Below are 72,089 nucleotides of genomic sequence, written 5' to 3'. Positions count from 1 at the left end.
TGGATTAAGTTGCTCATTCAAGCTGTGTACTTTTTTTTTTGGTGTTGACACTGTAAAAGCTATGAATTTGTCATTTTTGTTTGTATATGTAATGAAATATTATTTTGTAGAGTGAATATTATCATTCTATTAGAATGAATAAAAGTAGAGTATTTATTTTATTATTTCAGGATATAGCAAATGCTGTTAGAAAGGTCAAATTTTTACCTCCAATAAATTGAATATTTGGTAACCATAAACAAAATTTATTAAATGCAAAAAAATGCAGATTTAGTTGCCGCTAAAAGATGTTACCATTACTGACAGTTAAGTTCGTCTTTACCGGCAATTGTGATTGCTCCTAAATGTATGAACTAAAATATCCCTTAGCCACTTTTAGTGGTCATTTTAATTGTCGGCATATAATTGCCACTAGTTGTCAGACCTTTAGTGGCAATAATTTGGTGCTTTACCAGCACTCCTATTTATTGTTGCTAAAGCCTTTAGCGACGGTGGATTCATAGGCAAATGATTAATTGTCGGTAAAAGATTTTGCGGCTATTTTTATTTACACTAAAGGGATTATCTTTTGTCACTAAAAGTCTTTTTTGTTGTAGTGCAGGTGGTTTTTGCAGTTTAAGTTCCAACTTGCCTCAGACCGCAAAATGCACCAACTCGACGTCTTTTTCATCACAAAGGAGCCTCAGGAGTCTCTCCACATCCAGGGCTTTCCATAGCCTGGCTTCACAACGAAGCACCCAGACTCGAGATTGTCGGATGCCTGCAAAAGCAAACTCAGTAAGGGAAGGAATAGCACAACACTCACTATGATATTTCACTTAACACCTGCCCCGGGACAAAGCTCGCCACTTGTATTCCTCACAGGTCGAGTGAGTCGCCAATTTTCGGACCCAATCCGACAGATCATGAACGTCGCCCAGCGCCCATAAAACCACTGTAGAGGAAGAGAAGAAGGCACGATTACGAAACCAGCTTTCACTATAGACAGAACTGATAAAGCACGAGATACACCACTTATGAGTATAGCTTCATTCCTTAGTGAATGGCATGAGCTCCTCATGTATAATGTCAGCGGTCCGCACCCAGATGAAGCGACTCATCCATACCCGGTCTCCATTTTCCTCGACAACATCAACAAAGGGCATAGTCGATCGATACCGCAAAGTTAGCAGACCTCGATGGTCCCAAAGACCGGAGGTGGGGCTCTCCCCTCCCTATCGGGAAGACCCTGACATAGCTGCCATGGCGGTCACAAAATTAGAAAACATAAAAAGCGAGGATATGTACAGACGCACTAGTGCTGGAGTACCGGAGTGTTGGCGCAGAAAGAGAAAGACAACTGCTTAAAATGGGTAACCCCCAAAAAGGCAAAAACAACCCTATTTATGCGTGGAAAAAATGGCGACGATTCACCTGCCTCAAAGCTGGTTAGGAACACTAACCGAGAACACCCTCTCCAGTCCCGAGGTGACACCCGACCTTGAGGACCTCCATCAAAATAAGGTTAGGCTCCAAAAAGCCAATAGCACCATCACCAGTCCCAAGGTGGTACCCGACCTCGAGGGCCTCCATCAAGACAAGGCTAGGCTCCAGAGAGCCGATGACGCCTTCGCCAAAGGAGATACTCGACTTTGGGGAATTTTTGCCAAAAGGGAATCAGGCTCTAAGGAAATAAGCACTTCAATTCCACCCGTATGGGCTTGGCCCTGAGTACCATCCAAGATCGGACAAACCCTCTTTCAAAATCTATCTACAGCACCATAAGTCTATTCACACTAAGCCCAGAGCACATTCTCAGGTGGTCCAAATTTGAACGAATCTCCACTCGGGGACTGCCCTCAAAAGATCAAAGGCAGCCCCCGCCTACGTGCCCCTAAGCAAATATTTTCTTAAAGTTTACCACAGAGTATAACTAGTAAGTCATGATTCAAAGGCCCGAAACATTATTCTCATTTTACTCGAAGTCAAGGTCCCGGTGACTTGTGTCCATCGACCTTATTCAGGTTCGATCCAAGGGATCACAAGGGATTTTGCACGAAGCCGTTGTTATCAACTAAAGGCCGGAAGGTATACTCGTACCCGGATTTGGTATTAGCAACGACACACAGAGTCATGCATTTGAATACTCCATAAACATAAAAGAATATAGCAAGCATCAAAGACAAATCAGGAAAAAAATCTTTGTATCCACGAAATATTCCATTACAAAATCCCACGAGGGGTCCTTACACGGGAACAAAGAAGCAGAAGAGTGTACATACAATAAAAGCCTAAGAACCTAGCATATTCTCAAAGGTGTGTCCTAAATAGCAACATTTTCGATATCATCTCCTCAAGTGCGCGTCCTCAAAGACAATATATTCCAAGCACAATCCTCTTGGGAGTCTTATCTCGATTCCCCAGAATGGCAGAGACAACGAAGGGGAAAGCAATGGAAAAGAGCAAAGTGACGTGGAAAAGGCAGGGAAAAATGAAGAAGTTGCTGGGTGAAAAATCTGGCTAGTATGGATTTTGCCAGGCTATTGCTGTAAAGCCACTTCTTGAGACGTTGCCCCGGCATGGGAGGCGACAGTTAGTAGATAGTGCCGCCACACCCCAAGGAATCCAAAAGGGGTATAATGTGCCAAGCTAGGGGAGAAGGGTAAGTATCGGTGTATAATCCGAGCCCCCTCTTGAGAAACGGTGTATAATCCAAATATTTCCTCGGGTTAGAGGAAATCAGTCCTCTGCTTCATTGTCCCGAGCCGAAGGATATGAAAACAACAACAACAACAACAACAACATGAAAATAGCGTAATCTCACTCGACAAGAGAAGGTCTAGAAGATAGGCCGTTCCATGCCCGATATCACCATGAAATCTTGAGGCCATGTGCCCCAAACTTGGTGAACGACAAAGAATAAAGATAGCGATAAAGGAGGAATGGATAGGTAATGATACTTGGGTAAAAAATTGATCCCAGGAGACCCTCATTTATAGAAAGAGGGGTAACGTAACCGACGGTGCTATTATCGCCCTCGAAAAACGTAACGACAGGTGCATTCAATACATCCATGGGAGCTGAATCAACAGTGGAATTATGGCTCTGAAGAATGAGAAACTACAACGCGTTGAACGATCCTAGAAAAACGAGACAACGAAACATTTTGATAATTAGGGAAGCTTGTGTCATTAGCACGACGTCATTATGGGAAGCCCACAGAGTAGGATGTCAAACTCATTTCTTGTCGCTTCTCTCTAAGAAACGCGGGGAATATATGTATATGGTGAAATTGGGGAACCAATTTCTTATTAATAAGGCATTCCAGGAGGTCACCTCGGAGGTTCGAGACCACGGACCGAGCACCCCCCGAGATCTATTGACACTCGGCATGGGGATAATGTTGGCCGAGACCCCAACGGGCATGGGGAGTTTCCGAAGAATGCAGCCGGGGCCAGTTTAGTCTACTAGGCTAGTCAGTTGTCCCATCCTGCTTCTTTATCATTAATGTATCTTGTACTATGTTGGAATTTCCCCTCCTATATAAGGGGAATACTTGGCACTTTGTAAACCCTATTGCTCCAACTATTTTACATGAAATATATAAGAACTCTTCCTTTTCTCTCTAACATATTCTCCCGACACTATTGCTATTGCTTACTAGTTTAATATTTGTTCTTCATTTATTGTTTGTTATTGGCCATAAAGAGCCTCCTTTAATCATATCCTAACTGTTAGTCCATTCTCGATTATCCTCAATAGCTCGAGCCTGAGCCTAAGCATCGACCTTGAGGCCCTTCATCGGTTAGTCCGAGGCCTGGACAGCTTACCCCTCGATTTGATTATAACTCTATTTTAGCTTGCATTTCATCTTTTATCTTCACATATCTAGCATCAACTGCTTTAACAACTAGTATAAAAATAGATCACATATCTTTAGAGTCACATCAACAAATTTAATTGTTATTACTATTTTCACGGTAAACAGTATAGTCTTTATTTTGTACTCAAAGTTTTTAATTTTTTTCAATTTTAGATTATAGGGCTTAAATAAGTAATTTTTTTGTTTAATTTTTGGCTATCAAAGTTTTTAGTTTTATCCTTGTTTTATATTCTTGAGTTGAAAAATAAGTTATCTTTTTGTTTGATTTTGGGTGTCAAAGCTTTAATCGATTTTTGCAATGTATACATTTACTGTGATTTGGATTCGATCTAATTATACCGAAAAGTTTCACAAGTAGGGCGTTATTTAGCTTGAGTTTGTGATTTTAAAATATTTTGAAATTGCTTCTGAATTTGGTGGTTGTTTAGACTTAATTTCAGTTGTACACCCACTTTGTTTTACGTTTTACTTGAATCATTGTGCGAGAATTTCGTGAAACAAATCTAGAGTTACTTTGACCAAATAAGCATGGTTGATGTGATTTTTTGGCTTGCTCGTTATTCCCTTTTCAGAATGTATATGTGGATTGTGTGGCTCTGATGTGGTTTCTCGTGTGTATTTGTCCCCTTCCCTACTTTCTGGCCTTTTTTATTCTTATAAAGTATCCTTCTTTGTTGATAACTCATAGTTGCTTTATTGACTTTATCCTCTAAGTTGAGTTCTTCTTTCTGTTTTCTTGCAAGAGTGTATGCTATTAAAATGGAAAATGTTGTATTTGGTCTAAACTATCCTCTTACCTATTTAAGATTTGATAAAAATCAATAATTTTCTTGTTGTTGTTAGTAAATTTATGTAGTTGCATTTACATGTGTGGCTGAGAGTTGTATAACCCTTCAAGATTTAGCATATGTATGTCTTTGTTAATTGTTTTAGTAGTATTTGGTACTTAAATAAATAAAAGTAGATTTTATACCTTCGAGAGCAGATTGGTTTCCAGTTTGGGAAATATTATAAGTTCAAGGAGATGTTTAACAGGCATATCCATTTGGGAAAGTGTAGATCAAATTTTCAATTCCTAGTTGCATTTAATAGAGTTTGCATTGTATCAAAAGTTACTAACAGGAACTTGTTGAAGATGCCTTCAAGTTTTTAGGATAAATGGCTTCCATTACGTCCAAAACTTTCTTTTAGCAATTTCAGAATATGGCTAGTCCTTGGGTTTCTTCTTTAGATTTGATGAAATAATAAATAGCTAGTTAGATATTTATATCTTAACTTCTTTTAGTTATTTAATCTGTATACGCACAATACACCTTTTAGGTGTCATTATACTTGCCAATATGCTCATGATGCTTTTTTGTGCATAAAATTATTATAGTACCTTCATGAAAAACTTGGTTTATATTTTTGTTACTTGTTGTCATTGTTCTGTGGATCTTATTAATTTTACTCCTTTTCTCCAAGAAGATTTGTCACGCTCATGTAGATCTGCGGTGGACTTGAAGTTGGGTTTTCTTAGCATAAATGTCATGACTAGGTAAATCTTATTGGTTTACAATGCATTAGTTTTTAAATTCACTCTTGGCATTTTGGATTTATTTTATGGTCAATGTTTATTCAGAGGTTCGGGCAAGACTAAGATGGTTCGGGCACATTCAGAGGAGGAACACTGATGCACCGGTGAGAAGGTGTGAACGACTGGCGGTGGTGGGTACGAGGAGAGGTAGAGGGAGGCCTAAGAAGTATTGGGGAGAGGTGATCAGGCAGGATATGGCGCGACTTAGGGTTACTGAGGACATGACCCTAAACAGGGAATTGTGGAGATCGAGCATTAAGGTTGTAGGTTAGGGGAAATTGTGATGTCTTTTCTACAGCGCACTAGAGTGAGACTAGCCAGTTAGGAATTAGTCTTAGGATGTTATTGATCAACTACTGTTGATGGGCTTTATCTGTTGTGTATTAATACCTTACACCTTTCTCGTATTTTCTATATCTCTTATGTTGTTGTTACTTTGTTATTTTATGGTATTTATGTTATGTTATGGATTTTATGGTATTTTATGTTATTTTATTATGAGTCTATTGATAGTACTAATATAGTGTTTCTTGTTGCCCCTTTGAGCCGAGGGTCTCCTGGAAACAGCCTCTCTGCTCCTCGGGGTAGAGGTAAGGTCTGCGTACATATTACCCTCCCCAGACCCCACTTGTGGGATTACACTGGGTTGTTGTTGTTGTTGTTGTTGTTGTTGTTGTTGTTTATGGTCAATGTTTAAATGATTATATATTTGAAGATCTAATAAATTTAATTTTTAGGAATTCAAATGTTCCATCCAAAGAATGGGTGGATTTACCAAGGTATAGCAACGAGTATGTCGATGGTGTTCAATCTTTCTTAGATTTTGCTTACTCTTATGGAGATCCTCAAGGAGAAGAAATTAATGCACATGTACAAAGTGTTGTAATATCCGATGGACTCGAAGGAATGTAGTGTATGATCATCTAATATGGTATGGATTTGTTCAAGGTTATACAAGATGGATTAATCATGGGGAATGAAAAATTTTGATGAATGTTAATTGTGACATGGATGATAATGTTTGCTCGTACGATGATATTGATGGGTTGTTGAATGATCAATTTAGATATGTTGCACATGCTGGAGGAGTGTATGAAGGTCCAAATGAAGATGCCAATAAATTCTATAACTTAGTTGACGAGGCAAGCCAAGAACTATATCCTATTTGCAAAGGATTCTCTAGATTATCTTTCTTAATTCGTCTGTATTTGTTGAAGTATCTACATGGATGGAGCAATGCATATTTCACTTCTCTTTTAGAGCTATAAAAAGAGGCGACGCCTGAGTTGAACATTCCTATATCCTACAATAAAACCAAATCTATGGTAAAAGATCTCGGTCTTGATTATGAAAAAATTGATGCATATCCCAATGATTGCATGTTATTTAGGAATGACCATAAGGATGATGAATATTGTCATGTCTGTGGAGCTTCTCAATATATTAAATATCCTGAAGTAGATAGCGAGCTCGATGCTTCCAAAAAAGGTTATCGCGTTCCAACAAAAATTTTGAGACACTTTCCATTAATTCCTAGACTCAAAAGGCTTTATGTGTTCAAAGATAACAGATACATTGAGGTGGCATGACGAGGAGCATTCTAAAGATGGAAAGTTAAGGCATCCTGCTGATGGTCAAGCATTGAAAGACTTTGATAGCTTGCATTCAGAATTTGCAAGGGATTCTCGCAATTTGAGACTTGGCTTAGCAAGTGATGGGTTCAATCCATTTCGGACCATGAGCATATCTCATAGCACATGACCAGTTATTTTAATGGTGTATAATTTGTCTCCTTGGATGTGCATGAAGCCAGAATACTGTATGCATTCTTTGCTTATACCTAGGCCATGATCACCTGGAAATGACATTGACGTTTATTCACAACCATTAATAGAAAAGTTAAATGTGTTGTGGGAGTGCGGGGTAGAAACATATGATTCTTCAAGAGATCAAATCTTTCAAATGCGAGCAGCTCTTTTACGGATAATCAATGACTTTCCTGCATATACTATGTTATTCGGTTGGAGTACAAAGGGAAAGTTGATTTGCCCTTGTTGTAATTATAGCACTAATTCTTATTATCTTAAACATTGTCAAAAATGTGTTATATGGATCATCGCGTTTTTCTGCCTATGGATCATCCGTGGAGATCTAATAAAAGGTCTTTTAATGAAAAAATAGAATTTAGGCCTCATTCGCCTTTGCTGAAGGGAATTGATGTGCTTAATAGCTTAATGAATTTTAACAATGTATTTGCGAAGAAGCGAAAGAGAACAAATGATGGCCCTTGGAATAAAAGGTCAATTTTTTTTCGAATTACCTTATTGGCAGCACAACTCGTTACGTCATAACCTTGACGTAATGCATATAGAGAAAAATATAATAGATAATGTAATTGGAACTCTTTTGGAAATTCCTGGCAAGACAAAGGATCATGAAAATGCTCGTTATGATTTGAAAGAGATGGGCATTAGGAAGAACTTTCAACCAAAGGATATGAAGTATGGCAAGAGTACAAAGTTTGCAAAAGCATGCTTCTCAATGACCAATGGTGAAAAATCAGTTTTCAGTGGTGTTTTAAAGGCATCAAAGCTACCTGATGATAGTACATCCAACATATCCAGGTGTGTCCAGCTAGATGAAAGAAAATTATCCGGTTATAAAACCCATGATGCCCACTTCATGTTACATTACTTATTGCCAAAACCATTAAAATCAAACTTCCTGATCATGTTGCTATCCATTTGATTCGTCTAAGTTTTTCTTTTGCCGTTTATGTCAAAAGGTTATCACAATGGAAGAGCTAGATTGCTTGGAAGTTGTCATGACCCCAAATACCCCGGTCGTGATGGCATCTATCATAATACTAGGCAAGCCAACCCAACAAGTAACCACAATGAATTCTTTTTATAAAACCATTTTTCTAAAACTGTTTAAGTTTCAAATTTTCATAAGAAATACATAAATCACTTAAATATGCGGAAAACATTACATAAAATATACCAACACAGCCCAAACATCTGGTGTCACAAGTCTAGAGCCTCTAAATACAAACTAGTCCGACTGTTTGATATATAACAAGTCTAAAAATGTAGAAAACAAGGATAGGAAGGAGGACAGCAGGGCTGTAGACGCCGTGCAGCTACCTTGCAGTCTCTAATAAGCTCTGGAAAATGCTGGGGACCCTCACTCTGCCGCTCGGGCACCTGGATCTGCACACAAGGTGTAGGGAGTAACGTGAGTATGCCAACTCAGTAAGTAACTAAAGAAAATAAAGTCTATGAGTAGTTAAAAAATCATATATATGAGTATACAATAGAATATCAAGTCAAACTCAACAGTTTAAAAGCCCGTTTCTTCATAGAACTTCAGTTTCAATTGAAATACTTTGAAATCATTTACTTAGCAGTTTTCAACAGAGGCACATTATAAAAAAAGAGTGCAATCAGCAAAAATATCATAAATGGGCCCCTCGGGCAAGATATCACTCATAAATATAGCCTCTCGAGCAAGCCTCTCAGTCACTCGTGACTCAGCTCTCATCACAGAGTACTCACACTCAGCACTCGGGCTCAATAATATCTCATAATAGTAATAATTATAATAAACACTGTGGCGTGCAACCCGATCCATAATTTATAGTCGACTATGCTCACTGGGGGTGTACAGACTCCGGAGGGGCTCCTACAGCCCAAGCGTCATATCGTTGTGGCGCGTAGCCCGATCCAATATATATATCAGTGCGGCGTGCAGCCCGATCCATATAAGTATCATTGCGGCGTGCAACCCGATCCATAATATATACATATAATATTGTTGCGGCATGCAGCCCGATCAATAATATATATGTAATACTCACCATTAGGTCCTCAACCTCTCTCAGACACTAACCTCACAGCCAGTCGGGCATAACAGTAGAAATCAGCCCAAACAGTTTTCATATTTTTAAGAAGTAGAGTGGTAAAAACTAGGTTTAAACAATACACAGGTGTCACGCCCCTTTTTTCCTTCGCGGAGTCCGGGTTTCGACATTCACGGGGTATAATGACTTATTTCCTTTTGAAAATTGGGTATTTGAAGAGTCTCCACCTAATGGATTATGGTGCATTAGGGCACCTAGAGTGATTAACTCTTGGGTTGGTTTGCATTACCAGAGATTAAGGTAAGGGCTCGAAGTAACCTCGAGGGGAAGGTGTTAGGCACCCCTCTTGGTTCACAACTGTGGTCCCGACTGAACTTATATTAACAAATTAGTCTGTATAATCTGTTGAATCAAATAAGTTGCAAATAAAGCACGTTAGATAACTCAAGTGACAAGATAAGGGTTTGAACAAGTTTAAATAAAGAGAGAGGATTTGGTAAAGAGGGGTCATAGGTTGTTTATCCTATAGGATCACCCCGCGCAATGTCAGGTAAACTCCTCAATGAGGGGATACACGTGACATTAACACGTAGTCATCATATCCCATGTCTACCCTTTCCATCCCCTTATTGGTCATGCAAAGCGAGTGTTTGGTCACTGATTCCTATTGCGTGCTGCTACCCGTCCCTTCTTAATGGTCCCGAAGGGAGTTAGGACCTCTACCTATAGGTAGTTCTAGACGTATCCCTAAGGTTTAGAAAGGAAAAAACTCTAAGGCGACAGTCAAAACATTTAGGGTTTTCACACATAATGGGAGCAATTAAGAGGCTCAAAGTTTCCTCCACAAACAAACATACAAGCAGCATGACTCAAACACAATTAAGGTCTTTATTAGTCAAAGTCCTAAAGCAGGATCTCTAAGTGATTATGCAGAAACAGACCAAACTTTTATATCCAGAAGTTATAACCTAGTAATTGCCTAGGGATTCCTTTTTTAGAAGCTTATTAGAATCAGAAACATTAAGCGACAAAGACAGCTTTAGGGAAATGCCGTTTTTGAAAACACCCTAAGGCTTGCCTATATGCAGAATATTGTAGAAACAAACAGGTTTTCGAGATTGACTCCTTTAATACATATAGGCATGATATCTAATGAGATTGAGGCAATTTCGAAAGAACTTGTTTTAGGAAATATTTGACACTTAATAAGACCAGTTTTTAAAAATGAACTAGGCGTAATGAAGTTGATTTATTAGGCTAATTAGATTATCAAACAGAATTACGAGTAGAGATTCCTATAGGCATGATATCTAGGTGGATTACTGATTTTTATCAATTTGCAGCAACATACAAGAATACTCGTTAAAACTGAATCGGAGTTAAATCCTATAGGCATGGCATCTATATTTGAACTGTTTTAAGACATGATTGTTTGGAACCTATAAACATGGTTTCTAACATGACAAAATGTAGAACCTTATGAACATGATTTCTACCTGATGCAAGCGAAATTAAGAGTGAAATCCTATAGGCATGATTTCTATTAGGCAAAGCAATCAAATTCAAAAGAGCAAACCTATGAGCATGTTTTCTACTTATGCAAGCAGTCAGACTTTAAAAATAAGGTCCTAAGTGCAGGATTTCTACCCGTATTACCCTTTAAAGTATGCATCTACCCACCCTTTTTACTAATTCCCCAAATATCTCTTTACAAATTATTACAGGCCAATGAATGAATTACATAAGTAAAATAGAAAATCAAGAAGCTATTCTATAGGGAGCCTGCAATTAGGCTCAAGTTTCCCAAAGCCTCCAATGGTCTCATAAGCCTCATTTCCATAGACAAATCAGAGTCTAGGTGCAACAAAGTTCCCTAAAGATCTCAAGGACCCCGGGCAATGCTTACACCTAGACTTAGCAACCAAGAATTGAACCAGTGCAGTGTGGAAACGCCAGCCTCAGTATGCCAGAGTTCAGAAGGATCTCAAGAGGATCCCAAGATAGTACACTAGAGGGGGAAAAACTTATTGACTAATATCTTACACCTACGTGATCGTGAACAATGTCTTACACGCGAAAATGGTCTTTCTAAGCACAGGGTCTTACACCTACGCGATCGCGAACAAAGCCACGCGTTCGCGATTCATCACTTGCTCAACCCACGCAAACGCGACTCAAGTTACGTGATCCTGAAGCACGGCCTGAACTGCCCCTATCAAAGCTCTACGCGATCGCGAGCCTCCCTACGCGATCGCAAAGAAGGAAAATCTGCAACAGCTGAAGCCAAAAATCTGCAACTTCTCAACTATGCATTTTGATCCGTTTAACCACCCGAAGCCCTCGGGACCTCAACCAAACATGCCAACATATCCCATAACCTCCTTCAAACTTGTTCCAACCTTCAGAATGCTCGAAACAACTTCAAAGCAACAAATTTACATCGGATTCAAGCCTAAGAATCCCAAGAACTTCCAAATTCCGCTTTCAATCAAAAAGTCTATCAAACCTCGTCCGAATGAACTGACATTTTGCACATACGTCACAAATGACACAACGGACCTACTCCAACTTTCGTAATTTCATTCCGGCCTCTATATCAAAATCACACCTATCAACCGGAAAATGTCGAAATTCCAATTTCGCCAATTCAAGTCTAAATCTACTCCGGACCTCCAAAACACATTCTGATGACTCTCCTAAGTCCCAATTCCCCTTCCGAAGCTATCCGAACCATCAGAATTCACATCCGAGCCCTTTTTCACATAAGTCAATGTCCAATTGACTTTTTCAACTTAAGCTTACTCAAAAGAGACTAAGTTACTCATACCTTACCAAAACCTCTCTGAACCCAAGCCAACCATCCCGGTAACGCATAATACAGATAGATAAAGTAATAAGAAGTAGAAAATAGGGTAAATGGAGTTCTAACTCATGAAACGACTGGCCGGGTCGTTACATCATCCCTATCTTAAACAAACATTCATCCTCGAACGGGTCACGAAACATACCTGAAGTCTCAAACATGTGAGGATATCTGCTCTGCATCTCCCGCTCGATCTGCCAGGTAGCCTCCTCCATGGGCAGACCTCTCTACTACACTTTCACTAAAGCTATATCCTTTGACCTCAACTTTCGAACCTGACGCTCCAAAATAGCTAATGGCTCCACATCATAAGTCAAATTATCATCTAACTGAACCGTGCTGAAGTCCAAAACATGAGATGGATCGCCAATATACTTCTGGAGCATAGAAATATGAAATATCGGATGCACACTCGATAGGCTAGGTGGCAATGCAATCTTATAAGCCACTTCCCCAATCCTACGAAGCACCTCAAAAGGCCCAATAAACCGAGGACTCAATTTACCTTTCTTCCCAAATCTCATAACACCCTTCATGGGTGAAACCTTCAATAGGACCTTCTCACAACCATGTAGGACACATCCCGAACCTTCCTGTCAGCATAACTCTTTTTCCTCAACTGCGCTGTACGGAGCCTCTCCTGAATCACCTTCACCTTTTCTAAAGCATCATGCACCAAGTATATACCCAATATCCTAGCCTCACCTGGCTCAAACCAACCAACTGGAGATTTACACCGCCTCTCATACAAAGCCTCATATGGAGTCATCTGAATACTCGACTGGTAACTGTTGTTATAAGTAAACTTTGCGAGCGGTAGAAACTGATCCCATGACCCTCCAAAATCAATGACACAAGCGCACAACATGTCCTCCAATATTTGAATAATGCGCTCGGACTGCCTATCTGTCTGAGGGTGAAAAGTTGTGCTCAACTCAACCTGAATACCCAACTCTCATTGTACAGACCTCCAAAAATGTGAAGTAAACTAAGTGCCTCTATCTGAAATGATGGAAATTGGGACACCATGCAAATGAACAATCTCCTTAATATAGATCCCTGCCATCCACTCTGAAGAATAAGTAGTACACACAGGAATGAAGTGCGCGGACTTGGTCAGTCGATCCACAATCACCCAAATAGCATCGAACTTCTTCAAAGTCCGTGGGATTACAGCTACAAAACCATAGTGATCCTCTCCCACTTCCACTCTGGAATATCCATCTGCTGAAGCAAGCCACCCGGTCTCTGATGTTAATATTTCACCTGTTGACAATTGAGACACCGAGATAAAAATCCCACAATGTCTTTATTCATTCTCCTCCACCAATAATGCTGTTTCAGATCCTGATACATCTTCGCAGCACACGAATGAATGGAATACCGCGAGCTATGGGCCTCCTCAATAATCAACTCCCGAAGACCATCTACACTGGGCACACATATCCGACCCTGCATCTTTAATACTCCATCATCACCAATAGTCACATTCCTAGAATCATCGTACTGAACTCTGTCCTTTAGTACAAGCAAATAAGGATCATCATACTAGCGCTCTCTGATGCGATCAAATAAGGATGGCAGAGAAATCACACAAGCCAATACCCGATTGGGTTCTGAAATATCCAACATCAAGAACCGATTGGCCAAGTCCTGAACATCAACTGCAAGAGGTCTCTCTCTAACTGGAATATATGCCAAACTCCCCATACTCATCATTTTCCTACTCAAGGCATCGTCCACCATATTGGCCTTTCCCGGATGGTACAAAATAGTAATATCATAGTCCTTTAGCAGTTCGAACCACCTCTGCTACCTCAAATTGAGATCCTTCTATTTGAACAAGTGCTGGAGGCTACGATGATCAGTAAACACCTCACAAGACACACTACACAAATAATGCCTCCAAATCTTCAATGTGTGAACAATGGCAGCCAACTCCATATCATGAACAAGGTAGTTCTTCTCATGGGGCTTCAACTGATGAGAAGCATAGGCAATAACTCTACCCTCCTCCATCAATACACACCCAATACCAACTCTCGAAGCGTCACAATACACGGTAGATGAACCTAAAGCTGATGGAAAAACTAGCACTAGAGCTGTGGTCAAGGTAGTCTTGAGCTTCTGAAAGCTCTCCTCACGCACCCTTTTGAGTCAACTTGGTCAAGGGTGACGCGATAGATGAAAATCCCTGAACAAACCAACGGTAATAACCCGCCAAACAAAGAAAGCTATGAATCTCTATGGCTGAGGACGGTTTGGTCCAACTTTGAACTGCCTCTATCTTCTTTGGGTCAACCTGAATACCCTCGCTGGACACTACGTGCCCCAAGAAAGCCACTAAACTGAGCCAAAACTCATATTTGGAGAGCTTTGCATAAAGCTTCTTCTCCCTCAACCTCTACAACACAACTCTCAAATACTCTGTGTGCTCCTCCTAACTATGCGAGTATACCAAATATCATCAATGAAAACAATAATGAAAGAGTCAAGATAAGGCCGAAACACATCGTTCATCAAATGCATGAATGCTGTCGGGGCATTGGTCAGCCCATAAGACATAACAAGGAACTCATAATGACCATATCTAGTCCTGAAGGCTATCTTAAGAATATCCGAGTCCCTGATCTTCAACTAGTGATAACCTGAACGGAGATCAATCATGGAGAACACTCTCGCTCCTTAAAGCTGGTCAAACAAATCATCGATACGTGGCAAGGATACTTGTTATTGATTGTTACTTTGTTCAACTGCCTGTAATCAAATGCAAATCCTTATCGTGCCATCCTTCTTATTCACAAATAGAACATGCGCACCCTAAGGCAACATACTAGGCCGAATAAACCCCTTATCAAGGAGTTCCTAAAGCTGCTCCTTCAACTCTTTCAACTCCGCTGGTGCCATACAATACGGTGGAATAGAAATGGGCTGAGTGCCGGATACCAGATCAATACCAAAATCAATATCCCTGTCCGGTGGCATGCCCGATAGGTCTGCAGGAAAATACCTCACAACAGGAATAGAATAAATACTAGGAGTCTCAGCACCGACATCCCTCACAAAGGCTAAGTATGAAAGACAACCTTTCCGAATTATTCGTTGGGCCTTCAGAAATGAAATCACCCAACTGGGGACAAAATAAGTCGAACCTCGCCACTCAATCCGTGGCACACCTGACATAGCAAACGTCATTGTCTTAGCATAACAGTCCAATACGACATGGAGATAACCAATCCATGCATAATATCACATCAAAGTCCACCATACTAAGCAATAATATATCACCTCGGGTCTCCAAACACCCAATAGTCACCACACACTATTGGTATACACGGTCCACAACTATAGTATAGCCCATTGGAGTAGATACATGAACAGATGAAACAAGAGACTCACGGGGCGAATCCAAATAACGGGCAAAGTATGATGACACATATGAAAAAGTGGAACCAGGATCAAATAATACAGAGGCATCTCTGTGGTAGACTACGACAATACCTATAATCACAACATCTGAAGCAATAACATCTAGTCTAGTTGGGAGTGCATAGAAACGAGCCTAACCACCACTTGATCGACCTCCCCCTCTGGGGTGACCCCTAGCTGACTAACCCACACCCCTAGCTGCCTAACCGGGTGGTGAAGTAACTGGAGCTGAAGTTGATGGTTGACCCCTCTGTTAGGACGGACCCTCAAGAAGACGAGGAAACTGCCTCCTCATATGCCCAAACTTTCCACACTCATAACAACTCCCCGGTGCTGGAGACGGGGACTGAAGGGAACCCCTGGCACCGGAATGACCAGTAGAAGGACCTGGCATGGAAGAACCCTGAACTGATGGAGCACGAGATGAACTCTGGGCTGGAAGGGCACTAAGTGATGAATGGCCCTGATGAGAACTGTGAGAACCATGACTCGATGATGGCCCACGATGAACTAGGCAAGCTGACTGAGCATGCTTGAATGGACGGCCTTTGCCGTGCTGAAACTGACCCCTCAAAGGAGCACTACCAAAGCTACCAAATCTCTGAGGCATCTAGGCCTCCCTCTCCTCTCGCTCCTAGCGACAAACTGACTCAATTTTGCAGGCGATGTCAACAACCTCCTAAAAAGTAGCACCTGACACCCTCTCCCTAGTCATGAGAATCCGAAGCTGATATGTGAGGCCATCAACGAACCTCCTGATCCACTCTCGATCTGTGGGAACCAACCAGACCGTATGACGAGCTAACTCAAAGAATCGCATCTCATACCGTGTCATAGTCATATCTCCCTGACGCAACTGCTCGAATTGCTTGTGCAGCTCCTCTTTACGGGAATATGGCACATACTTCTCCAAAAAGAGAACGAAGAATTGCTGCTAGGTAAGGGGCACTGCGCCAACGGCCTACGCCTCTCATAAGCCTCCCACCAAGTAAAGGTAGCTCTAGAAAACTGAAAAGTAGTAAATGTTACACCATTAGTCTCTAGAATACCCGCTATGCGAAGAATCCTATGAAATTTGTCCAAGAAACCTTGGGCATTCTCGCCCTCAGTACCATTGAAAGTCAGAGGCTGAAGTCTACCAAATCTCTCCAATCGACGCTACTCGTCGTCAGGCTTAACTAGTACCACATACTCCTGAGCTGGTGCAATCGGCTGGGCTGGAGGTGCCCCCGGTGGCTAGAGTCCCTGCACATCCTGCTCAGGTGTGCGGGCAATGGGAGTCTGAGTGCCTCCCCCAGCCTGAGAAGTAGCTGTGGCCGCAGTAAATAAGACCGCCTAAGCCAAACTAGTGCACACTAATAGAATCTAAGTTAGATACTCCTGAAGGCCTGGAATCACAATAAGCTCCGCCGATGCCTGAGTTGGTGCTGCTGGAGCATCCGCAACTGGGACCTGATCCTGAACTGGGGCGGCTGGTGGATCTGTAGGTGATGCCCTAGCTACTTTGAGGGCTAGACCCCTGCCCCTACCATGACCTCGACCGTATCCTCGGCCTCTAGTGGCCCTAGCAGGTGGTACTGGTGGTCGTCTATCCTGACCGGTAGCACGTGTCCTCACCATCTATGAGAGAATAGAATAACAAAAGTTTAGTATTGGGATCAACAATCTCGCATGACAGGAATTTCAAGAATGTGATGTTTTTCCTTAAGGTTCGGCAGCCTCCCGATGATAAATACAAACATCTCTGTACCGATTCGTGAGACTCTACTAAACCAGCTTATGACTTGCGAGACCTATGTAACCTAGGCTCTGATACCAACTTTTCATGGCCCCAAATACCCCAGTCGTGATAGAGCCTATCATAATACTAGGCAAGCCAACCCAACAAGTAACCACAGTGAATTCCTTTTATAAAACCATTTTTCTAAAACTGTTTAAGTCTCGAATTTTCATAAGAAATACATAAATCACTGAAATGTGCAGAAAACATTACAGAAAATATACCAACATATCCCAAACATCTAATGTCGCAAGTCTAGAGCCTCTACGTAGAACTAGTTCGGCTCTTTGATACATAACAAGTCTAAAAATGTAGAAAACAAGGATAAGAAGGAGGAAAACAGGGTTGCGGACGCCGTGCAGCAACCTTGCAGTCTCCGATAATCTCTGGAAAATGCTAGGGACCGTCACTCTGCCGCTCGGGCACCTGGATCTGCATACAAGGTGCAGGGAGTAACATGAGTATGCCAACCCAGTAAGTAACTAAAGTAAATAAGATTTGAGAGCTGTGACGAGCAGTTAAAAAATTATATATATAAGTATACAATATAATATCAAGTAAAGCTCAATAGTTTAAAAGCCCGTTTCTTTGTAAAACTTCAGTTTCAATTGAAAACTTTGAAATCATTTACTTAGCTGTTTTCAACAAAGGCTCATTATAAAAGAAGAGTGCAATCAGCAAAAATATCATCAATGGACCCCTCGGGCAAGGTATCACTCATAAATATAGCCTCTCGGGCAAGCCTCTCAGTCACTCGTGACTCAACTCTTGTCACACAGTACTCATAATAATATCTCATAATAGTAATAATTATAATAACCGCTACTTCATGCAGCCCGATCCATAGTTTATAGTCGACTATGATCACTGGGGGTGTACAGACTCCGGAGGGGCATCTACAGCCCAAGCGCAATTGCGGCGCGCAGCCCGATCCAATATATATATCGTTGTGGCGTGCAGCCTGATCCATATAAGTATTGCTACGGTGTGCAGCCCGATCCATAATATTTATACATATAATATTGTTGCGGCATGTAGACCAATCCATAATATATATGTAATCCTCATCATTAGGTCCTCAACCTCTCTCAGTCATTAACCTCACAGCCACTCGGGCATAACAGTGGAAATCAGGGAAACTCAGCCCAAACAATTTTTAATTTTAAGAAGTAGAGTGATAAAGACCAGGTTTAAACAATATACAGGTAAAACATGACTGAGGATATGCTTTCAAACAAATAGAGTGAGGAAACCAGTAAAAATGCCCCTAAGGGTCTCAACAGGTCGGCACAAGGACCCAAACATGGCATACATCGCATAATATAGAATCAATCTCTAAAATACATGATATCATAAGAGTTCAAATTAAATACGTGTCTTAATAGTAACTACAGGACGGACTAAATCACAATCCATACCAGTGCACGCTCACACGCTCGTCACCTAGCATGTGCGTCACCTTATTTATCAAAACAATACAAAATACCGAGGTTTTATACCCTCTGGTCCAGATTGATAATGGTTACTTACCTCAAACCGGATGAAATACTACTCCGCGATGACTTTACCTATTGCTTCGGCCTCATCTCGCACCGAATCAACCCAAAATCAGAATCATAACATTAGAATATGCTAAGGGAACGAAGCCCATGCGAAAATAATCAAATTATACCACAATTCCGAAATTGGTCCAACCCAACCCTCGGGCCCACGTCTCGAAATTTGATAAATATCATATCAACGGAATCTTTATTCTCCCACGAGTTCATACATATCAAAAATACAAAAATCCGACCACAAATGGCCCCTCTAATCCCTAGATTATGGTCTCAAGTTTCCAAGCCCTAAATCCCCAATTTTAGGCTTCAAATCCCCCAGATTTCATGTTTAATTAGGTAAAAATCACAATAGGATCGTGTATTAAGTCCATAATTCTTACCTTCAAGAAGTTCTCTTTGATTCCCTCTTCAATCTCCCTCAAGAAGCTCCAAACCGAGTAAAAAATGGTGAACTTAGGCCAAAAATCGCGAAAATGACCTTTTTAAACATTCTGCCCAGCTATTAAATTTACTTAATCATGATCATGGGAATTCCATTGCGATCACGAAGCACAAAATCCACTGGCCCATAATTTCACTCTACGTGATCATGAATAAACCCACACAAACGCGATGCACAGGGTCTTACACCTACGCGATCACGAACAAAGCCACGTGTTCGCGATTCATAACTTGCTCAACCAATGCGAACGCGACTCAAGTTACGGGATCGCGAATCACGACTTGAACTGCCCATATCAAATCTCTACACGATTGCAAGCCTCCCCACGTGATCACGAAGAAGGAAAACCTGCAACAGCTGAAGTCAAAAATCTGCAACTTCTCAGCTATGCATTTTGGTCCGTTTAACCACCCGAAACTCACCTGAAGCCCTCGGGACCTCAACCAAACATGCCAACATATCCCATAACCTCATTCAAACTTTATCTAACCTTAAGAATACTCAAAACAACATCAAAACACCAAATTTACATCGGATTCAAGCCTAAGAATTCTAAGAACTTCCAAATTTTGCTTTCGATCAAAAGGTCTATCAAACCTCGTCTGAATGACTTGAAATTTTGCACACACGTCACAAATGACACAACGGACCTACTTCAATTTTTGGATTTCCATTCCTACCTCTATATCAAAATCTCACCTATCAACTGGAAAATGCCGAAATTCCAATTTCGCCAATTCAAGCCTAAATCTACTATGGACCTCCAAAACTCATTCTGATCACGATCCTAAATTCTAAATCACCTCCCGAAGCTATGCGAACCATCAAAATTCAAATCCAAGCACTTTTTCATATAATTCAACGTCCAGTTGACTTTTCCAACTTAAGCTTACTCAAAAGAGACTAAGTGTCTCAAACCTTACCAAAACTTCTCCAAACCCGATCCAACCAACTCGATAACACATAATACAGATAGACAAAGCAATTAGAAGCAAAAATGGGGAAAACAGAGTGGTAAATCAAGAAATGACCGGCCGGGTCGTTACAGAAGTAGAGATTAGAGAAACAACGAATCAATTGGAAAGAATTTTTCCTCAACTTTTTTTGATATAATGATTCATTTGGTAAATGAGGTAAGGTTGGGAGATCCAGTTGAAAATCAATGGATGTATCCTCCTAAAAGGTATATGTGTACATTAAAATCATATGTTCGCAACCGAAATTATCCAAAAGGTTCTATTGCTGAGGCATATTCGGTTGAAGAGTGTTTGACTTTATGCTCTAGATACTTACATGGCGATGTACATACTTGATTTAATCGAAGACCCCAAAACAATGATGAATACGATTCAATTAATGCACAAGCTTCTAGCTTATTCCCTAATACAGGTTGCCCTTTAGGAGCGAAAAAGAGTGATCCAAATGTTTTAGATGACATGTCACTAAATCAGGCACATATATAAATATTGAAATTTTTTGATGAAGTTCAAGAATATATAAGGTAATTTAATCACTTATAGCATTTATTTATGTATATTGTTATTAAATTACTTTATTTATCATTTTACTAACAAATAAAAATACTTGTTGTGTAGAGAATATGAGGTTGAAGTTAGTAATCAGAGATGAGGATCTAAATGAAGCAAGTCCAACAATCATAGTCAAAACTTCTCTTAATGGTTTGAAACATGTTTTTTGAAAGAGGATGTGCCCCATCTTATAAAGTAATTGTCCTTCGGACCAAATTTAATTGCTAAAAGATATTCTGGATATCTCATTAATGGATATAGATTCCATATGAGGCAGTGTGATGCAAGGCGTAAAACACAAAATAGTGGTGTTACATTAGTCGCCCTAACTACAAGTTTTGCAAGCTGAAAAGATAAAAATTCGGTTGACGCAAATTTCACTTATTATGGTAGAATAGTTGATATAGTTGAGTTAGACTATTATGGCCATTTTAGGGTTGTCTTATTTAAGTGCGGTTGGTATAAGGTTGAAGAAGATATTTATGACCTTACTTATGTCTATTTCAACAAGAAATGTTATCAGAACGAGCTTTTTTTTCTAGCATCTCAAGTACACCAATGCTTCTATGTGCAAGATCCATATGATCAAGATAAATATTATGTCATGAAAACTGTCCTGAGAGACTTGTTTAGCATAAGTGATGAACTTGAATCTAATGTCCCACAGTGTTATGAAAAAGAGACATCTAAATATTTGGCTGGCCCATTTATACCGGAGGATAATGGTGAAGTTGCCTTAGGAAGGAGTGATGTTCCAGCAACCATTCTTGATGTACCTCCAGAAGGATTTCTAGCACAACAACTTGAAATTGAATCGGATGAAGAGTTTGATTTTGAAGACACATCATGAGTTTTTTTCTAATTCAAATAGAAAATAGCTTAGCCATTTTTTATTAATAACTAGAGATATATTAAAGACAGTTGCTTTAGATTTATATTGGTGTTGTCTATTTCGTCAAGTTCAATATTGAATATATTCTTGCTGATCGATTTCTTTGATGTGCACATATATTTTCTACTCATGTATTTTCAATATGTCCCTTTTGGTATCACCAGAAATTACTTGATTGGTTATTCAATGTGTCCCTTCTGAGGAACTATATTGTATCATATGTGGATCGATAATTTCATCTAGTTTTGAATAGATAAGTGAATGTGAGTAAGTAGAAATTATGCTTCGAAATTTGTATTGTCCTATTACCTGGAGTATTAGAGAAAGTTTTAAAGTATATACATGTTTGTTTTTTATTATTATCAGGCGGTGCACATGCAACTTAAGAAGATATTGGACTAACAAATTTTAAGGAGCCAAGAGATATTGAACAGGTATCATTGTTCCATTTTATGTTGATGTTTGAGATAACAACAGACTTAGTGATTTGAACCTTTGTCAAAAAGGATATTTAATAAGGTCAAATAGATACTTTATGTTGAATGTCTGTTGGTTCTAACTTAAAGGTCAGAAGGCACCTATTTCGAACACTAAAGAAAAGAAAATATGCTACATATTTTTTTAAAAGAGAGGAATGATGCCATTTCATTTAGAAGGACATTGTGGAGTTTGGAGTGTGATTTCTATATTGTTTGATTTAGAAAGTCTGTCCAGTTCTAACAGTTACTATCTAGTTATGAAATTCAACGAAATTTTCATAGTTTGAGGAAGCATTTCTGCACTGTTGAGCTCCAGTTAAGCAGCAAATCTGCAGCACCTTATTCAAAATTGGACTGCTGCTTTTCTGCACTATTTCTCCATAGTTTTAGCTACATTTTCTGCATCTTTGAGCTGTATTTGCGTGCAAATTTAGCACTATTTCAGCTGCTTAGGTGAAACAGTTCTGCTGCTGAAAGTTTGAGGAGGATTTTTATTAAGTTGTGAGTCTCTTTTGGGCTGAAATTCATCTAGATTTTTGCTGCAGTATTGGGTTGAATTTGGAGGGTGTTGACTGAGGAATTGACTATAATGTTTGAGATTAATTGCTGCTGGTTCAACTGCAATTTTCTGGACTGTTCGGCTGCAATTTACAACTTCAGTCCATCAGTTTTAGTCTAGTGAAAACTGCTCAAAGACTTTCAGTGAGGGTCCTCCATCTTTGAGCCATCTTTGCTATGATCGTAGACTTAATTTATTACTTATACCTGAAAAGCAGTGAATTTGAATGGAGATGCATTTTGGAAAACTCCATCTTTGAGGCATCTCTCAAGATTGAATAAATTCTAATGGAGATGCATTGTTGTAGTTGTATATATTCTTAAATATGTCTAATTTCTTAAATATTTACTTTGTCATATCCTGTTATATTTTCTTACTAGTTATTAGGCTAAAGTAACTTAATTTATTTGTATGTAGGATGAATCAAGCGGCAACTTTTAAGAGAAAAGTTCCGAATCCAAACAAAGCTCAAAGTCCAATGAAGAATATAGGTTTCGATTTCCAATACCGATCAAGTGCTGAACTAGCCAAAAAATTTTAGATTAAGAGAGAAAATATTGCAAGTAATCGCAATGATAAAGTTGCTAAGGAGCAGGCATTACTTGGAGTTAAAAGGAAGAATTATATGCATGCAATATTAGAAGGACAAAGTAGACAGAGGTTAACTTAATCCTATGTGTCAGTTCAAAAGTTAGGAAGGAATAGATTACTGGTGTACAAATCAATCCAATCGCCTTCAAGGGAAGATATGAACACTTCACATAATATTGCAAGTAAAGGACAATTTAAACTGTACGCGGCAAAATCAGAGGACTTGATTTCTCGCTATCAAGTAACACTGTATTCTGGGCCGGGCCCGGGCCTTCGTGGGCCAAACGGGCCGGTCTTCATGGGCCTGGGCTCTGGCGGTCCCGGGCTTCGTGGGCTCACCTGGTGGAACCGGCCCGTGACGGGCCTAAGCCCATGTGGTCCTGGGCTAAACGGGCCGGGCTCGTGGGCTTCGCGGGCCTAGCGATTTTTTTTTTTTTTGTAAGGCAATTTATTGTAGTATCATGGCTATATTAAAAATATATATGCAGTATATATGTAGAAATCTAATTATTAAAGTGCTTGACGAAAAAGAAAAATAACAAAACAATAGTAAAACACTAAATTGTCATACATAATAAATTAATGACAAAGTACAACATGAAACATATTAATATATATATAGTATACTAGTATAGAATTTTTTTGTAGTATATATTGTATCTTATGTATATATATTCTCTTATATATTTTCTTGTAGTATATATATTGTATCTTATGTATATATATTCTCTTATATATTTTTTTGTAGTATATATTGTATCTTATGTATATATATTTTCTTGTAGTATATATATTGTATCTTATGTATATATATTCTCTTATATATTTTCTTGTAGTATATATATTGTATCTTATGTATATATATTCTCTTATATATTGTCTTGTAGTATATATTGTATGTTATGTATATATATTCTCTTGTATATTTTCTTGTAGTATATATTGTATGTTATGTATATATATTCTCTTGTATATTATCTTGTAGTATATATTGTATGTTATTTATGTATATTTTCTTGTAGTATATATTGTATGTTATGTATATATATGTTGTTGTAGTATATATTGTATGTTATGTATATATATTCTCTTGTATATTGTCTTGTAGTATATATTGTATGTTATGTATATATATTCTCTTGTATATTGTCTTGTAGTATATATTGTATGTTATGTATATATATTCTCTTGTATATTGTCTTGTAGTATATATTGTATGTTATGTATATATATATATCCTCTTATATATGTTGTTTTAGTATATATTGTATGTTATGTATATATATTCTCTTGTATATTGACTTGTAGTATATATTGTATGTTATGTATATATGTATCCTCTTATATATTTTCTTGTAGTATATATTGTATGTTATGTATATATATATTCTCTTATATATTTTCTTGTAGTATATATATTGTATCTTATGTTTATATATTATAACTTATTACTTATATATTTTCTTGTAGTATATATTGTATGTTAGGTATATATATTACCTTATATATTTTGTATGTAATGTGTATACAAATTTTTTTTTTTTTTTAAAAAAAAATCCGTTGGGCCCGCTAGGCCCGCCAGGACCGGCCCAGGCCCGGTTGACGGTCCCGGGCTAAACTCATGGGCTAATCTATGAAGACCGGCCCGTCACGGGCTTCTCAGGCCCACCAGGACCGGCCCACCAGGCCCGTTAGGCCCGCGGGCCCGGTCCGGTCTGGTTCAGGCCCGACCCACCAAGCAGCATTACTATCAAGTCATTTCGGAAGAACGCCTCGAGACCCTGAGGACGAGAAGCCATGACCGAGTTCTCGACCTCGAGGCTCGTCGAGGCCCGACTTAGAGAAGACAGAGATCGAAGCCAGGAAAAGAAGGGGAAACTCCCACGGCTAAGTCTGACAGGGTCGGCCTATCCAGAGCCTATGCTGAGGCATCGCGTCAAGCCATCCCATCTCCATACCTTGTAATTAATCTCCACGTACTTGTAGCCGAGTTCCCCTCCTATATAAAGGGGACTCACCCTACCTTGCAAAAGGCTGATGTTGCTCCATTTCTCCACAAGTGCAATAATATCTCACTCTCTCTCTCTATCTTTTCTTTCTAACTTGGTTGTTCTCGCTGGCCCGAAGTCGCCTTAATCTCCATTGCTTTCTTACTAGTTCTTCATCATATTGCTCAGTATTGGCCGCGAAGAGACTTGTTTAATTATATCCTTAACTGTTATCCCATCTCCGACTATCCCCGATAGCTCGAGCTTGACCCCGACGTCGACTCCGAGGTCCACCATCAACTAGACCTATACCCACGCAGCAGGCCCTTCGGTTCGATTACTATCTCTTTTTGGCTTGCATTTTGTCATTAAACTCCACCTTATTAGCATCAACTATTCTAACAAGTATCTCAAGAATAGATCACGTATTTTTAGAATCCCATTTAAAAATTTAATTGTTGTTACCATTTTCACGGTAAACAGTTTGGCGCCCATCGTGGTGCTAAAAATAATAGTGATAATTTCCTTGCTGGTTTCATTGCACAAAAGCATATTGTCTTTCACACTTTTTTTTGTCCAAGATCCTTTGATTTCGGGTCAAAATGTCTGGCTCGGTAAACGGAGTCGAGAACGACAACCTCGAAAAATCATGGGGAATATGGCGTGGCTGCCCCAGCCGCCGGAGCACCACTACAGAATCCCAATAATGCGTCTGGACCGATTCTAGCAGATGCGGACTCACAGGCGCACAACAAGTCGGCGAAACTTCGCACACCGATGGGAACATTCAGCATATCGACCAACATGAAGCCCAACAAACCCCGGCTCGGGAAACACAGGAAGTTAGCCTTTATGATATTTTTAAAATGTTGCAGGCATAGTAGTTGGCTGTCGCACAGCTACAGAGCCATCCGAAGACTCCCAGCACAGTAGCGTCAAAAATAGCTTCCTGCACAGAATGAGTACCCGAAAGATCAAGCAACAACGGATCGATAACAGACCCCGCCATAGAGAAGATGCTTGGGGATCTCTCCAAGAGGATCGAGTCAGGTTCGTGGAGGTTCATGCGACCGTTCTCCCCCGGGGAAGCAGTCCTGGAACCCGCTTTACAAAAATTCGGAACACCAGAACTCCCTAGGTGTGACAGGACCTCAGATTTTGATGAGCGCACCACCGCTTACACATGCACGGAGAAAGGCAGCGACCTTCAAAATAATAAGTTCGAGCCCATCTCGTTGAAGAAGTTCGGGGAAACACTCTCGAAAGAAACCATGATGTGGCGCCACAGCCTAGCGCCTGACCTCACAAACTCGCTTACCGCGCTAGCAGGTTCCTCCGTAGAAGCACATGTCGATGCCATCGAAGCAGTAACGGAAGAGCCTAGCACATTGGAAGCCGAACAAAGAGAGAATGAAACATCACAGGAAGTCGCGCCTCGTTCCCTGATAGGATAAATGAGATCGCTACTGGTTTCGAATGACTGGGCAACCAAGGCCCTCGCCCAAAGTTTAAACGAAGCATGCCCGACAACTCTGGGTCATTTCAAACGAAGCTTAATCAATTACCCAGCCAAGACCTGGTCGGATGCCCATACCTGGAACCTGCCATGAATTAGGGCCACGGACAACCGTCCGGGAGCCTCTACGGGCCCGGTATACCCAAGCCGGCTTCCAGCAAAGAAACTAATGCCAAACATATGGAGGTACCATCCATGCGCCGCGAATGGGAGGAACGCCACAAGATGCAACCTACCTCGCAACGGTAGAGAAATAGTTCGAGGCAACGCCCTTGAGGAACCTCTAGTGGAACCGTATCTGAAGAGGCACAACCAGCAGAAGAACCCCGCTCAGCGGAGTATGATTTCAACAATACTATACCAAATATCATGATCACCTTAAGCAAGACCAGGGTTGCCGAACGACTCAGGCCTATTCGACCAAGACTCTTTCAAAGGAACCACAACCCGATGCGGGGATGCATGGCGCACGCGGCCATGGGGTCAAAAATGGCCACCAACTCAGAGGGATGACAGTCGTGCTACTCAATAAAAATCACTGCCGCGTACCATCGAACGGTCAGGCTTGAGTCCAGCCCCAAGGGAGGAGAGCAACCGAGAAGGATGAAGAGAACAAACCACGACAGTGAAGGAGCGACGACACCCTCCGGGGACTCATAAAATGGGAAGTAAAAATGTTCGCTGTCAGGAAAAAACGGGACCAGGGAAATATTTCGGAGGACACCCTTACACCCAAGGAAAAGGGGATCGAGACTCCGCCCCGGCGTCACGCTGACGCATTGGTAACCCTCTCCCTTATTTGATTTATCTTAAATAAAACATCTGTTCATGAATTCAGGTGGTTCGATCACGTACAACAGCAATGTCAGACCAAAATCAATTGGGCGTTCCAGACTAACGGACCAAATCACTCCCGCATCCCGAATCCCTGGCAAATTACAAATGATAATCACCACATAGACCATTCTCTTGATACGGTCTGTCTGAGCTCGGGCGGGGATGACGAGTTCTGTACCATCGGAGGTGGCGCGAAACACAGACGTCTTATTCAGGCGACCACCGGCATACCACCCAGAGATAGCGTCGGTCCCATTTCGCCAAAAGTATGAAACCCCTCGCAAAGGACATGACTAAAATAAGTCAACAGAAAGCAATACGCGACAAGAGGAAATTCTTCACCATCTGGCGTGTCGCCGACATCAATGACCCCACCCGAGGAAGGATCAAAGGGTAAGCAAACAACATCTTCGGCCAAGCCTGATAAGACACAGCGGAAGGCTAAACCAGGGCTCACGCCCCGAATGGGTTGAAACATACCCAATCTCGAAACGCCGCCTATGCATCCCGCGGTGAGGAAGAACTGCTTTACTCCCTTGCTATTTTTGACTAACCTGTATGCAGACAGATAGCCAGGATACTCAGAGGTTCTTACTCTACCCGAAGATCCCTAGGCCTTAAAAAAGGGCTCGTCTCGCTCTCTCCCCTCAGTCGGGCTTCCACCCTTAAAGAGGGCCTCATCAGAAGGATTATTAGTGGAACGACGTACCCCTCAAAAGAGGATCCGATAAGGTCACAGGCCTTCTTCTACAGTCCAACGACGAGTGATGATCTTCTTCTAAGGGCACCGTCCCCTCGGGAGGACCAGGAAATGGCAGACTAAATCTCAATCGGGAATTATGTACCGAATCGAATGGTCCGAGATGCCGCGCCCGCGCGGGCCGAGCTCACGACAATGAAACAATATATGTCTACCCCAAGCAATAAAATGATATCTTTTCAACATCTTATTCTCCAAATAAGGAAATTTCAAATATACCCCCGACAGGGGCCCCCTCCACCAAATGCATCCCGAACTACTCGGAAACTTAACGTCAGCAATTCAGCACCCGCACGACCCCAGGGTCGGAATTTCGGGCTCATAAAGCCCCTACAAGGCAACTCTAAGCTCACGCGAAGCGATTTTCAAGATTAAACAAACTTGGTGACTCAGAGACTGTCATTAATCGCCATGCTCTAGATAACCTGAAACTGTAAGACCCCTAGCGGGTAGACTCGGTGTAACCAGATTTATTCTACACTACAACAAAAAACTGTAAGACCTCAATAGGCATGACAAACTGTAAGACCTCAATAGGCATGACAAACTGTAAGACCTCAACAGGCATGAAAATCCCGAAGTTTAAGCTATAAGTCACATTTGTAAGAATCTCGAAAGGTCATACCCTTGGTGTAGACGCCAAACTATCACTCGGGATCAAAAATGGCCCCGCCAAAGATATACGACTACGGTAAAAATGGTCGCTACAGCCAAATAAACATTACTCGGGGATGCCCGACCGCCGCTAAACAAAATTATAGGCTACTACCTCGAATATATTTCGGAAAGAACCAATTAAAACAGGCTTCCCTCAACAGGCAAAAACGAGCTTCGACCATGTCAAGTCCAAATCACAAAGGACTCGACCTACTCAGCCTATGAGCTATGAACCTTTCGAGGTACTCAAAACATTGCCGATAACGACTTGAAATCGAGGTTCTTCTAGAACCGACAACGGGCCAGGTAAAACTATTTCAAAACACCTTAACGAGCGGAAAACAAAGCCTACAAAAAAACCCATGGGCAAAAATAGCGTAAGAGCCGTTGTCGCCAACTAAGCAGGCCTCCGGGCCACATATCAAAAGGTCTCTACGACCAAATAATGTAAGAGCCATTGTCGCCAGCTAAAAAGTTGACAACTTGAGGATTAAAATGAGCTCGAATCGTAACCCGATTCGGAGATCGGATCCAAAATAGTTAACTAATCAGGCTTCCAGGCTACACATTAAAAGGTCTCTATGACCAAACATCGTAAGAGCCATTGTTGCCAGCTAAAAAATTAACAACTTAAGGATTAAAATAAGCTCGAATCGTAACCCGATTCGGAGACCAGATCCAAAATAATTAACTATGCAAGTGTCCGGGCCACATATTAAAATCTCTCAACGAGCAAAATAGTGTAAGAGGCACTATCGCCGATCTAAAAATACTTAAAGGTCAATTGAAGCTCGAATCGCAACGCAACTCGGAGATTGGACCTGAAATGGTTAAACTACAGTATGCCTAAGTGTATGGCATAAATGCCACTATTGCCAACCGAGTGAGCCTCCATGCTACCCACCTGTAAGGTCACTTCTACCCAAAGCACAAAAGGCCATCATCGTCTGCCCATGCGGGCATTAAAGAACCTGAGGGCCAATTGAAGCTCGAATCGCAACACGACTCATAGACTGGACCCGAAATGGTCAAACTACAATATGCCCAAAGGCAAGAAATGGGAACCATTACTACCTGTCCGCACAGGCATAGATGATTTAAGGGCAGGAAAGCTCGAGTCAAAGCCTGACTCGGAGACTAAGCCTAAACAGCAGGGCAAAGCACGGAGACCCTAACACCCACTCACGTCAAGGATCGCACTTAAGATCCCCCAGGCATGTCTGATCAGTTTCAGACCTACGAGGATCCCGCCAAACACTGAAACCAACCCGCTTGGTCAAAAACAATTACAAAAAAGAGATGCGGAAGACATAAAGCTTCGAGTTTCCTCTTATCTTACATACGCAAAGAAAAAAAAAGAGTGTACTCTCTATCTACAGACATGCTCTGCATCTATCAAATACAAAGCGATAAAACGGCGAAATCTACGCTCCGCTCTAAAAGGCTACAGCTTACCGAGTTCGCTCTTCGCCTCATCAACAAGAAGTGACCGCGCATCACGCTTGTCCTCCCTTGCTCAAGCCAATTCCTCTGAGAGAACAAAGTCCCTCGCACCGATCTCCTCGAGTACTTCTCTTCGGAATCTGCAACGAACATATTCCTTGATCCTCTTCTCCTGGTCGAGGGCTCGCTCAGCTTGGCTTGAGCGTCCGCAGCGTCTTTCATACGAATCACCATCTCCTGATCAGATTTGGTTCGGCTTAGTGCCGCTTTTGCCCAGGCATCAATTATCTCAGCCCTGATCTTCGAGAGGTCATATTCGAGTTTCCTAATCATATTCAAGTTGGACTTCGAAGGCGGGGACCTTGACCAAGGTGCCTGTCTCCTCTAAAGCTTGAGCTTGCACCTGAGCCTTTAGCTCACCACAGGCAGTTCTAACGTGGTCGATGTCGCCTGAGGTACTCCAAAGCCTCCGTCATTTTTTTTGCAGCTAATATAACAAAAAGGGGGGTTAACCTTAAGTGCCAAAGAGAGCAAAGAACGAGATGCAAAAGGTTACCTGCTCCATCAAATAGCTATCATAATTCGAGCTCTAGTACGCCTCATATCGCCAATGCAACAACTCGACCTCCTTCTCCTTGCTAAGGAACCTAAGGGACTCACCCTCGCCTAGAATTTTCTAAAGCCTGGCCCCTTGACGGAGCAGCTCAGACATAAGCCTACCGCAATCCTGCACAAGGAAAGCTCAATAGGGGAAGAAGGACGCGGAATACAGGAAAACTGTGCCTAAACTCACCACGAAGTGAAGCCGACGGACTTCCTTGAAGTTAAAATATACTCTTGTTGATTTTGCCTCTTCGGCCCTAGAATAATCGACCTCGGGCAAAGCATATTCACTCGGAGGAACTGCCGCCTAGAAATTAGATACTCTGGGAGCAGCAAACTCAGACGATGCCCTCTCCTTGGAAACACGGGCCCATTTAGCACCACTAAAAGCTCCATCACATCGCGAGTGTCGATCCCTTTTATCTCCATCGTCCCCCAGCTCGGAGACTAACGACTCCTTCCCCTCTTCGGAAGAGCACTGTCTCATCGCAAGGAACCGCTCGATATCTGCAAGCGGCAAATCTGGTACAAATGAAAGGGGAAAATGTTACCTCAAATATACGAAGACCAAGGCAAAGGCAACATGCACACATCCTTGGTATTTTTCTCCCCATCTAATACGAAGCACAGCTCACCACCGATGCTCATTGCAGGTCGAATTAGTCACCAGCCTTCGGACCCAGCCGGGCAGGTCAAAGACTTCGCCCGACGTCCATGAAGTTGCTGCAACAAGGGAAAAACACTATTAATCAGCTGATTTTTGCTATAGGCAAAATCTGAAAAAGCACCAGACGCTCCACTCACGTGCATAATTCCACCTTTCGGGAAATGGCAAAAGCTCCACGGGGATAATGTCGACCGTTCGAACCCAAATAAACCAACTGGCCCACTCTCGGTCCCCGTCCTCATCATTGTTAACTACAAAAAGTGTGGATGAATGGCACCTCAGGGTTAGCAGGCCCTGGTGATGAAAGGGTCGGTATAGCATGACGAGATGGTTAAGCGTGAATTCAAGCCTAGCCTTCTCCGCAAAGAACCCCATCATCAGCACCACTCGCTAAAATGACGGATGTATTTGTGCCAAAGTAACCCGATACTTCAAGCAGAAATCAAGCACAACCCTATCAAGGGGACCAAACGCAAAAGGATATAGGTATACACTCAAGAATCCATCAGTAGAGTCTATAATACTCTCATCAGGGGGAAGCACCTACAGTGCTATCCCCTCGCTCCATCCGCAGTATTTTCTCACCATCTACAGATATTCCCCTCTTATCAAAGACGACGTCTTTAGAGCGAACTCCCACCGTTCCTGAGTGTCGGGAAAAACACTCCCCACTCCCTGTCGGGCTGTCCCCAAAGTGGTTTCCATGACTATGGTAAAACTAATAGATCAGAGAAAGGGCCTGCACCAACACTTTTTGCGCCTGAAGAAATGAAGAACCCTATGCCAAAGGGGAAGAGCAGCTATTTAAAAATAGTGAGGTCTTGCGAAGAAGCCAAAGCCGCTCCACATATATGCGAGAAGCAACGACTCGCCTACCCAGAGTGAGCCTCGGGGAGCCGGCATCCTCGATCCAAATCGACGGAGCGATACCCGATCCAGAAAGCATCCTTCAACAAGAAGGCGGGACTGGAGGAACCATCCGTATTATCTCCAATCTAAAGACATCATTCTACCTCGAGGATCCCTGGCCAAAATAAGTTGAACTTCGGGAAGCTTTCAATGCCATCACTCGACGTAAGGCAAGTACCTGGTCTCGTAGATCCCCTTTTCTGAAAAAGAGGAATAAGCACGGGAAGCTCCGACCACAAAAGCTCCACGAAGGTCCGAAGCAACGCCTAAGTACAGGCAACTCCTCAGCAGAAGTCTATCCTATACGTTTTAAAAGGGCTATCTACATTAATATCAAAAGGGACCCCCAGGTACCCAAAGCTGACCTTCATTCAGGATAACATCCTCGAAGGCACCAAAAGTTGGCATATTATCTCCATACAGCTCAGAGGGCCCTGCCAGCCCGGGCTTGTCAAATCAATACAGTATCGTTCCGAGGTACGATGATAGGTTCGAAAGAGAGCCACGTCGATCGGCAGGGGATCGAAAGGAACGCTCATGCCCAAGTTAAATGTCAGCGGTCGACAATAAAGGAAGACATTCAAAAATCCTCAAAGGTCACGGGAACATGCAATTACAAAACAAGAATTGAAAGCAGAAGTCAATGAAATATATTCATATTCATAAAGAACCGTGTACAATAGCCCTCGAGGTGTCCTTACATACAATTACAAAAGCCTACAGAGATCTACAAGAGGAATAGAAATATGTACATGTGATGAAACCCGAGGGCCCGGTCCACCCTCGAAGATCCATCTCCGATATCAGCAAACTCGAGCTCTGCCCCCTCGAGTACGCATCCTCTAGGGTGATTCCTTCGACCTCCACCTCCTCTAGGTTCCTAGCTCAATCCCTCAAGGGATTCCCACCGGAGAAGATGAAGAAGAGGAAAAGGAGGGGATGCAAAGGAGGTAGAGAAAAGAGACATGGCCCGCCGAAGCCAAAGGTTGAAGATTCAGCGGGCCCCATCCTCAACGGCCGGTAGTGCCACTTTATCCCTTGGGAAAGAAAAAACCCTAAGGGATGAAGTGCCATACCGGGCCTGGGTAGGAGAGTGAGCAGCGGTGCATAATCCGAACGATTGTCTACATGAGGGGGAAACCGACTCCCCGTTCATCATCACCTCGGGCCAACAGCAGCAGCAAAGGCCGGCATATCAACGACCACAACAATAGTGGTACAACGCGATTATGCTCGACAAAGGGAAGTCCTGGCAAAGGGCCACAACACGATCTAAGGGAGCTCCCCCAAATGGCCTTGAGGCTATGAGCCCCAAACATGATGTTCAAGTATAGAAGAACATGATAAGAAGGGATAGGCAAGCAAGCCAACGAAGGCACTGGGACAGGAAAAACAACGCCAAAACACCTCCATTTACAGTTGATTATGACACGGTCGTCGAGACTTTGAAAGATTGACCGCCAGACGCAGTTAATGCATCCTTGGAAAACCGAATCGACGGAGGTACATTCACTTTGGAGAGCAGGAATCGAGAATGCATTGAATTAAGTCGAAAATACATGAGCCCGTGGATGCCCGGTTATCATTAAACTCACACCAGAAGTCGCATCATCGGTATGACATCGCTGTAAGAAGATCGAGGAGTCAAGTGTCAAAATCATTTCCCATCACTTCGTTATGGGAAACGTAGAGACTATCTATACATGGCAAAATCAAAGGACTTGATTTCTCACTCTCAAGTCATTTCGGAAGAACTCCTCGAGACCCCAAGGACGAGAAGCCATGATCGAGTTCCCGACCTCGGGGCTCATTGAGGCCCGACTCACAGAAGACAGAGATCGAAGCTAGAATAGAAGGCAAAGCTCCCAAGGCACACGGCTAAGTCTGACAGGGCCGGCCCATCCAGAGCCTATGCTGAGGCATAACATCAAGTCATCCCATCTCTATACCTTGTAAATAATCTCCACGTAATTATAGCCAAGTTCCCATCCTATATAAAGAGGACTCACCCTACCTTGTAAAAGGCTGATGTTGCTCCATTTCTCCACAAGTGCAATAATATCTCAGTCTCTCTCTCTTTTCTTTCTAACTTGCTTGTTCTCGCTAGCCCGAAGTCGCCTTAATCTCCATTCCTTTCTTACTAGTTCTTCATCGTACTGCTCAGTATTGGCCGCGAAGAGCCTTGTTTAATTATATCCGCAACTATTATCTCATCCCCGACTATCCCTGATAGCTCGAGCTCGACCCCGACGTCAACCCCGAGGTCCCCCATCGACCAAAACTATACCCGGGCAGTAGGCCCTTCAGTTCGATTACTATCTCGTTTTGGCTTGCATTTCATCATTAAACTTCGCCTTATTAGCATCAACTGCTCTAACAACTAGCTCGAGAATAGATCACGTATTTTTAGAATCCCATTTACAAATTTAATTGTTGTTACCATTTTCACGGTAAACATAAACAAAGGTCACTTCTATTGGAGGAGCCAATTCAAAAGCAAAGAATGAGTAAATTACCTGTGCCCACATCCATGATCCAATCATCAGCAAAGGTAGATCCTAACACTTTACATATGATTAGAAGAATACAAGGTGAATGAGAGAAACAACTTGATATTCAGGAGCTACAAAAATGCAAAAAGGTAAAGACAAACTCAATCCTACCGTCGGCTAGTGTTAATCAATTTCTAAAAAATATGGGATACAAGTTGGTGGTGAAAAATATCCTGATAATCACCTAGAAAATGAAGTGAGATTTATGTCCTCTCCTATTATTGATGAGCGTGAAATAGAATTGGATAATTTTGCTGCACAAGATGAAGTTGGTGACGATGAATTGATTGGAGATGAGGATATGAACATCGATAGTGCTGCAGGTGGTATGTCTTAAACCTTATAATTATTTTACATATTTTGATTTTTTTCTTCTTATGTCTTGTTTGTTATATCAATCTAGGGACATCAGAAAGAGAGGAGGTGACATTTGACAAAGGACAAGCAGTTGGATCAACTGACAAGAGAGTGTCTGATTTGACCAACTTTTTAGGAACAATTGCAAAGAATCCAAGATTTATCCCCTTGGTGCATACTAGTTGGCATGTTGTATCAAAGGATATTAAGCAACAAATGTGGGAATATGTCAATGTAAGAATAATTAATTTTTCAATTATATATTTTTTGTATTTTCCCTACTAAGAAAAGATATATATATCTATGTGTGTGTGTATGTGTGTTGTTTTGCACAGTCCAAGTTCTTAATTCCAGCTGAAGGAGAGAAGTTGCACAGTCCAAGTTCTTAATTCCTGCTAAAGGAAAGAAGTGGGTAATGACTGGTCTTCGTGATGCTTTGAAGCGACACAGGAGAAATATTAAGAAGAAATATTTTGATAAAAATGCTACTATTAACGAAATGCTACAAAATCGTCCCAATGAGATACTTGAAGTTCAATTTCGTCAATTGATTGAGTATTGGGATGACGAAGACATCCAAGTAAGATTAAACTGTGCATTTCTACATTTTCTACCTATTGTTGTAGCATATATTTTTTTTTTTTGATTTATTAATTAATATGCTTCTTTTGTTGTTAGTCTATGTGCCAATTAAATTCTGAAAGCAGGAAAAAACAAAAGTGGAGGCATCAAATGGGACCTATTAATTTTACAGAGTGTGTGTGGCATTGACAATATTTAATCAATACTTTGTAATCTGATTTTCATTTCTTTTTGTACTTTGTCGGAACACAGTGATGTTTTTTATATCTTCTTTGATGTAATTTGTAGCGCGCAACCAAAGAGAACAAGAAGAACCATCAAAGTCTGAAATGTTTATTACAACTCGTACAAAGAAAGGGAAGGAAGTTCATACGGATACTCAAGTTGCAATCGTAAGTCATGCTGCAATTAAGTATTGTTATTGTATTTTCTCTATTTAACTGAATGTGTTTCTTTAACCGAAAGAAGTTCACACTCATATATGTAGTTTGTTTTGGAAAATATTGACCTTTAGCTTATTAGAAGGATAGACTTTTGGACGTCTCTTTATAGCATCTCTAATATACCTCTCTTGTTCTTGAAAGATTTGATGGAATCTGGTCATAAACTTCTATAAACAAATCTACCAACAGAGGCTTCTTTTCTTCTTCAGGAGCTTGAAATGTTTGCAACACCTACATTAAATAGATAAATATATACTGTATTAGCACAAAACAAAATCAGATACACATTTTAGGATTTTGAATTCTTAAACCTGCTCTCTGATATTTCACCGGAATTCGAATTCATCTTCATCACTCCACCAACCATTTTTCTGTATCCATTTTCTGAATCTGGTGACTGAGCTTCGTGTTCTCCAGTACTCAATTTCCTCCATGGATGTCACGACCCAAACTGGAGGGCCATGACTAGCACCCGGCCATACTTGCCGAGCACCAACGTACATTTTATCTAACCTTCTTTATTATTTGTTAGGGCCGACGAGATCAATATAATTGGTAGACATGGATCATGGACAACTAAACACAAAAGATGATGACATGAATGTACATAACATGGGATGACCAGACAATCGAGAAACTATATATAAGGTACGAGCTACCACGCTACCATGAACGACTATACAACAAAAATCAACCGACAAAGCATACCAAACTATACATGAGTCGACACCTGTCTATGAGCCTCTAAAGGAACATAAGTGCTGCAACACTGCCGGAACAGGGCCCCAACATACTCATAATGACTATAACAAAAATGCATACCAAGACCACGGCAAGTTTGAAGAAGGGATCTCGCCAATCACCGCTGAATTGGACCGCCTACTGTGGTGGGGGATCTGCGCCACGCTGTCTATCAGGACCTACAGCATGACATACAGCGTCCACAAATAAAAGGACGTTAGTACGAATAAAGTACTATGTTTTTAAGGCAGGAAACCATAAGTATGAACAGTAATGTAAGCAGGGATAGAGAATATACAACCTGTAACGTCTGGGTACCTCTGAGGGCTACTGACATGCAATGCATGATACATATGTATATATGCATAAACTTTTAAAACATACACCTCTGTGGGCATCATCATCATCATATCATACCCGGCCATAATAGGCTCGGTAAAAACGTAACCGGCCATCATAAGGCTCGGTAGAATCTTATCCGACCACGTGGAGCTCGGTAAAACCCAACTGATAAGTGGTTGCACAATAGGTGCCGTACTCAGCCGACTATAGCGCGGCTCGGTAGAGTAAAATAAATACATATATAATACTGCATGCTCGACTCATGGAATCACATTCTAAACCTTTCGGAGTGACGTAAGGTCGGTATCCTCTGTACACGTTTTTAGGACTAACTCTTCACTATGAACCTTGTAAGAATTAAGAAGTACCAACAACCTTGATAATATAAGAATAAGAGAAGCAACATCAAAATTAATCGTTCCATAAGAGGGAAAACAATGTAAGTACTACTAGATTCTAAGAGTAGAGTATCTTTGGAAGCTCGTTCATTACATTATGTACAATCGGAGTCGTGCAAAAGAAGTAAAGGGATATCCTCACATACCTTTTATATACTGCCCAACCTCAAGCTATGCAAATATCAAGATTCCTTAGTCTACAATAGGAGAAATGACACTATCGTTAATGTTTAAGCGTCGTAACTATTATGTACCGACCACAACCTATTTTATGATGAAACAGATATCACCTCCCCTATTTATATGACTTCCACAAGTGAAACAATCACCAAACAGGCCAAACAACATCAATGTTAATCATATTGAACCTCCCAAAACAGTCCACCAACCGATAACATTACTACCAAGCCTTTCGATATATATTCCACAAGTTCTAGCTACAGTGACTTGGCCGCAACTTGGATAATCTTAAATACATATAGAGTAAGAGGTTCCTTACCTTTATACAGAAAGAACAACTCCAATTTGACCTTAATTTTCCATGAAATATCCCTTCAATGCTGCCACAACAACAATAAAGCGAAACTAGCAATCAATTAGTGTTTTTCGGCACTAAAATCACTTTAGAAGGCTTGAAATCTCCTAGGGTTGATATTAAGAACTTGAGGGAGTATTTACAGAACATAAACCCTTTAAAACAACCTCCCACACGAGCTGGAACAACACAAAAATGAGCAACAACAAGAAGAAAAAGAAACTTACTTGCGCCACGGGATTCCCGACACTTGATTTGTGTTGTTTGCCCTTTGTTTGGGTCTTGAATCTTGAGAGAACCATGATAGGGTGTTCCTAGGGTTCTTAGGTCTGAATAACGTGAAAAAAATGACTTAAAACGGGTTGGAGACATCATATATATACCCAAATGTCTTAAACCGCCTAAGTGGACCCCATAGAGAGGTGCTTGGTGCAGTCTCACGAAAACGCGAATACTCTCTACTATGAGATCGTATCGATGAACGGTTTAATGAGTTGGAAACTAGACTCATAGATCTTCAATTTGGTGGATATATTACCCTTTAATTCTAAGTAAATTGGGAGAAAAGCTTAGTAATATTTAACCTAATGTTTATGTAAAATTATGAACCTAAGTTGTGACAACTTTTGTCGACTTTTATCTCATAACTCGTTTGACTTAAAGACTTATAATATGGATATTATATGATTCAAATACCTTAAAACACTACCTCTTGAGTGTATTAAGCACCTCTAGGTTTATCCGAAAATACGGCTGACAACATCCTTGATTCGTTTAACTTCTAATACTTGTTAATCACCCTTATACACCTTTGTATAAATTAAGACCAATAGGATTAAGTTCTTATCATCTCAAAGATAATCTCTTCATGGTTTTACGTTGACTACCTTATGGCATGAGCTAACATCCGTGAATATGGGTTGTAACAATGGATCTGTACTTACTAGAATCATCAGACGATGCATGGTCGCCCACTCGATAAGCCATGGCCTAACAAGTGTTATATACATACAAATGAAGTTTAATAAGCTGAAACCTTAAAGGAATAATATGTTTATAATGCTGCTAAGATTTCATATATGGATTGTAGTCAAGTTCATAAACAAAAGTGGGCGGATGAATTTAATAGTTTGCAGAGACATTCTCACGTAGAATTGGGTCCACCAGACAACTTACTTGGGAAATACATAGAGATGGAATGATACTTTGACCAAGAGTACCTTATCAAGCATCCCAACTTATACATGCCTCTTCTACCCACTAGTAGGACGAGTCAATATTTGCTGCTGCATCTTACCATGTTTTACTGTTGGTGAATTAATTCCCCTACCCTCTTCACCTAAATACCTATTAGTGTGGCATGCATTTAACATGTGTAAGTTGGAGTCGGGTCAACTTCGCACAACAACCTTTAGAGTTCTGACTTCTGACCAAAGACCATATCAGATCTTTGTCAATATATAAATAACTAGTACCCGTAATAACCGAATTATCAAATACTATGTTTGACTAGTAAAAGGGATTATTATTTCTCTGTGTATTTTGTAAAGTAGTGTTTTAGTTCAAATGTAAATTTTAATATCTTAAACTTCATAAGTACATAGTCATCTGGCATGGTTAGTGATACTAACTTTTGGTAGTGATGCACTAAAAATTTAAATAACTAGTACCAGTTATTTATAAGTGAAATGTTTTTAATTTTTTACATAACCTATTGTTAATTTGTTATATTTCAATTTTTAAGTGATTCTTACAGGGGACCTAAAGCCAAAATTAATATGAGGCCTAAATTTTTAAGTTATAAGATATATTTTTATTTGAAATCAATTTTTCTAGTTTTTTGAGATATAAAGTTGTTAATAATCTTTTTTATAACTTCAAAATCGTCAAATATCCGAAGAAATAGCAGATGATGCATTTAGGGTTGTATTTGGAAAGGAGCAGCCTGGTCGGGTTAGATGCTATGGTAGATCGGTGATGACAAGCTCTTTGAAAAAAGATGAAGAAATCACCAAACTTAGACAACAGCATGCCAACGAAATAACTTCTCTGAAGGAAGAAATGAAGGAAATGATGAGAGAAGAAATGCGATGTTTGTTTAGTCAATTGGTGAAAAACAACCCTGGACTGGATTTTCATGATATACAAGGGTGTGTTGGATCAAATATTCCTTCACCGGTTGATGCAAGTAGTGCACGAGCCATGAGAGGCAATAATCTACCACATTCTTCTGGCTCAACTCATGCCCCGAGTCTTGAAAATGTATTTATATTTCACCAAATAGTATAATGGTAGGGATAAAGTTGATCGGATAGTATGACAAAGATAAAATATAGATAATATTTGAAAGTAGAAGGGTATATTTGACCCTTTTCCCTTGTTACTACTTTATCCAAATACTTAATTATTGCGAAATACCTGTAATTCTATGCAACTTAATGCTGCTTGCAGTCCTACTTTTCTCTCTATTTAAATGCTTGTGCTGAGATGTGTAAGCATACCTCAGGGAAGAGGGAAAGGAACTACGGGAAAAGGAGAATGGTTTTGATCTCACTTGTTATTTGCTGATTTGGAAATGATTTTGAAAAATTAAATAGATAGGGTGACACATTTATGGATTGTGCCTCCGGTTGTTCTGGCATTGGCTAAGAATCCAGTGGTGAAGAAGTACAATTTAACATCGTTGAAGCATATTGGGTTTGGTGCTACACTTTTGAGGAAGGAGTTAATGGAGGAATTCACTGAGAGCTTTCCTCAGGTGTTGTTGCACAGAGATATGGTATGATAGAAACTTTTGACATTGTTTCATTGGAGAATCAATATGTAGGCCCCAGACACAGGATCAGCGGGGTCTGCAGTTCCGGAGTGGAAGCTCTAATAGTTAGTGTTGATAAACTGAAGCCTCTTCCCCCTGGACAATTAGGGGAAACATGGGCATGTTGTCTTAACATGACTCAAGGGTATTTCAACAATCCACGGGCCACTAGGCAGACTACGGATGAGACTAAGGCTTTTGATCTCACTTGTTATTTGCTGATTTATTTTCTCATGCACTATAAGTTTTCCTCGTGGCTTCCTTTACCTTCTTTAGCCGAGGGTCTATCGGAACCAGCCCCTCCAGGGTAGGGGTAGACTGTGCACATCCTACCCTCCCCACATCCTACTGGTGGGATTATACTGGGTGGTTGTTGATTGTTGCGATTATAGGAGATATGTAAAATGTATGTTAATTCACATTTTTTGCTTTTCTTTCACTTGTATATCTTTTTGTGTTTGACATTGTTATGCTATAGTAGTGAAATAAAATATCATAGTTCTTAGTAAGATATAACCAGTGCATATACTATATATTTGTTTCTTTCTAATTTTTAATTTTATTTTGAATGTGTAGGAAAATACCGGTGATGCAATTGGAAATGTTGGCCACAAATCAATTTGATTCATTAAAGTGAATGGTGAAAACATTTTGAAAAATTATTTTGTTTATTTTTTTTATATTGATACTATAAATATGAATACATTTGGTTTTGTCGAGGTCTTTGCTAGTGAACTTCTTGAACCAACAATGCTTTATTACTATAGATAGTATGCAAAATATGTTTCTTTGTTGAAGTTTATTTCAAGTATATGCATTTAAATTATTTTTATTCTATTACTTATTATCTAATTTAATGCTTGAGATCATAATACACACATATATATATACTGGAAATAAATGTGGACAAAATTTAATGTAAACAAATATAATTTTTTAACCACAAAATTGTGATTAATATAAATATTTAAAAAATTACTTTGCAGTGTAGACGAAATTGCCACGCTTGGAAAGCGTGGCCATAGGGATTGTCAATCTGGTGTTGTTAATGATAAATGTTGCTCTAAAAGCTACCCTTTGAAAACGTAGTCTATAACGTGAGAAAGATCACGCTTCAAATGTGTAGTTTTATGTCATAAAAGCGTGGCTATAAGACAAAATATAAGTGTGGCCTTTCTACCGACCGGCCACACTTTTAAAGCGTAGCCTCTAAGGCAACACCTACAAAGCGGGCTAATAGTCAAAGGTTATGGTACTTTAGGTCACCCCCCAAGAAGTGTTGCCTAAAGCCGTAAAGTGTTGCCTTTGACCAAATGCTACACTTCTTGGTATCTTAGGCCACACTTCTCAGGGGTGCTTGTAGGCCTAAAATGTTGTAGTATAAGAGTTGGCTTAGATCATCCTCAGCCATAGAGATTCGGAGCTTTCTTGTTTTGGCTGGTTATTGCCGACGGTTTGTTTAGTATTTCTCATCTATTGTATCGCCCTTGACCAAATTGACCCAAAAGGGTGCTCCTTTCTGGTGGTCGGCATTTGGTGTGTTTTGATGCAGGAGGGTATAGTGAATTCTTATGTTTCACATCAGTTGAAGCCCTATGAGAAGAACTACCCTGTTCGTGATTTGGAGTTGGTTGTCGTTATTCACATGTTGAAGATTTGGATGCACTATCTCTATGGTGGGTCTTGTGAGGTGTTTACTGATCATCGTAGCCTCCAGCACTTGTTCAAGCAAAAGGATCTCAATTTAAGGCAGCAGAGATGGTTAGAGCTGCTAAAGGACTATGATATTGCCATTTTGTACCATGCGGGAAAGGCCAATATGGTGGCCGATGCCTTGAGTAGGAAGGCAGTGAGTATGGATAGTCTTGAATTCCTTCTTATTAGTGAGAGACCCCTTGCAGTTGATGTTCAAGCCTTGGCCAATCGGTTTATGAGATTGGATATTTCGGAGCCCAGTCGGGCATAGATGTGTGGTTTCTCAGTCTTCCCTATTCGATCGCATCAGAGAGCGCCGGTATGATGATCCTCATTTGCTTGTCCTCGAGGATAGGGTTCACCAGGGAGATGCTAGTGATGTGACTATTGATGATGATGGGGAATTGAGGATGCAGGGCCGGATATGTGTGCCCAATGTGGATGGACTGCGAGAGTTAATTCTTGAGGAGGCCCATAGTTCGCGGTATTCCATCCATCCGGGTGCCGCGAAGATGTATCAGGATTTGAGACAACACTATTAGTGGAGGAGGATGAAGAAATATATAGTTAGGTTTTCAGCTCGGTGTCCCAAATGTCAGTAGGTGAAATATGAGCATCAGAGACCGAGTGGTTTGCATCAGAAGATAGAGATTCCAGAGTGGAAGTAGGAGCGAATCACCATCGTTTTCGTAGTTGGGCTCCCACAGACTTCGAGGAAGTTCGATGCTATTTGGGTGATTATGGATCGACTAATCAAGTTCGTGCACTTCATTCTTGTTAGTACTGTGAGCATGTGATTTTTGCCATATTTAAAATACTCCTATAAAATTAAAGAAATAGATTTTTTCTAAATTATTTGCAATTTTATAGGATTTCTGTAGGGTTTTATTAATTGTTTGCATTTTTTTGCACGTCTAATTTTGTTAAAAATCATGAAAAATTTTCAAAAACACCATGTATTGCATATCAGATTTTATACTTATATTTTAGGATTAACTAGTTAATTAATTATTTTATTAAAATGAAAATCACAAAAAATATCATTCATTTACATTTTTAGCCTTTAATGCTAAATTAGTAATTTTTTCTTCTTTAATTTAGGATCAACTAATTTTTGTAAATATTATAATAGATAATTAGCTTAATTTTATAATTTAGATTAATTTAGGGATTTGATTTAGGATTTTAATTAAAAAACAAAAAAAAGGAATAAGAAAAGAAATTGGAGACCCAACCCCTATGTTGAGTCCCTAAAGTCAAATGCACATGATGCAAACAAGCGTTCCTATTAGGGATCCGGCATGAGGTTGAGTTATTCTAGGTTTAAAACCTGGGTGTATTGTTCTAGACTTGGTATACCCGAGCGGACAACTCGAGCCGAGGGGGGCTACGTACCGGGAACCAAAAGGCCATCCGGCTTTGTAACTTGTCTGAACCTCTTTCTAAATTAGGGTATGACACTAGCAGAAAAGAAGTCACGCCAACGTGCACTTCCCCGAGGAATAGAAGAGAAGGGTTTCATAGCAGTTTATATACAGTTCAAATAATATCAAAGCAGTAAAAAGCGGCATTTAGCACATTAGGCCCAAATATATAAAATACAAATAATAAATAAAGTCAACTATAACAATTATTCTAAGCTCGAATTCTTGAACCCTGAACCAAAAGTTCTGGGTTATGATCCCCAGCAGAGTCGCCAGAGCTGTCACACCTCCTTTTTACACCCGAGAGGAGTATAAGAGAGTTCTTCCAATTAAAGTGATATTAATTAAAATGGGATTATTTTATTTAATTTTTCAGAGTCGCCACTTGGAATAGTTCATTTTTGTGTCCCAAGTCACTGATTTATTTTAAAATCCCAAATCGAGGAAATTTGACTTTATTTAAAAGTCTGCGAACCAGAAATTCTAGATAAAGAATTTTGTTAGCCCTGGAGAAGGTGTTAGGCATTCCCGAATTCCGTGGTTCTAGCAGGGTCAGTTAAACAATTAATAATTGGCTTATTATCTGATTTATTACATGTTTTAAACCTATTGTGCATTTTACCTTTATAACCGCTTTTAATTATTTTATGAAATTATTCTGGAACAAGATACGATTGTCGTACACTTGTTTGTTTAATACACACTGCGAATCATGTCACATGAACCGTACCTATAATCTACAACATGTTTAAATTATTAAGTTATTAGAAGTTGTGGCCGGGTCACATAAATGTACCCCCGAATTTGAAAATTAGGTATCACAACTACGTTACTGGAACCGTACCCGTAGCTATGATGATTTTATTATAAACGCGCCTAAAACAAACTACGAACGTTCAAAATATTTTTTATATTAAGTTATAGTATTAATGTGAGAGCCATAGATTAGGTGATTCAATTGTGAATGACACACCTCGATTTATTTTAAAAGATTTGTATTTTCACTAAAAGCAAATTAAGGATGCTCCTATTTAAATCTAATTTGAAATTCAATAAAATCTATTAATTATACAAATGTTTGGGGATATACGTTTAGCCTTAATCACGTTTGACAAGGAAATTGGGCCAGCAGTAGCCCATTAATTATTTGGTCAGGAACCAATCAGCATTTGAAGCTGTATTGGGCTCAGAATTTGGCCTAGTCCGATTTTATCTAAAGCTGACCCACGTTGGGCTCACATAGGCGGGCCCATTCACTAATATTTACTAGTTGGGCCAATCCACCTCTACGTTTAAACTAACCAAGACTTACATGATATACACAGTTGTCTAAACCCATAAATCAATTTAATTTATGAAAGGAAAATCATAATACAATTCCAGTTACGAGAGTGAAATACGCATGATTTGCAGGACAAAGAAAAAATGCATTTATACTGTTATTCACAAGGGAAATCCATAACTAAGGGTCAAACTGCTGGGCTTAACACTCAGGCCCATTTGCCTGGGCCCAGACTTGCTCAGGTGATTCCCATATTGGGCCTTGATGCAAATCTGACCCAACTTGTGCTACATTCAAACATTTCTGCAATAATAGGCTATGCTCATTACAAAGAGATCATACTGCTGTGAATCTAACTAATAATCAAACATAATCAAAATTTGAAATTAGAATATTCCAACAGTCCATTTACCAATGACAATCCATAAAATTACAATATGCTCCTAAATACAACTATGTGTCTAAGAAAAAAAGAAATATTTAAGGTAAAGAGTAACTTTTCTTCCTAATTTTGAGTCTTCCAGCTATTACAAAATCCTTCGAACCAACTTCAACTTACAAGAAATCAGCTACAAAATTGTTTCTTCTAGGCTAGCATTTAATTCCAGCTCTGAGGTTTCTTACTGCCCAACAAACTTTTGTTTCTTCTTAGACTTTCATGGATCTGACCATGTTAAAGGTTTGATTCACAAAAATGTCTTCAAATACATGAACCTACTATATTATCAAACCAAACTCAAATAAACAATGCAAGAATCAGTGGGAAAAGCAGTGTGATTCATGGATCTGACCATGTTAAAGGTCAGACTTACAAACTAACAAAGGCTTCAAACCCATGGGCATACTATACTGCCTAACAAACTCATACAACAAATGCAAGAATGAACCAAATAGGGGCGGTGTAATCCATGGATCTGACCATGTTAAAGGTCAGATTCATAAACAAACAAGGCTTCAAATACAGGGACCTACTGTAATGCATAACAAATGCAAAAAAAAGTGTATACCAGCTGAAATAAATAAATGGTCAGTGTTGTTTTCGACACACATACAAGAAAACAGATTCTCATGGTATAAGAAAACTAGATGAATAAAGAGTCACATATTTCAAAGAAAATCTTTAATGTTGTCGCGTTTAAATGGATAAATCACATCATAAAAGGAAGCATAAACATACATCATTGATAGAAAATAACTTGTATCTATCTTTAACCTCAAATTTACAAACACTTAAGCATAGGATAAGATGTGTACCTAGTGTCTTAAAATTTAATTCCAAAGTGCTAAGTTAAAAAAACAGGTAGTTCAGCAGCCCAAGAAAAAAAGTAGTATATACCCAACCACAGCTTCAGTATCAGCTCATTACTTGACTCCAAAAACCCAGAAATCAAAGAGAATTCCTCCCAAATTTGTAAAAAAGGAAGGAAAAATAGGAAAGCTGGGACTAGATTTTCGTTTCAATGAAATTTTCAGGTCTGTATGTTGATCCGTCTGAGAAAATGAGTGAATGACTTTCTTTTTATAGTGCACATACAAAAATGGCATCTAAGGAGTATTCTTCCCTAGTTCTTGGATAGTGCAGCATATTTTCAGAGGATAAAATGTCCGGGTGTCCATTTCAGCATCTTTTAAAACCAATTTGGACAGTTGGTACACTTCTAGAATTTTTCTCTCTAAGATATTTATTTTTTTAAAGTTCTAAAATTCCCCTAAGTTTTCTTTTAGTTTAATTAGGTCCCTATAAGTTTCTAGTGATTTTCATATCAAGGCAAATAGAGCAAAAGCAAAAAGGGATCCAAAATCCAAATCGAAATGACAAACATAAGCATGATGATGCAATTTAAACCTAGAACTAAGCTAATTAGTAAATGAAAAATGCTTATTTAATTAAACCTAAAGAAAAACTAAATTTAAACAACACTGATGGTTGAACACAGTAACAAACATGGTAATACAATGAAATCTAATAATTAACGTAATTAACCTACATTGTGATTGAATTAACTAAACTATACCACTAAAAATGATTTTCTAACAATTAGACATGCTATGAACTAAACAACTTGTATAGAAATGAACCAGACTATTTATGATTATTCACATGCAGAAATCAAAGAAACAAAATAAAGAAAACAAGGAAAAGAGTTAAGGAAAAGACCAAAAGGGTCTGGCAGTTCAACAACTCAATGTGGCTAAAAAATATGCTAACCAACTGTTCTTGTTGAGAACAATTGGCTAGCATGGCCTTTCAACTACATCGAGCAAATCAAAGAAAGCTTAAAAAGGTTAGACAAAAAGGAATTAGGTTTTTCTAGTTCTCCATAGATTTGAAATTCAAGGATTTTGGCGGGGATTTTATGTGAATCAAGGGTAGGATGGTGGTGAGGTAAGGCTAGGGATTATATGGTGTGAGATTGGGGTCGTTTGGGTGATTATGGTTTTTAGGTTCGGATTTCAGATCTAAAATTCGAGTAGTTGGATGAAGATTTGAGGGAAATGGTTTGGGGATTTGGAAAGGGGAGGGAGAGGAGATTACAGGGTGTTAATTTGGTGGAGCTTGGGGTGTTGCCGCCGCCGTGGGGCGATTCCGGTGCAGAATATGGCGGAGACAGCGAAGAATATAGAGGCGGCTAGGGTTTAGTCTCTCTAAGAGACATGATGGACTGAGGTGGGTTTTTGGGGTTAGGGGGGAGGGCTGTTCGGACACTCTTATACAAAAGGATTGCCTAGTTCCGAGCCGTTGGATCACAAAGATCCAACAATTATGATGGAGAGGCGATGAAACAGAGTCGTTTAGGGGTCTAGGCCGTTACCCCTCACAAGTTTCTGGATTTGCTAAAAATAATCAGGCAGGTCCAGTATGCAGATTTGGAAAATGAGTTTTCCACTCTACACTTCATATACCAGTGGTACGGACATATAGGGGGGTTCGAAAACCCGGAAAGCAGAATCTGTAGTAAAGGGAACCGACCAAAGTGGGAATAGCGTAGATGTTTTGCTTTCATGGTGGCATTCTTAGGTCTTCTGGTGTTTCTCAAGAAGGATGGTAATATTGATCTATGGGTAGCCGGAGTTATCAACAATTTGATTACCAATACCAAGAGCACCCTCGCACCAATGATAGTATCAGAAATATTTCGAGCTCTCACCACTTGCAAAGTCGTGGTAGATTTTTTCGAAGGGTGCAATTGTTACTACAAATGTGGTTGATTGAACATCTATGTCATCGTCCTCTGTACATGAACTACATGTCGACAGGGAAAAGCTGCATAGAGGAGTTTGATACAAGGGTCAATGGGTTCAAGATGCCAGAAGGGGTTGTAGATTGGATATCCTGCCTCCGCTCTGTAACTGCAGATAAGATAGAGTGGACGTTGGGTTGACTTCCTATTAATGAGATTATATACATGCCTGTCACCGTGCTCACTTTCTCTTAATGGGTCTCAGAAGTATCCAACATTATGCCCACTACCAGGTTTTGATACAGTTAGGAAGATGCCAAATAGTCCCCAAGGATGAAGACCTTAGCATCCATGTAGTTGAGATCCGCTCTGATGGCCAATTTCATGAAGCAGTGATTCGCAGATCTGGAGTGAGTGCCAATATTTGACGGCGAACACCCGAGTACGTGATTTATCCAAGGGTGAAGTTTCATTCGGTTACATTGCTTGGTATAAAGGAGTGTTGAGTTTGGGAGACCAGCCAAGAGGCCCTACATCCAGGAATTTGTTGAAGCCTCACAAGAACAATGGGATTGGCTGACCAATGAAAATGAATACAGAGCTACCATAAGCAAGTTGCAAGGGCAAAGCAGGGATCTTGAATTTGATAGTGGTGTTCAAGCCGCTGCAGATGAGGGTGAAAACAAGAAGTTGGCCCAAGAAAATGAAGTCCTCCGAGCCCAAATTCAAAGAATGAAGATAGCTGTTGGAAACCCAGGAAGGAGCCAAGCAGATGAAAGATTTATAAATGGTCTTAGGCGGAAAGTGTGTGAGTATGGGACTGATTTGGAAAAATCCGAAAGTATTATGGCAAAAGCCCGGGCACAGTTGGCGAAGAGCGCAGAAGGACGGGCAGAGTTTGTTCAGCAATTGAAAGGAAACTATGATAGAGAGGTCCCAAATCTAAAGAAGAAGCTAACTACCCTCGAGAATGAAATGGCTAAACAGACAAAGAACTTTAAGGCAGAGAGGGAACATTGTTATGCATTAATGGCCGGACTAGAAGAGGACATGCAACAATTGCAGGAGCAAAGCCATAATGACACCCAAATTCTGGAAGCTAGATCTCAACAAATTGGGCGCCTGCTCCAAGAGAACGACATCATTAGAGAAAGGGTTAGAGCAATTGCTGACTATATCGTCATGAAATGCCATGAGTCTGAGGATATGACTCGATCCCTCTTCTTCGCCATAGTGATGACCTTTGTTCACCAGATAATGGATGTTTGGATCGTCTTCAAAGAGATCTTGCACGTAGGCCCATGGCGAGACCGACTAATATCCCGTAGGCCCCTGGATTAGTTTTGGAGGCACATATGTATTCCTGTTTTTTCTTCTCAAGTTTGTATTTTAGTTTCCTTTTAGTGTCTATTTTCAGTCTTTTGTAGTTTTTTAGTTCTTAGGTAGGTATGATGGAGTCGTTGTAATAGATAAAAATTAGAAGTTTTTATTTTAATGAAAATTTGAAAAAACCCAAAAATTGTTTCTTTCTTTTATTTTGCATTTATCCCTTAAACTACGTTATGATCTGATTCACATAGAGTCGTGATACGTAGGCAATCCCCATCGGATCCGGTCATGGTTTTAGATAACTCAAATAAGAGAGAAAATGACAAAAAGAGAGAAAACAATTCAAGAGAGAGTGTGCAAGGAAAAGAGAGATCAAAAAAGTCGGGATGAGAAAAGAAAGATTCGAAGATCTGAGAGATCAAAAAAGCCGGGATGAGACACGCAACCGTTACAAAACATGTAAAAAAATATTTAACTGTCTAGGTGCATTGCATTCCCCAACCTGCAATTCCCTATGTGTTAATTGTCTCATACTAACCGGTTTATTGTGTATGCTTTTGAGAACAGGTTCTGTTTTAAGATGGTTGGTTTTGTGGTAACCTGGCTTCGCACCCTTACTTCACAAGGTCCAAAGGAAGTGTCTAAATGACGTCGAAGAGTCATCTACCAACAATTCCCCCCTCAGAGGGCAGCCCGTTGTCAGTTATCCCGACATCAGAGTCAACAGCTACTGAAAAGAATAGGGCTCTGCGCCTCCGCATGTTGGAAATATGGGAGGCTTGGTTTAACGGTAGAGAGAAACCTAGTGCAATACCTGGTTTTACTCAACTGATTCCCAGAACAAGTGGGACCTCCAACATCCCTATAAGTTACCCGACCACCCAATTAGGATACCCTACTATGTCAGCCCATTTTACCGGAATTCCTTCTAAGGTTCGCCCCCAGGCACTAGTTTCGGGAGTGTCTTCTAACATATTCACTGCACCACCAACCTCGGCTAAGATACAGCCAATATTCCTAGGCCAAGTTTTGATCTGTCATCCTTTACTTTCCAAACACCACCATTTCCATCGGACACAACTCATGTCACCCTAAACTCCTACCCTCAACAACGTCGGTATAGGTTTACCGCAGTACAAGAGAGAACTGTAAAGAGTCCCGAGAAAGAAGAGATCACTCGAAAAATGAAAAACATAGAACAAAGTCTCAAGAACATACAAAGCCTGAGTGGACAGAAGAGTGTCTCCTATGCTGACTTGTGCATGTTCCAGCATGTTCATCTGCCCATTGGTTTCAAGACGCCCAAGTTTGAAAAGTATGATGCACATGGAGACCCCATAGCCCACCCAAAAGGTATTGCAACTAGTTAAGAGGAGCGGGCATAAAAGAAGAGCTCTTGATGGATTACTTCGGGGAGAGTTTATCCGGAATCGCATCCGAATGGTATATGGATCAAGACATTTCTCACTGGCACATATGGGATGACTTGGCCCGAGACTTTGTCAGACAGTTCCAGTATAACGTGGACATGGCTCCAGATCAAAAATCTTTATCCAATTTCAAAAAGAAGTCTTCATAGAGCTTCTGGGAGTATGCCATCAAGTGACGTGAACAAGCCGCCAAGGTAAAACCCCCAATGGATGAGACCGAGATGGTCAGTGTCTTCTTGTAAGCCTAAGATGCTAATTACTTCCAAAACATGATGGTCTCTATGGGTAAGCCATTTGTAGAAGCCATAAAGATTGGGGAAATGGTAGAGAATGGTTTGAAAACGGGTCGCATCCTAAGCCAGTCATCTATAAGAGCCACCTTTCAAGCAATCCAGAGTGGGTCGGGGGATGCAGCAAAGTAGAAAAAGAAAGAAGAAGTAGCAATGATGGCCTCAAGTCTGAGAAACCCCCGTCAACCCCGAGTCTACTTTGGTTATTCTTCCATCACCCCAGAACATTACTACCCTCACCAAGATGCGGCATATGTCATCACTCCTCAGCCTTATGTAGTGATTAATGCCTAGCCATACGCTCGGCCTCAATAATATTATAATCAGAACCAAGATCCACCTCCCAGAAATAACCCTCATCAACAAGCTCCATATAATCCCCGTCCACCATAGAACAATTTTCCATATAATGCCCGTGCCTGTGAACTACCCAGAAAAACCAACTTTACACCTATCGGTGAATCATACTCCAACCTCTTCCCAAATTTGGTCCAAATGGGTTTGCTGCAGCCTATGCCTCCAAGTAGACAAAACCCAGAGTCACCCTCCTACTGACCCGGTACCCGATGTGCTTATCATTCAGGGGTGGAAGGGTACGACACTGAGGATTGTTGGACCCTTAAAAGGGCAGTCGAAAATATAATAGAGCAAAAACGGGTAGTGTTGAGGGATGAGGAGGTCCCTATTGTAACCAATAACCTATTTCTAGCTCACAACAATGGGATAATTGTTGGTATAATTTGTGAGGACAGCGAGTTCGACCCAGCATTGGAAGATATCATTGCCATTGCTGATGTTGAAAAGAAGCTCAAAGCGGCAAAAAATTAAGCTAAGGATGAGAAGAAGAGCAACTCCACTCCTCAAAGCATAGAAAAGGATGTGGAAGCCAAGACAAGGGTAGTACCTCCTAAATATGTCGTTCTTTATGTTCCTAGGGCCCCCAGGAAAGAACAGTACATGTTGAGTCCCCCCCAAAAGGATCGAGCAGAATAAGGTTGCATTAAAGGTACCAAAGATGTATGTACCAGAAGGGACTTATGTGGCGGGGGGCCGATAATTTCACCCAGGCTGACTGAGTCTGTGGTTATCAGCCGTGCACCATGGAAGCCCATGAAGGACCCCACTGTCGTCCCCTGGAACTACAACAAAGCAGTAGTTATGCACAAGGGAAAAGAAATCATGGGGGAAGTGAATGAAACAAACGCGTCTGGGAAGTACCTCAATTTTGAAGAGTTGAACAAGACCAAACAGAAGCGATTTTCACTTAAAGATCTAGTCAGTGCTGAAGAGGCAGAGGAATTCTTTTGAAAGATGAAAACAACGGACTACACTGTGATCGATCTACTCAGGAAGTCCCCCTCTCAGGTATCACTGTTGTCCCTGCTGATAAGCTCGAATGAGCATCAGAAAGTGCTGATAAAGACGCTCAATGAAGAATATGTTTCGACTGAGACCACAGTTGAGCAATTGGAAAGAATGGTGGAATAATTTTTTGAAGTCAACCGGATCTCCTTCAGTCGAAATGACTTGCCACCAGAAGGGGTTGCCCACAACAAAGCTCTTAATTTGATTGTTAAGTGTGAAGGGTACTATGTAAAAAAAGTTATGTTGGATGGCAAATCTGGGGTTGACATCTGCCCTCTCTCAACCCTACAAAGGATGGAAATCGGGACTGAACGGATCAGGCCCAACAATGTTTGCGTGTGTGCATTTGATGGCATCAAGAAAGATACGATAGGGGAGATTGATTTGATCCTAACCATCGGCCTTGTGGATTTTGAAGTAACATTTCAGGTTTTGGACATGAACACCTCCTACAATTTTATACTAGGAAGGCCTTGGATCCATGATGCAGGGGCCGTACCCTCTACACTCCACCAAATGGTTATGTTTTAGCATGAAGACCAAGAAATCGTGGTCCACAGAGAGGATGAGCAATCAATCTACAGGGACCTGTTAGTCCCATGTCTGGAGGCTAGAGAAGGTAGCGAGCACATAGTCTACCAAGCTTTTGAGATTGTGGTCGCAAACCAATGTGAGGGAGGAATCATGTGTCCTCAACCCTTTTTGTCAAACGCATCAATCATGGTCTCCAGTGAGATGATCAAGCTTGGTTACAGGCCCGGGAAAGGGCTCGGGGCATCTTTGCAAGGCATTACAGAGCCCATCAACCTTACTGCCAGTGAGAACTTCTTTGGTGTCGGTTTCGGAGCTATAGAAGCTGACGTGAAATGGGCTAAAGAACGTAAGAACAACGGTTGGGTTTTACCTCCGCTGGTCCCGCATCTCGCCACAACATTTGTTAAGCCAAAGTACATAGAGGAAGAAGAAGATGAGTCCTTCACGGCCGAAGAAATTGAAGGCATCTGTGAAGCAATGAGGCAAATGTTATATGAGGCCCACATGGTCCAGCCGGGTGAAGGCTCAAGCACTACTGAGGTGCAATATATGGGGCCGAATGCCAAGCTTCAAAATTGGAAGGCTACTCCGTTCCCAGTTAGGCGGGAATCCCGGTAGTTTAGTTTTGCCATCTTTTCTGCATCCCGAGTTATTTCAGGGTGTAACTCGAATGTTTTTAGTTTATTTTCTTTTAAATTCCAATGTAAACCCTTCTATCATCATATTCAATGAAATGAAATCAATATTTCATCGTCTATGAATCTCTCTCTTTATTCTTTCTAATTTTTGTTATTTTTCTTATCTCTCTTTTCAGTTCTAATAATGTGGACTTAAATAACATGACATGAAGGTATGTGTTGAGTCCCCCCAAAAGGTTCGAGCAGAATAAGGTTGCATTGAAGGTACCAAAGATGTATGTACCAGAGGGGATTTAAGTGGCGGGGGGCCGATAATTTCACCCAAGCTGACTGAGCCTGTGGTTATCAGCCGTGCACCATAGAAGCCCATGAAGGACCCCACTGTCGTCCCATGGAACTACAACAAAGAAGTAGCGATGTACAAGGGAAAAGAAATCATGGGGGAAGTGAATGAAACAAACTCGTCTGGGAAGTACCTCAATTTTGAAGAGTTAAACAAGACCAAACAGAAGCGATTTTCGCGTAAAGATCTAGTCAGTGCTGAAGAGGTAGAGGAATTCTTTCTAAAGATGAAAACAACGGACTACACTGTGATCGATCTACTCAGGAATTCCCCCTCTCAAGTATCACTTTTGTCCCTGCTGATAAGATCGAATGAGCATCAGAAAGTGCAGATAAAGACGCTCAATGAAGCATATGTTTCGACTGAGTCCACAGTTGAGCAATTGGAAAGAATGGTGGAATAATTTTTTGAAGTCAACCGGATCTCCTTCAGTCAAAATGACTTGCCACTAGAAGGGGTTTCCCACAACAAAGCTCTTAATCTGACTGTTAAGTATGGAGGGTACTATGTAAAAAGAGTTATGTTGGATGACAGATCTGGGGTTAACATCTGCCCTCTATTAACCCTACAAAGAATGGAAATTGGGACTGAAAGGATCAGGCCCAACAATGTTTGCGTGCATGCATTTGATGGCATCAAGAGAGATACGATAGGGGAGATTGATTTGATCTTAACCATCGGCCTTGTCGATTTTGAAGTAACATTTCAGGTTTTGGACATGGACACCTCCTACAATTTTCTACTAGGAAGGCCTTGGATCCATGATGCAGGGGTCGTACCCTCTACACTCCAACAAATGGTTAAGTTTGAAAATGAAGACCAAGAAATCGTGGTCCACAGAGAGGATGAGCAATCAATCTACAAGGACCTGTCAGTTCCATGTCTGGAGGCTAGAGAAAGTAGCAAGCACATAGTCTACCAAGCTTTTGAGATTTTCGTCGCAAACCAATGTGAGGAAGGAATCCTATGTCCTTCAGTCAAAATGACTTGCCACTAGAAGGGGTTTCCACAACAAAGCTCTTAATCTGACTGTTAAGTGTGGAGGGTACTATGTAAAAAGAGTTATGTTGGATGACAGATCTGGGGTTAACATCTGCCCTCTATTAACCCTACAAAGAATGGAAATTGGGACTGAAAGGATCAGGCCCAACAATGTTTGCGTGCATGCATTTGATGGCATCAAGAGAGATACGATAGGGGAGATTGATTTGATCTTAACCATCGGCCTTGTCGATTTTGAAGTAACATTTCAGGTTTTGGACATGGACACCTCCTACAATTTTCTACTATGAAGGCCTTGGATCCATGATGCAGGGGTCGTACCCTCTACACTCCAACAAATGGTTAAGTTTGAACATGAAGACCAAGAAATTGTGGTCCACATAGAGGATGAGCATTCAATCTACAGGGACCTGTCAGTTCCATGTCTGGAGGCTAGAGAAAGTAGCGAGCACATAGTCTACCAAGCTTTTGAGATATTGGTCACAAACCAATGTGAGGAAGGAATCCTGTGGCCTCAACCCTTCTTGTTAAACGCGTCAATCATGGTCGCCAGTGAGATGATCAAGCATGGTTACAAGCCCGGGAAAGGGCTCGGGGCATCTTTGCAAGGCATTACAGAGCCCATCACCCTGACTACCAGTAAAAACTTCTTTGGTGTCGGTTTTGGAGGTATAGAAGCCGACGTGAAATGGGCTAAAGAACAAAAGAATGACGGTTGGGTTCTACCTCAGCCGGTCCCGTATCTCGCCACAACATTTGTTAAGCCAAAGTGCATAGAGGAAGAAGAAGATGAGGCCTTCACGGCCGAAGAAATTGAAGGCATCTATGAAGCAATGAGGTAAATGTTATATGAGGCCCACATGGTCCAGCCGGGTGAAGGTTCAAGCACTGCTGAGGTGCAATATATGGGGTCGAATTCCAAGTTTCAAAATTGGAAGGCTACTCCGTTCCCAATCAGGCAGGAATCCCGGTAGTTTAGTCTTGCTAGCTTTTCTGCATCCCGAGTTATTTCAGGGTAACTCGAATGTTTAGTTTATTTTCTTTTAAATTCCAATGTAAACCCTTCTATCATCATATTCAATGAAATGAAATCAATATTTCATCGTCTATGAATCTCTCTCTTTGTTCTTTCTGATTTTTGTTATTTTTCTTATCTCTCTTTTCAGTTCTAATAATGCGGACTTAAATAACATGACATGAAGGTTTGTGTTGAGTCCCCCCAAAAGGTTCGAGCAGAATAAGGTTGCATTGAAGGTACCAAAGATGTATGTACCATAGGGGACTTATGTGGCGGGGGGCCGATAATTTCACCAAGGCGGACTGAGCCTATGGTTATCAGCCGTGCACCATAGAAGCCTATGAAGGACCCCACTGCCATCCCCTAGAACTACAACAAAGCAATAGTGATGTACAAGGGAAAAGAAATCATGGGGGAAGTGAATGAAACAAACCCGTCTGGGAAGTACCTCAATTTTGAAGAGTTGAACAAGACCAAACAAAAGCGATTTTCGCTTAAAGATCTAGTCAGTGCTGAAGAGGCAGAAGAATTCTTTCGAAAGATGAAAACAGTGGACTACACTGTGATCGATCTACTCAGGAAATCCCCCTCTCAAGTATCACTTTTGTCCCTGCTGATAAGCTCGAATGAGCATCAGAAAGTGCTGATAAAGACGCTCAATGAAGCATATGTTTTGACCGAGACCACAGTTGAGCAATTGGAAAGAATGGTGGAATAATTTTTTGATGTCAACCGGATCTCTTTCAGTCAAAATGACTTGCCACCAGAAGGGGTTGCCCACAACAAATCTCTTAATCTGACTGTTAAGTGTGGAGGGTACTATGTAAAAAGAGTTATGTTGGATGACAGATCTGGGGTTGACATCTGCCCTCTCTCAACCCTACAAAGAATGGAAATTGGGACTGAAAGGATCAGGCCCAATAATGTTTGTATGCGTGCATTTGATGACATCAAGAGAGATACGATAGGGGATATTGATTTGATCCTAACCATCGGCCTTGTGGATTTTGAAGTAACATTTCAGGTTTTGGACATGGACACCTCCTACAATTTTCTACTGGGAAGGCCTTGGATCCATGATGTAGGGGCCGTAACCTCTACACTCCACCAAATGGTTAAGTTTGAACATGAAGTCCAAGAAATCGTGGTCCACAAAGAGGATGAGCAATCAATCTACACGGACCTGTCAGTTCCATGTCTGGAGGCTAGAGAAAGTAGCGAGCTCATTGTCTACCAAGCTTTTGAGATTGTGGTCGCAAACCAATGTGAGGAAGGAATCCTGTGTCCTCAACCCTTCTTGTCAAACGCATCAATCATGATCGCCAGTGAGATGATCAAACATGGTTACAAGCCCGGGAAAGGGCTCAGGGCATCTTTGCAAGGCATTTCAGTGCCCATCACCCTGACTACCAGTAAAAACTTCTTTGGTGTCAGTTTCGGAGCTATAGAAGCCGACGTGAAATGGGCTAAAGAACGTAAGAATAACGGTTGGGTTCTACCTTAGCCGGTCCCGTATCTCGCTACAACATTTGTTACGCCAAAGTACGTAGAGGAAGAAGAAGATGAGGCCTTCACGGCCGAAGAAATTGAAGGCATCTGTGAAGCAATGAGGCAAATGTTATATGAGGCCCACATGGTCCAGCCGGGTGAAGGTTCAAGCACTGCTGAGGTGCAATATATGGGGCCGAATGCCAAGCTTCAAAATTGGAAGACTACTTCGTTCCCAGTTAGGCGGGAATCCCGGTAGTTTAGTCTTGCCATCTTTTCTACATCTCGAGTTATTTCAGTGTGTAACTCGAATGTTTTTTAGTTTATTTTCTTTTAAATTCCAATGTAAACCCTTCTATCATCATATTCAATGAAATGAAATCAATATTTCATCGTCTATTAATCTCTCTCTTTATTTTTTCTGATTTTTGTTATTTTTCTTATCTCCCTTTTCAGTTCTAATAATGCGGACTTAAATAACATGACATGCTTGTGGACTTCATGCCCAGATCCTAACATGCTGTCTAACTGTGAAATAATGAATCAAGAACTGGAGTATTATGAAGATGAGGCTTTTAGGGAAATAGACCGAGAACTGGAACAATTTGAGAATAAGTCTAAGACAAACTTAAATGAAACTGAGTCGGTTAATTTGGGTAGTTCAGAAGAGGTCCAGAAAACCTTGATAAGCTTTCACCCTGATGAAAGAACTAGGGATGCATTGATCCATCTTTTATTCGAATTCAAAGACGTATTTGCCTGGTCCTATGATGATATGCCAGGACTGAGTGTTGATTTAGTGGTGCACAAATTGCAAACTTACCCTGGTTATCCTCCTGTCCTACAAAAATAGAGAAAGTTTAAAAAGACATCAGTGACAATATCAAAAAAGAAGTCACCAAATAGTTGAAATCGGGTGTGATCTGAGTGGTCCGATATACCACATGGTTAGCTAATGTGGTCCCACTGCCAAAGAAAGACGGGAAAACCTGAGTATGTGTTAATTATCGGTATTTGAACAAATCAAGTCCCAAGGAAAACTTCCCATTACCAAACATACACATTCTTGTTGATAATTGTGCCAAGCACGAGATACAGTCTTTCGTGGATTGTTATACTAGGTATCATTAGGTCTTGATGGATGAAGAAGACGCAGAAAAGACGGCTTTCACCATACCTTGGGGGTACTTATTGCTACAGGGTCATGCCATTTGGTTTGAAGAATGCCGGGGCAACTTACATGAGAGGCATGAAGGCCATCTTTCACGACATGATGCCCTAGGAAATTGAGGTGTACGTGGATGATGTGATCATTAAATCTAGAATGCAGGATGACCATGTGCGGGATCTGAGAAAGTTCTTTGAGAGTCTGCGTAAGTATGCCTTGAAGCTAAATCCAGCTAAGTATGCATTTGGAGGACCATCTGGGAAACTTTTGGGGTTTATGGTCAGTCGGAGGGGCATCAAACTAGATCCAAAAAAGATAAAGTTCGGGATTTGCCACCACTGAGAACCAAGAAAGAGGTTATGAATCTATTGGGAAGGTTGAATTACATCAGCAGATTCATCGCTCAGTTGACTTCCACGTGTGAGCCTATCTTTAAGTTGTTGAAGAAAGATGCGACAATTAGATGGACAGAGGAGTGTCAGGAAGCTTTCAACAAAATCAAAGAATATTTATCGAATCCACCAGTGTTGGATCCACCCAAGCCTGGAAGGCCTTTGTTCTTGTACTTAACAGTATTGGAGAATTCTTTTGGATGTGTTCTCGAGCAACATGATGTGACCGGGAAGAAAGAACAAGCCATATACTATTTGAGTGAGAAGTTCACTAGTGATGAAGCTAAATACACTTTGTTGGAAAGAACTTGTTGTGCCCTAACTTGGGTCTCTCAGAAACTTAGGCATTACTTGTTGGCCTACACCACATATCTCATCATCAGATTGGATCCTTTAAAGTACATATTCCAAAAGCTAATGCCCATAGGAAGGCTAGCAAAATGGCAAATCCTGCTCACCAAGTTTGACATAGTCTATGTCACCCGCACGACAATGGAAGCTCAAGCCTTGGCAGATCACCTAGCTGAAAATCCTATTGATGATAAATATCAGCCTTTGAGACTTACTTTCTGGACAAGGAGGTAAATTCATTGGACGTAATTCTAGAAGACACCAATGCTTGGAAAATGTTCTTCGATGGAGCTGTGAATGCAAAAGGTGTCGGGATTGGGGCAATTTTGATTTCACCCACTGGTCAACATTATCCGTCCACAACCCGGCTTCAATTTTTCTACACGAACAACACTGTCGAATATGAAGCCTGCATTATGGGCATGAACATGGCAATCAATCAAGATGTGCAATAATTGTTAATCATGGGAGATTCTAAGTTGATTATCCGACAAGTTCAAGGTGAATGGGAAACTCGGGGTATCAAGCTTCTTCCATGCAAGAAAAATGGGGAAGACCTTAGCAAGGGTTCAAATCTGTTGAGTTCAGGTACATTCCTTGGTTTCACAATGAGTTAGGCGATGCACTAGCTACTTTGGCCTCGATGCTGCCGTATCCAAGCAATGTCCACATTGACCCATTGGAAATCCAAATCCGAGAAAGACACGGTTATTGAAATATAGTTGATATAGAACTAGATGTCCAGCCATGGTATCATGATGTCAAAAGATTCTTGAAAACAAACGAATATCCCGAACGAGCCAGTGGAGACCAAAAGAGAACCATTAGAAGACTCACCAGCGGTTTCTTCTTGAGCGGAGAAGTCTTGTATAAAAGAACTCCAGATCTGAACCTCTTAAGATGTGTGGATGCCCAAGAGGCTAGAAGAATCATGAATGAAGTGCACACAGGAGTATGTGGACCCCATATGAATGGATATGTCCTTGCAAAGAAAATCCTTCGAGCAAGTTATTACTGGATGACTATGGAAAAGTATTATTTCAGTTTTGTCTGAAAGTGTCATCAGTGCCAGGTACACAATGACTTAATTCATGCATTGCCTTCGGAACTGCATCCTATGTCAACACCGTGGCCGTTCGTTGCTTGGGTATGGATATCAGTGGGCCAATCGAGCTGAAAGATTCAAATGGGCACAAATTCATCTTAGTTGTCATTGACTATTTCACAAAGTGGGTTGAAGCAGTCACTCTCAAAGCTGTCACCAAGAAAGCAGTGGTGGACTTCATGAATTCCAACATTATCTGTCGTTTTGGTATTCCTAAAACTATCATTACAAACAATGCTGCAAATTTGAACAATCATTTGATGAGGGAGGTATGAGAACAATTTAAGATCACGCATCGGAATTCTACCCCTTATAGGCCCAAAGCTAATGGTGTTGTTGAGGCAGCAAACAAAAACATCAAGAAGATCCTTGGGAAAATGATCCAAAGTTCTAGGCAACGACATGAAAAGTTGCCACTTTCATTGTTGGGATATCACACAACCGTGTGCACATCAGTTGGGGCAACACCCTACCTATTGGTTTATGGCACTGAAGTCGTAATACCCGCAGAAGTTGAGATTCCGTCTCTTTGAATAATCGTTGAAGCTGAGATTGAGGACAATGGATGGGTCAAGACCCGCCTGGAACAGTTAACCCTGATTGATGAAAAGCGGATGACCGCAGTTTGCCATGGGCAATTGTATCAACAAAGAATGGTCCGCGCCTACAACAAGAAATTGCGGCCTAGGAAAATCGAAGTGGGGCAACTCATTTTAAGATGTATTCTCCCGCATCATAAGGAAGCAAAAGGAAAGTTCGCTCCAAACTGGAAGAACCCGTACATTATAAGAAAATTGTTTTCAAAAGGGGCATTGTACTTGGGAGACATTGAAGGGAATGATGCTGAAACAGCTATCAATGCAGACGCAGTCAAAAGGTATTACGTTTAACCCTTCTGTGGTACAGATATTCTCTGATTGGGATGACGAAGGCTTTCATTCTCACTACCCAAATACTGTTAACCCTTTGTAAACCCTTTGAACTGGTTACCTTTCTTTGACTACTCTCTTTGGAACCGAAAATGTTTGTCAAAAAAAGAGAAAAAAAAAAGAAAAAAAGAAAAGACAAAACAAAACAACAAAAGAAAACAAAAAGAAAATCAAAAACAAAGTTCCCTGAACTACGTTCGACTTGATTCCGATAGGATACATAGGCAGCCTCTCTCTGGGGTTCAGTCACACCAAAACAAAAATCCACATTTTCCCAAAAGTCAAAACTGGGTAGAATTTATAATGGTTTGGCGACGGTTCACCTGAAAGGTTCCAAAGTTGTAATTCAATCCAAACTCTTTTTACCCCAAATCCTGTTCAAAGTCCTTCTGATCGATTGTTATAGATGTTCAAAATTGAAAGATGTTGTTACTCAGAGCTGATACAATTAAATGAGAGAAATAAAATGAGATAGTCTTATTGGTGAAAATCAACATGGGCACCGTAAGGTGATGGTGAGCAGAGAAAATAAAAATGAGAGATTCTTGTTAGTGAAAACTTGCAAAGAGCACTATAAGGTGATGGTGAGAAGAGAAATGAGAGAGGTCAGCTGGTGAAAACCCACAAAGGGCGCCCCTGATCGAAAGAGGATCCTTATAGCCATCGACATCAACAGAGTCCTGGCAAGGTTTCTCAATTTTGAGGCAAAAGTTGTGATGAATTTATGAGAGTTAGATGGTCTGAACAGATCGGGTATCTAGTCCAAGAAACATGTCATGTCTATTGAAGTATGCATGCACTCCAGATAAGTCCTTTCTTTTCCCCGAAAGGGACACTTCTCTTTAAAATTCATTATCCTATCAGTTGTTTGCTTTTATTTGAATCCCTTTCGGTCTAATTCTTCTCCGAAACTAATACAAAGAAAAGATGGCAAGATTGGTTTTACAGGGCATTGTCTGACATAAAGCTAAAATTCAAGAAAAGCACCCAGCCTCAGCAGGTGCATCAAGTCGGCTCTGACTGGCCATGATAGCCGATGCCCCAGGGTCAAGAACTTTGGAAAAGAAAAGAAATCAAAATCAAGTGCCCATAAAGGCAAAATAAGATGGAAAGGACCGAGCCCTACATGGTTCAATCATCATGTGGAATTTGAGAAAGTCCAGATCCCCGATTTTTGAAATGAAATCAATTTCCAGAGAGCCAGCAAGCAATGGAGATTTTACTAAATGAACTAAGCGAAGATCCAGTGATTGAAACAATCAAGGCCACAAAACCAACCACCGTTTCAAACTGACAAATTGTTCTTTGATTTGAAAATAGGAAAATAGGTACAATCCAAAACAACCTCACAAGAAGCAGGTGCAATAAAAGCAAGGTACGCGGAGACCAAAATGGTCCTACAGCAGAGGTTAACCCAAAAAGGGAAGTCCCTTTCAAACTCTTCATGAATTTTCCTGAATAAAGTGCTAAAAAGTAAAATGAAAAGAAAGAAAAAGAAAAATTCAAAACCATGGTAGCATAGAGTCTCCAATCTCTAGTTACGTTTTTCCAGCGTAAGGTTCCATTCCCTAGTCAATGCCAGCATAGTCTGGTAATCTTTCCAATATAGGGTCCCACTCCCTAGTTGATCCCCGACATAACCCGAGGACCTTACCGGCATAACCCGATGACTTTCCCGAAATAAGCCGAGGACTTTTGCGGCATAACCCGATGACCTTTCCGGCATAACCCGAGGACCTTTCAGGCATAACTCGATGACCTTTCCCGTCATAACCCAAGGAATTTTCCGGCATAACCCGATGGCCTTCCCCGGCATAACCCGAGGACCTTTCCGGTATAACCCTATGACCTTTCCCGGCGTAACCCAAGGAATTTTCCGGCATAACCCGATGACTTTTCTGGCATAACCCGATGACCTTCCCCGGCATAACCCGAGGATCTTTCTGGTATAACCCAAGGACCTTTCCTGCATAACCCGATGACTTTTCTGGCATAACCCAAGGACATTTCTAGCATAACCCGAGGACCTTCCTCGGCATAACCCGAGGACCTTTCTGGCATAACCCGATGACCTTTTCCGGCATAACCCGATGACTTCCCCGGCATAAACCAAAGACCTTTCCGGCATAACCTAATTACCTGCCTCGGCATAACCAGAGGACCTTTCCGGCATAACCCAATGACTTTTTTCGGCATAACCCGATGACCTTCCCGGCATAACCCGAGGACCTTTTCCAGCATAACCGGATGACCTCCCCGGCATAACCCGTGGACCTTTCCGGCATAACTCAATGACATTCCCGGCATAACCTGTGGACTTTTTCGGCATAACCCAATGAACTTCCCGGCATAACCCGAGGACCTTTCCCGGCATAACCCGTAGACCTTCCCGGCATAACCCGATGACCTTCCTCGGCATAACCCGAGGAATTTTGTGGCATAACCCGGTCACTTTTCTAGCTTAACCTGGTACTCTTCCCAACTTAAGGCCTCCGATCCCCATTTGATTTTATTTTAGATGTAGGGCTCCACTCCCTAATCTCTTTTCTCTCAAGGATACACAATCTTGATTTTATTGCTTTCAATAAAGAAGTAGTTTATATTTTTGTTACAATAACTCATGAAATTTTCCTAGTGAAGACTAGGGCAGAAAATTTCGTTTGTTTGTTTGTTTTGGTGCTTGGGCGGGTTTTTACCTTAAGGCACAATTTTTGAGGTGATCAAAAGAAGAAGTCTCGATTCAAATAAAAGAAAAGAAAAACAAGAAAAGAAGTTGAACTCTAAGTATATAAGCGGAGAAAATATGTGGACTGCTCAAGATATGATTGAAGTCACAAGCTTTACATGTCTCACCTTGATCCTAAAAGCTAACGAAGAATGAACCAACGGTTGTAGCTAACGAGCATCAAGATTCAGATCAGAGTCTGCAGGAAGAAGCAGCCAAGACTCAAGATCAAGCTTTAGAAGGTTTATAGATATGAATCTTGTAACTCGTAGTTGATAGGCTTGGCTAGTTTAGCTTTTTATTTTGGTGTAATAAGGAGCTCAGCAAGCAGAAACAACAGCAAGAGCAGTGAAAACACAGTTTCTCGGTAGTCCCAGCTACCAAAACTTCCAGAACTATACTAACCTGATTCATTTATAGCCAAGGATATGTAGGCAACCTCCAAAGCAAGGTTCAATCAGACTTTTTCCAAAAAATACTTCCAATGGAGTTTCAAACGGGCAAAAATCGCTCGTAGTTGCTCATTTTATCTTTGCCCAAAAACTCTTCATGTTTCTGAGCAAAAAGGGGAAGCTGTGAGCATGTGATTTTTGCCCTATTCAAAATACTCCTATAAAACTAAAGAATTAGATTGTTTCTAAATTATTTGCAATTTTATAGGATTTTTGTAGGATTTTATTAGTTGTTTGCATTTTTGTGCACATCTAATTTTGTTTAAAATCATGAAAAAATATCAAAAACATCATGCATTGCATATTAGATTTTATACTCATATTTTAGGATTAATTAGTTAATTAATTATTTTATTAAATTGAAAATCACAAAAAATATCATTCATTTACATTTTTAGCCTTTAATGCTAAGTAATTTTGTTCTTCTTTAATTTAGGATCAACAAATTTTTTTAAATATTATTATGGATAATTAGCTTAATTTTATAATTTAAATTAATTTAGGGATTTGATTTAGGATTTTAATTAAAAAGAAAAAAACAATAAAAGGGAATAAGAAAAGAAATTGGAGAAAAGGGATTAATTTGAAATTGGGCTGATTTTTGTACCCGAAGTCGTCCAAACCCTAGGCCCAATACCCAAATATACCTAGTCCAACAGCCTGTGACACCTAAACGACCCTGTTTCATCGCTTCTCCATCATAACCGTTGGATCTTTGTGATCTAACGGCTCGGAACTAGGCGATCCTTTTGTATAAGAGTGTCCGAACAACCCTCCCCCCAAACCCAAAAACCCATCTCAGTCCCTCATCTCTCTCAGAGAGACTAAACGCTAGCCTCCTCTATATTCTTCGTCGTCTCTGCCATATTCCGCCACTGGAAATCGCCCCACAGCGGGGGCAACACCCTAAACTCCACTAAATTAACGCCCTGTAATCGCCTCTCCCTCCCCTTTCCAATTCTCCAAACATTTCCCTCAAATCTTCACCCAACTGCTCGAATTTTAGATCTGAAATCCGAACCTAAAAACCATAAATCACCCAGACGACCCCAAATTACACCTTATAATCCCTAGCCTTCCCTCACCACCATCCTACACTTGATTCCCAAAAAATCCCCGTCAAAATCCTTGAATTTAAAATTTATGGAGAACTAGAAAAACCTAATTCCCTTTTGTCTGACCTTTTCGAGCTTTCTTGGATTTGCTCGATGTAATTGAAAGGCCATGCTAGCCAATCGTTCTCAACAAGAACTGTTGGTTAGCATATTTTTAGCCACATCGAAGGATTGTTGAACTGCCAGACCCTTTTGGTACTTTCCTTAACTCTTTTCCTTGTTTTCTTCATTTTGTTTCTTTGATTTCTGCATGTGAATAATCATAAGCAGTTTGGTTCATTTCTATTCAAGTTATTTAGTTCACAGCATGTCTAATTGTTAAAAATTTATTTTTACTTGTATAGTTTAGTAAATTCAAACACAATGTAGGTTAATTATTAGATTTCATTGCATTACCATGTTTGTTTCTTTGTTTGTTACTGTGTTCTGCCATCAGTGTTGTTTAAATTCAGTTTCTATTTAGGTTTAATTAGATAAGCATTTTTCATTTACTTATTAGCTTAGTTCTAGGTTTAAATTGCATTATCATGCTTTTGTTTGTCATTTCGATTTGGATTTTGGATCCCTTTTTGCTTTTTCTTCTGTTTGCCTTGATCTGAAAATCACTAGAAACTTATAGGGACCTAATTAAACTAAAAGAAAACTTAGGGGAAAGTCAGAACTTTAAAAAATAAATATGTTAGAGAGAAAAGTTTTAGAAGTGTACCAGCTGTCCAAATTGGTTTTAAAAGATGTTGAAATGGACAGCTGGACATTTCATCCTCTGAAAATATAAGGTATTATCCAAGAATTAAGGAAGAATATTCCTTAGATGCTATTTTTGGATGTGCACTATAAAGAGAAAGTCATTCACTCATTTTCTCAGACGGATCAGCATACAGACCTAAAAATTTCTCTGAAACGAAAATCCAGTCCCAACTTTCCTATTTTTCCTTCCTTTTTTACAAATTTGGGAGGAATTCTCTTTGAGTTCTGGTTTTTTTTTAGACAAGTTATGAGCTGATACTAAAGTTGTTGTTGGGTATATACTGTTGTTTTTCCTGGGCTGCTGAACTACCTATTTTTAACTTAGCACTTTGGAATCAAATTTTAAGCCACTAGGTACACATCTTATCCTATACTTAAGTGTTTGTAAATCTGAGGTTAAAGATAAATACAAGTTGTTTTCTATCAATAATGTGTGTTTATGCTTCCTGTGATGATGTGATTTATCCACTTAAATGCAATAGCATTAAAGATTTTCTTTAAAATATGTGACTCTTTGTTCATCTAGCTTTCTTATACCATGAGAATCTATTTTCTTGTATGTGTGTTGAAAAAAACACTAACCATTTGTTTATATCAGCTCGTATACACTTTTTTTTTGCATTTGGTATGCAGTACAGTAGGTCCCTGCATTTGAAGCCTTGTTTGTTTATGAATCTGACCTTTAACGTGGTCAGATCCATGGATTACACTACCCCCCTTTGGTTCATTCTTGCATTTGTTATTTGAGTTTGTTAGGCAGTATAGTATGCCCATGGGTTTGAAGCTTTTGTTAGTTTGTGAGTCTAACCTTTAACATGGTCAGATCCATGAATCACACTGCTTTTTCCACTCATTCTTGCATTGGTTATTTGAGTTTGGTTGGATAATATAGTAGGTCCATGTATTTGAAGACATTTTTGTGAATCTAACCTTTAACATAGTCAGATCCATGAAAGTCTAAGCAGAAATAAAAGTCTGTTGGGCAGTAAGAAACCTCAGAGCTGGAATTAAATGCTAGCCTACAAAAAACAGCTCTGTAGCTGATTTCTTGCAAGTTGAAGTTGGTTCGAAGGATTTTGTAATAACTGGAGGACTCAAAACTAGGAAGAAAAGTTACTCTTTACCTTAAATATTTCTTTTTTCTTAGACACATAGTTGTATTTAGGAGCATATTGTAAATTTATGGACTGTCATTAGTAAATGGACTGTTGGAATATTCTAATTTCAAAATTTGATTATGTTTGATTATTAGTTAGGTTCATAGCAGTATGATCCCTTTGTAATGAACATAGCCTATTATTGCAGAACTATTTGAATGTAGCACAAGTTGGGCCAAATTTGCAAGAAGGCCCAATATGGGAATCTCCTGAGCAAGTTTGTGCCCAGGCGAATGGGCTTGGGCCTTAAGCCCAACAGTTTGACCCTTAGTTATGGATTTCCCTTGTGAATAACAATATAAACACATTTTTTCTTTGTCTTGCAAATCATGCGTATTTCACTCTCGAAACTGAAATTGTATTCTGATTTTCCTTTCATAAAAGTAAATTGATTTATGGGTTTTGACAAATGTGTATATCATGTAAGTCTTGGTTAGTTTAAACGTAGAGGTGGATAGGCCCAGCTAGTAAATGTTAGTGACTGGGCCCGCTTGATGTGTGCCCAATGTGGGCCAGCTTTAGATAAATTGGACTGGGCCAAATTCTGAGCCCAATATAGCTTCAAATGCTGATTGGTTCCTGACAAATTAATTAATGGGCTACTGCTGGCCAAATTTCCTTGTCAAAAATGATTAAAGGTTAAACATATATCCCCAAACATTTGTATAATTAATAGCTTTTATTGAATTTCAAATTAGATTTAACTAGGAGCATCCTTAATTGCTTTTAGTGAAATAAAAATCTTTTAAAATAAATCGAGGCGTGCCATCTATAATTGAATCATCTAATCTATGTGTACACGGTAAAATCGGAGGGTCCAATTCTCCATCGTTATAATATCTCAATGGCTCGAAATAACGGTCGAGTTTCATCCCTCGAGGGTCGTCGACGCTCAACCTCGAGACTACATGGGACTGATGGTTACGGAAAGAGAGTGGGGAGTTCCCAAGGCATGAAGCCAGAGCCGACAAAATCTGTCAGGCTAGTCTAAGCCCGTATCTTGGCACTAACTAGGTGTCCCATCTCTATATCATTGTAATAAATGCACTTGTACTATGTTTTTCCGCTCTTATATAATGGGGATCCTTATCATTTTGTAAACATCTGTTGCTCCATACTAAATATACAAAGAACATTCTTTATACTCTCTAACATATTATCTTGATCTTATTACTTCATTTATTGCTCGTATTTATTGTGTTCTATTCATTGTTCATCATTTATTGCTTATTATTGGTCATAAAGAGCCATCTTTGATTTATTTATAACTATTAGTCTCCTTCGACCACCCTCGATAGCTCACAGCCGAGCATCATATTCGACCCTGAGGCCCTTAAACAGGCGAGCCCGAGGCCCCGATCGACAACGCTTCAGTTTGATTAATACCTTATTTTTAAGCTATTATCTTGTTTCTATGTCTTTCACATAGCATCAACTGCCTAAAAACTAACATAAAAATAGATCACGTATTTTTTGAACCACTAAATCAAATTTAATTGTTACTACCATTTTCATGGTAAACAGTTTGGCGCCCACCGTGGGGCTAAAAATAATAGTGATTATTTTCTTGCTAGTTTAACCACATAACACAAGTTATCTTTCACACCTTTCTTCCCAAGATCTTTTGATTTCAGGTAAAATGTCTGACTCAGTAAACAACAATATCGAGAACCACGGAGAGAACGGTGTGGATGTTCCAGGTGTTGGTATACCACCGCTAAACCCTGAGAATGCACCAAAACCAATTCTCGTGGACATAGTCTCACGTGATGCCCAACACGTCGACATAAGATCCCACACTAATAGGAGCGTGCACCAAGGAGACCAACAAGAGGCTCGGAAAACCCCGGATAGGGACGAACGGGACGTTAGCCTTCACGTTATTTTTGAAATGTTGCAGGCACAACAGCTGGCTATTGCTCAGCTGCAAAGTCACCAGAAAACTCCCAGCACGATAGCATCGTGTACGGCTCCCCCACCCGAGCAGGTACCAGAGAGATTAAGCAACAATGGGTCAGCAGCCCACCGTGCCATCGTAAAGATGCTCAAGGACCTCACGAGAAGGATCGAATTAGGCGAGAAGAAGATTGAAGCCAACGACAAAAAAGTCGAGACCTACAACTCTAGGGTCGACCAAATTCCGGGTGCACCCCCGATCCTGCAAGGTGTGGATTCGAAGAAGTTTATACAAAGGTCGTTCCCAGAGGAAGCGGCTCCAAAACCTATCCCAAAGAAGTTTAGAATGCCCGAGCTTCCAAAGTACAACGGAACCTCAGACCCCAACGAGCACGTCACTACTTAAACTTGTGCAGGAAAGGGCAATGACCTAAAGGACGACGAGATCGAGTCCGTCCTACTAAAGAAATTCAGAGAAACGCTCTCTAAAGGGGCGATGATGTGGTATCACAACCTAGCTCCTAACTCCATAGACTCATTTGCCATTCTGGCAGATTCTTTCATAAGGGCACATGCCGGTGCCATCAAAGTAGCAACAAGGAAGTTCGACGTCTTCAAGATCAAGCAAAGGGAGAATGAGATATTGTGAGAGTTCGTATCTCCCTTTTAAATGGAACTACCACCGGTATCAGATGATTGGGTAGTATAGGCTTTCACTCAAGGCCTGAATGATCGAAGTTCGGTGGCTTCAAGGCAGCTAAAATAAAACTTGGTCGAGTATCCTGTTGTGACCTGGTCAGACGTCCACAACTGATACCAGTCAATGATCAGGGTCGAAGATGACAAACTAGGAGCCCCCTCAGGCTCGGTGCACCCAATCAGGCTTCCGGCAAAGGAGTCGAAAGAGAATAAAGAAAGGTACCAACCATATATTGACGACAAAAAAAATGCCCCGAGGAATAACATACCTCGCAATGATCAAAGGATGGACCGAGGCCAGAATCCTCGGGGACTCGTCAGCAGAGCTGGGTTCGATAGTAACGCGAGGCTGACGGAGGCACCTCGCTTGTCAGAATACAACTTCAACGTCAATATATCAGACATCGTGTTCGCCATCAGTAAAATCAGAGATGTGAGGTAGCCCAGGCCAATGCAATTAGACCCTTCGCAAAGAAATCATAACTTAGTTTGTAACACGCACGGCCACAGGCCCGAGGATTGCCACAACCTCTGAGAAGAAGTAGCCACATTACTCAGTAAAGGTCACCTTAGAGAATTCCTCGGTGACCGGGTCAAAAATTAGTTTAGATAAAGATAGGCGGCCAAAAAGAACGAAACAAATGATCCACAACAAGTCATCCACATGATCTTGGGAGGCATCAATGCCCCACAGGAGCCCATGATGAGAAAAACAAAAATATCTATCACCTGAAAAGCAAACTCGGGATTACATAACCGAGGATG

This window comes from Nicotiana tabacum, chromosome 3 (genome assembly GCF_000715075.1).
Source record: "Nicotiana tabacum cultivar K326 chromosome 3, ASM71507v2, whole genome shotgun sequence".
Lineage (NCBI taxonomy): Eukaryota > Viridiplantae > Streptophyta > Magnoliopsida > Solanales > Solanaceae > Nicotiana > Nicotiana tabacum.
Note: the sequence above shows the minus strand (reverse complement) of the source record.